General features: G+C 32.8%; 3 protein-coding genes across 5 annotated transcripts; all 3 read left to right on the forward strand.

The window, feature by feature from the left end:
• The first annotated feature begins 17,633 nt into the window (after positions 1-17,633).
• Positions 17,634-20,505, forward strand: DPB (Transcription factor DP). The gene is made up of 9 exons (XM_078959655.1): positions 17,634-18,250; positions 18,655-18,734; positions 18,831-18,874; positions 18,988-19,050; positions 19,249-19,395; positions 19,482-19,550; positions 19,621-19,719; positions 19,888-19,958; positions 20,110-20,505. Exons 1-9 carry the CDS (start codon positions 17,988-17,990, stop codon positions 20,321-20,323), a joined length of 1,050 nt encoding a protein of 349 aa, XP_078815781.1. The 5' UTR covers positions 17,634-17,987; the 3' UTR covers positions 20,324-20,505.
• A 2,617-nt stretch (positions 20,506-23,122) lies between these two features.
• LOC145002037 (5'-AMP-activated protein kinase-like protein) lies at positions 23,123-27,567 on the forward strand. Of its 3 annotated transcripts, none has more exons than XM_078961346.1 (13): positions 23,123-23,458; positions 23,565-23,690; positions 24,087-24,241; positions 24,325-24,453; positions 24,571-24,637; positions 24,718-24,763; positions 24,864-24,914; positions 24,988-25,041; positions 25,163-25,282; positions 26,776-26,900; positions 26,981-27,032; positions 27,114-27,258; positions 27,339-27,567. In XM_078961346.1, the coding sequence occupies exons 1-12, from the start codon at positions 23,289-23,291 to the stop codon at positions 27,210-27,212; spliced, it is 1,194 nt and encodes a 397-aa protein (XP_078817472.1). In that variant the 5' UTR covers positions 23,123-23,288; the 3' UTR covers positions 27,213-27,258; positions 27,339-27,567. The 3 variants fall into 3 exon arrangements, with proteins under 3 accessions (XP_078817472.1, XP_078817474.1, XP_078817473.1); XM_078961348.1 differs by having other exon boundaries at positions 24,571-24,631; XM_078961347.1 differs by having other exon boundaries at positions 24,331-24,453.
• Positions 27,568-27,897: 330 nt separating this feature from the next.
• Positions 27,898-30,044, forward strand: LOC145000428 (translation initiation factor). The gene is made up of 6 exons (XM_078959656.1): positions 27,898-28,300; positions 29,087-29,184; positions 29,283-29,354; positions 29,463-29,587; positions 29,674-29,746; positions 29,842-30,044. Exons 1-6 carry the CDS (start codon positions 28,012-28,014, stop codon positions 29,944-29,946), a joined length of 762 nt encoding a protein of 253 aa, XP_078815782.1. The 5' UTR covers positions 27,898-28,011; the 3' UTR covers positions 29,947-30,044.
• The last annotated feature ends 42,045 nt before the right edge of the window (positions 30,045-72,089 follow it).

Below are 72,089 nucleotides of genomic sequence, written 5' to 3' on the forward strand. Positions count from 1 at the left end.
ATATTAATAAATCACAATAACCTCTTTTTCAAGTATCTATCCTATCAAATTGTTCCAAAGTGTTACAACCCAAATGAACCATGCTATTATCAGGTCAAGTACATACCAATTATAGTTATGGACTTAGACACCTAATCTAACAAATAGGCCATCTAACTTTTACTGTGCATGTCAATTAAGCCATTATTGTTAGTTTTTAACCATTACTGTTGGGTTTTAGCCATAAGAACTTTCCTATGTGCGCATGCAAAACCCTAATGCTTGGATCTAGGCTTTCTAATAAACATGCTTTTGAATCCAAGACTTCTAATGGCTAATTAGGTTAAACAACAATATTAAAACAGATCTAGAATCATACCTTTGAATCCCTTGTTGATCTTGTTTGTCTTGGAGCTTCTAGAGTCACAATTGTCACTCCTCTAATGGCTTACAAACACCAGCAGCAAGCAAGATGATTTAGGAGAGTGGAGAGGGAATGGAATTCGACCAGAGGTTCCTTTCTTCAGGTTCTACAAGGTTGTACACGAATTCCCCATCCCAAGGGCCTATTTATACCTTTAGACTCCTTAAGGGTTTCACCCTAAACCCTAATTGGATAATCTTCTCTTAAGGCTATCCAAATCCATTCCATAGATAACCCTATGGACGATTTTAGCTTATCTAAAGCTCTTAGAATCCGTCCAAGGTGTATCCTAATGGATTTATAGTCTAAAGTCTAACTATCAAACAATTGACAGTTTATACCCTCTTATTTAATTAATCTTTTTAAGTCACCAAATTAATACCAATTAATTTATGACTTATATTAATCAAATAGCTAAATATCATTCCTTATAATATTCACTCTCTCTTAATAAACCATCCTTCAAGTTGCTATGGTGAAGGCAACCCAAAAGGACCATGCACCACCGAATATAGTTATAGCCTTAGACACTATTCCAACAGTCTCCCACTTGGATAAGTCTAATAACTATACAAGTACAATACGGTTTGCAATCGTAGCTCTCAAAGACGCTGTCAACTCTGATCTAATCAATCTTGTCCTTTAGATAAGGGATCGTACAGTCCTCTGTTAGATATCATGCTGACAATCCTATGGAATGGTTAGTCTAGCATTTAGATTTCTCGATCTCCGATTTATTTGACATAGAACTTAATCGAACACATCAATTCAGTTCTGACCGGGCCCGGCACATAAGTCAAATCAAATCATCGAGTGGCCAAGATATCTCTTCTATCCTCTTAGGATAAAATTTACAGATAAACTTCGACTTATATGCATTTACTTATTCATTAACCAACTATACACAACAATGCGTTTTATAACATCAAGTTACTGATGCGTTTTCGCATTATCAATGCACAATCAATTAACAAATAATAAACCATATATCTAGGTTTTAAGACCATATGATATTATCGTCTTGCGATCACATTTTGTATCGTATTCCATAAAGTGATTCCAGCAAGCGCGGGTTTATTCCAATGCTTAAAACCAGTTCATAAGCACTCATGAACGTTGCAGCAACCCTTGCCATGTCTAACACCATTTAGACATTCTACACACCAATTCATGACAATCTTCATTCATATCTACTCCCAACATATGAACGATTGTGGACCATTTGAATAATTCGATTATTCCTAATAAACTCAATTATTCTGGAAGTCAAAACATGCAAAGTGAAACAATAGTTAAACAACTAACATGTGACAGTAACTTTACTCATAAATAAAACTCCTTTATTTAATCATCAAATGTTAATTACATTTATCTATTATATGTTTCTAATACTATCTAATCTACACTAATATCATCCTTCAGCCCAATACTCCTAGCATGCTGCAAGTGCTTAACCCTACTCAGTCCCTTCGTAACCGGATTTGCTGGGTTATCTTCTGATGATATCCTCTTCACTACGAGTTGTCCTTCTTCTACACGATGTCTAATGAAGTGATATTTTCTGTCGATATGTCGAGATCTACCATGATCCCTCGGTTCCTTGGTCAAGGCAACCGCACCTTCGTTATCACAGAAAATCTCCATGGGCTCCTTTATGGCCGGCACAACTCCAAGATCACCGATGAAGTTCTTCAGCCATATTGCCTCTTTCGACGCTTAGCTCGCTGCGATGTACTCTGATTCGCACATTGAATCAGCTGCGGTTTCCTGCTTGGAACTTTTCCATGTCACTGCTCCTCCATTTAGGGTAAAAACCCAGCCCGACTGCGAACGGTAGTTGTCCCTGTCGGTTTGAAAGCTGGCGTCACTATACCCTTGCACCTTCAAGTCATCACTCCCTCCAAGGACTAAGAACCATTCTTTCGTCCTCCGAAGATACTTAAGGATGTTCTTCACCGCAATCCAATGTGCTTTGCCAGGGTTCCCTTGATATCTGCTAACCATGCTCAAAGCGAAGGCTACATCAGGGCGAGTACAAGTCATAGCGTACATGATTGAGCCAACTGCGGAAGCGTATGGTACTCGGCTCATTTCTGCTATCTCAGCTTCGGTACTCGGACTTTGAGTCTTACTCAACTTGGCATTTCCTTGTATCGGTAGTTCTCCCTTCTTTGAGTTTTCCATACTAAAACGTTTTAATACCTTCTCCAAGTAAGTATTCTGACTAAGTCCAATTAGTCTCTTACTTCTTTCTCTTACTATCCTTATTCCCAGAATGTAAGAAGCCTCTCCGAGGTCCTTCATAGCGAAGCACTTCCCGAGCCAGGACTTAACCTCCTGCAGAGTCGGGATGTCGTTTCCTATGAGTAATATGTCATCGACATATAGAACGAGGAAGCTTACTACACTCCCACTGGCTTTGACATATACACAAGATTCGTCTTCGCTTCGTACAAATCCAAACTCTTTGACTTTCTCATCGAAGCAAAGATTCCATCTGCGAGACGCTTGCTTAAGTCCATAAATGGACTTCTCAAGCTTACACACTCTATTCGGATGCTTCGGATCCACAAACCCCTCTGGCTGAGCCATGTAAACATCCTCAGCCAACTTTCCGTTAAGGAAAGCGGTCTTGACATCCATTTGCCAAATCTCATAATCATGAAATGCGGCAATCGCTAGCATCACTCTAATAGATTTAATCTTCGCAACTGGTGAGAAGGTCTCATCATAGTCAACTCCGGGAGTTTGAGTAAAGCCCTTCGCAACTAATCGCGCTTTGTATGTGTGTACGTTCCCATCCACGTCGGTCTTCTTCTTGAAGATCCACTTGCACCCTACGGTCTTACGTTCGGGCACATAATCAACCAAATTCCAAACTTGGTTATCGTACATGGATTGGATCTCGCTATCCATCGCCTCTTTCCATTTCGCAGACTCCGGGCCTGCCATGGCTTCCTTATAGCTATTAGGTTCATCAAGATTTACTAGTGTACCATCACTAATATATGTGTCCCCTTCGGTAGCAATATGAAAACCATAAAACTGGGGATGAACTCTAACTCTATCGGAACGTCTAAGAGGTAAGGATTCGTCAATCGGTTCAACCGGAATTTCCTCCTCGGGTTGAATGCCAGCGGTAGAGGTTCCTTCATCTATCGATTCTTGAATCTCTTCAAGTTCGATTTGCCTCCCACTGTCTCCTTGGCTTATGAGTTCTCGCTCTCGGAAAACTCCTCTCCTTTCAACAAAGATAACATTATCTTTCGGTCTATAGAAGAGATATCTAAAGGAAGTTTGCGGGTAGCCGATGAAAATACATCGCTCACTTCGAGGTTCAAGCTTGTCGTGAGTATCTCGTCTTACGAAAGCCTCGCAACCCCAAACCTTGATATGTGCCAACGAGGGAGCTTTCCCTGTCCACATCTCGTGAGGTGTTTTGGCAACCTTCTTAGTAGGGACTCAGTTAAGGATATGGGCGGCAGTTTCTAAGGCATACCCCCAAAAGAAGATAGGTAGTGAAGCACGACTCATCATAGAGCGAACCATATCCAATAAGGTTCGATTACGCCTTTCTGCCACACCATTCAACTGCGGTGTCCTAGGAGGCGTCAATTGCGAAACTATTCCACACTCCTTGAGATAATCGTGGAATTCAAGACTTAGGTACTCTCCTCCTCGATCGGATCAAAGCGTCTTGATTTTCCTGCCCAATTGATTCTCCACTTCATTCTTGAACTCTTTGAACTTTTCAAAGGTTTCTGACTTTTGCTTGATTAAATAGATATACCCATATCTACTATAATCATCGGTAAAAGTCACATAGAAGCGGTTCCCATCCTTCGTGGTTGATCTAAAAGGTCCACATACATCGGTATGTATTAGGTCTAATAGTCCCTCACCCCTTTCACAAGTACTCGTGAAGGGTGACTTAGTCATCTTTCCAAGTAAACAAGACTCGCATGTGTCATCTTCCCTAAGGTCGAATGACTCCAACACTCCATCCTTTTGGAGTTGGGCTATGCGTTTCTTGTTGACATGTCCAAGACGACAATGCCACAAGGATGCTTTATCCATACTAGTGGAAGAATCAATATTCAAAACATCATTTCCTAAGTTATCAACAATCATAACAGTTTCATATATTCCATTACATGGTATAGCTTCAAAGTAAAAGACACCATTTAGATAAGTCAAAATAGAACCATTCTCATTATTAAAAGAAAATCTAAATCCTTGTCTATATAAACCATGAAATGAAATGATGTTTCTAGCCATTTCTGGCGAATAGCAACAATTGTTCAAATCTAAAACTAAACTATTCTTAAGCACTAAAGAATACACTCCAATCTTGGTCACAGGCGACGATCTTCTGTTCCCCATGATTAGATTAATTCTTCCTTGCTCCACATCCCTACTTCTTCTTAGTCCCTGCACATTAGAACAAATGTGATAACCACAACCGGTGTCAAGAACCCAAGAAATAGCATGATTAGAATGGTTAGATTTGATTGCATATATACCTGCGAAAGATGGCTTGATCTTTCCTTCCTTGATGGCTTGCAGGTAATCTGGGCAGCTTCTCTTCCAATGTCCTATCTTGTGGCAGTGGTGGCACTCTGCCTCCTTCGGGTTAGAGCAGGGCTTAGAGGGATCAACTTTGGTCCCACTAGAAGAGGAACCATCTCGGGCTTTCACCTTTCGATAGTTATTTGAAGATGCTTTCCTCTTCTTTCCCTTCCCTTGACCAATAGCTAAGACAGGAGCAGCGGATGGATTGGGAGTTGGTGCAACAAACTTGTCCTTGAAATTGCTCTCAGCAACCCTCAAGAGACCTTGGAGTTTACTTAGAGTGACCTCCTCTTTGTTCATGTGGTAGGTCATCCTAAATTGATTGTACATCGGAGGCAAAGAGTGAAGCACCATGTCGATCGCCAAGTCTTCGCCGAAGTCAACATTTAACTTGCGAAGGCGGTCGACATACCTTTGCATCTTTTGCAAGTGCACGGTAAGAGATTCTCCATGACCCATCTTGGCGAAAATCATGTTAGTGAAGATCTCGTAACGCTCTTGTCTCGCGTTTTGGTGGTACCTCTCCAACAAGTCTTGATGCATTTCGTATGGATACATGTCCTCGTAGGACTTTTGGAATTCGGAGTTCATGGTGGCGATCATGATGCAATGTACCTTCGTTGCATCTCGCTCATGAGTTTCAAAGGCGGTGATTTCGGCGGGAGTAGCAACTTCGGGGTTGATTTTCTCGAGCTTCTCATCGAGGACATACTCTTTATCCTCATAGCGAGCAATGGTGCGAATGTATCTTATCCATTCGCCAAAGTTCGTTCCATCGAAGGTGACCTTTTGGCAAAGGCTCATCAACGTGAAAGAACTAGCAGCAGCGTTGTTTGCATTTGACATCTATAGAAAGGACAAAGATAGATTAGAATAAGAATCCCTAATTATCACCCAATAAGAAAAATTAGGGCTAGGATCCAACAATAACATTTACATACTAGAAAAGGGATGCCATAATCTATCATGCAAATAAATTGAAGGTAAGTGAATGACGATTCACTAATTCTCCATCACAAAACTTAAACTTTTAGTCCTAAGTGTTTTTGAGAATTCCTAGATTCGGATGAGATTCATTGAACTATTCAATGGCATGTTTAAATCTCGATATGCCCCTCTTGTTTGTGACTGGGACGCCGAGGATCACAAAGCGGGTGTGAATTACCATGCAAATTCACATGGTGCCTTCATTGTAACGATCACCTATTCGATGTGCCGGTAAACCACACACGCTCCATCGAACTATGATGAACAATGAATCACCCTTTGCCACCTTCGCTTAGAACCAATTAGTGTGCCGGTAAACCACACACGCTCCACTAACATCTTAGCAAGGTGCAAAGTGTAATTTCATGGGATTGCATCAATTCACTTTTCCTAAAGTAACTAAGATTGGGAAATTTTAAAAAAGTTTAGTTACTTCGTATTTCTTATTATACTTTTAATGAGAGGATGAGGTTGCCCTATCCTACCCGTTCGGCTAACGACCCTCCACCAATCAAGCAAGCGGTGGGTGTGAGTGTACACCCATTAAGCGCCATTTTATAGGCCGCAACCTTATACCCATCTTATAGATTGGCTTCGTGAATGAGGCCTACTAACGGTAAGACTAGCATTTAGTTATACATATATATATTATACTATTAATATCATATTAGTATAGGGTTGTATTTTAAACCTTTTAAAATCTAGGGATTGAAATTTAAGTTGTCTAAATTAAAACTTTTAATCACAAATATAAATTTCAAAACCTTAGGGTAGGTTTTAAACATTTAAAACATGGAGGATCAAATAACAAATAATTTCAATTAACAATTAATATCATAATTATCTTTATTTGATTTATCTTTGATTTCTTTGAAGATAATTACCAAAATAATCAAAATAATTAATTAATTATCATATAAGGAAATTAAATATTTAATTAGTTGATAATTACCTTTAACTAGATCAAGATAACACTTATATTTATCAAAAAATCGGATTTATATTGATCTAATTAGTTTATGGAAAGTTTGGATAAGATAAACACAAAGAAATCCCGAATCTGGCCATTCCTGACGCCTAGACTCGCCGAGTGCACAAGGGGACTCGCCGAGTCAGGCCTACTCGACGAGTCCACCTTGGAACTCGACGAGTCAGTGACTCAAAACCCAAAAAATCGAATTTTGCAGGTTTGTTTCAGTTATTCAAGCAACAATTTAAAGAAAACCAATCTAGGCTCTGATACCACTGTTGGGTTTTAGCCATAAGAACTTTCCTATGTGCGCATGCAAAACCCTAATGCTTGGATCTAGGCTTTCTAATAAACATGCTTTTGAATCCAAGACTTCTAATGGCTAATTAGGTTAAACAACAATATTAAAACAGATCTAGAATCATACCTTTGAATCCCTTGTTGATCTTGTTTGTCTTGGAGCTTCTAGAGTCACAATTGTCACTCCTCTAATGGCTTACAAACACCAGCAGCAAGCAAGATGATTTAGGAGAGTGGAGAGGGAATGGAATTCGACCAGAGGTTCCTTTCTTCAGGTTCTACAAGGTTGTACACAAATTCCCCATCCCAAGGGCCTATTTATACCTTTAGACTCCTTAAGGGTTTCACCCTAAACCCTAATTGGATAATCTTCTCTTAAGGCTATCCAAATCCATTCCATAGATAACCCTATGGACGATTTTAGCTTATCTAAAGCTCTTAGAATCCGTCCAAGGTGTATCCTAATGGATTTATAGTCTAAAGTCTAACTATCAAACAATTGACAGTTTATACCCTCTTATTTAATTAATCTCTTTAAGTCACCAAATTAATACCAATTAATTTATGACTTATATTAATCAAATAGCTAAATATCATTCCTTATAATATTCACTCTCTCTTAATAAACCATCCTTCAAGTTGCTATGGTGAAGGCAACCCAAAAGGACCATGCACCACCGAATATAGTTATAGCCTTAGACACTATTCCAACAATTACTCTGTTAACATATTATTCTAAATTACACGAATGGCCCCTATGATTTAATTTTTTTCGTATTTGGTCCCTTAATCAATTATTTACCGGCATCACCGCTCTTCTAACAACATAATCTCATCCAATTACACATTTAATATTGTTTGTAACTATCCAAAACCCCTTTCTCAAGATCGATCACAATTCTCTGTGTCTCGTTCTTTCCTTCTTCAAAATCGATCACACCCCACCAAAAATCACAACATCAAACTAGAAATCAGACACACACTTCTTCCTGTTCTTTCTTCGATCGATAGGAGTTCAAATGATCCTCTAATCGATCACCAAAGCCTTCCTTACTCCCACCCATTATCGATTACAAGTATGCCCTCCTTAGTTACCCTTCTTGAGATGATCACAATCTCTCTCTCTCTCTCTATATATATATATATATATATATATATATATATATATATATATATATATATATATATATATTAAAATCAAGTGCAATTTTTCCTTCTTTTCTAGATCAATTAATCACCAGGTGTGTTATTCATAATCTAAAGGCTCCCCTTACCTTTCTATTTTTTATTTGCTTCAGATCGATACAGGGAAACACTGATGGTGGTGGGGCGATGATGATCAATATGTGGTGTACATTGGTTCAAGTAGGGTGAAGGAGTCGATGATGGTGGTTTGACATCTCGGTGGTGACTGAGATCGAATATTTCATCGTTAATAGATACTTCTCTGATGCGTACATTGTTGCTTCCTTGATTAACCTCTAAGCTAAATTTGGGTACACTGATATTGCCAGCAAAATGTTCGATATTATGCCTGAGAGAAATGTTGTTCCCTGTACTACCATTATTGGGTGTTATGCTCGATTAGTGACGGTAAATACCATGTTTCAAATGTGTAAGCGGATGCAGTGTGAAGGAATTAGGCCAAGTTCAGTCGCCATATTATCCATGCTTTTAGGCGTTTCAAAATATACCCACGTCCACTCTCTTCATGCTTCTGCAATCCAATACAAGTTTGATTGTGATTTCCCTTTAGCTAATTGTTTCATACTTATATATAGTAAATATGGAAGTATCGCTATTGCTAAGAGGTTGTTTGAATCAATGGATAATCAAGAGTTTCTTAGAATTTTTTTAGTTTTTGCTTATGCTTTTGATTGATGATGTTAAAGAAATCTCACAAGTATGTCCTCTTAACCGATGAGAAAAAGGAATTTGATTTGTGCAACCTAGAAGAAGACGATTTAACAGGGAAAAAGATAAGAAATTTACACTTTCGTCCCCAAAGTTTCATAAATATGGAAGTTTTGGTCATGTAATTTAAACCATAGCTGGTAAGGGACCAACTATGAAAGACATTTAAATCGTAGGGGCCATACATGTAATTTAGATAACTTGTTAATGGATGAATAGTTAAAAACTAACAATAATGACTTAATTGACATACAAGTAAAAGTTAGTTGGCCTAGTGCGCAAAGAAATACATAAATTGTGAAATCGGATCAAACCCAAAACGTCATTGTGCTACAGTGATATTATCCCTATAAAATAATGACAAACTAGGAAAAAACCCATATTACGCAATGGGTCAGGGAGGGGGTTATGTATTATCAACAGTTTAGTAAAAGCCAATCGGGACAATTTTTATAAATAGTGTTGTACATAACGGTCAAACCTGCCAAAATACAAAAATCTTACACATATTGATTGTTTTTGAAAAAAAAACTTTACATGACCTTTTTATAAATTAAAAATAACAGGAACTAAATCTGCCAACACGTGTCCGCACAAAATATGGATACTGACATAAAATAACCTAAAGACGAATTTGAACACAAACATATAAACAAATGATTATTCTTGCTAAAAGCCACATAAGTTTACTATTCCTAAAAAGTATCCTCTTTTAATATATATATATATATATATATATATAAGAATGTAGAGATTATATCTCCCAAAATACAAAACATTTGTTTGTTGGGACTAAATCAAAAAAAATAAAAAATATTTGTTGCAAAAGTCCAAAAATAAAAAACATTATTATTCATAAATACGTATCCTAAAATATTATTAATTTTATGAAAATATGTCATTTGTTACTATTTCGGCTATGTAGAAAGATAGGTAAGAAAATTAAGTAGGAGGATATTCTTCTATTATAATTATGGGAAGTAAATCCTTGTTTTTCATGTTAAAAAGTATTTATTGAAACAAAAAGTGGGCACATAGTACTTTACTTGAAATACAAGCTAAGACAATCTTTGAATAAAAGAAAGTGTCACTTTATCTAAGGTGTTAGTTCTTTTAATTTGTTTTTGTCTAGAAAAGAAATAGAATAATTTGTACGCATGTTGATAATTTTCATTCAATAACATGTATTTTTCTTTTATTAAAAGTTAGAATGTTTAATTTGATGTGCAATTTATATTTAAATAATTATAATCTCAATTTCAAAGTATATAATGTTTTGGGACTATTCATAGTCGTTATTGCAAGAGGAAAAGAATACGAGTAAGCCATGAAAACCAATAAATTTAGATTAAGCTTTTAACAATATATATATATATATATATATATATATATATATATATATATATATATATATATATATATATATATACCTAACAACCTTATATAAGTTTAGGTACCTAACTCCATAATACTACATCGGTTTGTATCATATTTACATTCTAATTGCTTAAGGTTCTTAAACTTCAACCCCATAACTTTATTATTTTCAAAATCTTTGGACTTTCACTAATATTTTTCTTTTACATCACGTCTTTCCATTGAATAGCGCCTGATAGGCTTCATATCCTACCGCTACAAATGAAATGATGTAGGAGAAATATAATGATTAATTTCCAATTTTTTTTTTGAAGTAAATCAAGTTTAGTGATGAAGTTTAAGAACCTTGGATGATTGCAATGAAAATTTAATGCAAAATGACATAGTTTGATGATGTTAGGTATCTAAGCTTATATAAGGTTGTTACGTATATTCACTTTACCCTATATATATATATATATATATATATATATATATATATATATATATATATATATATATATATATATGGTTAAGTTCAAATGAGAACACTATTTAATGTGAGAACGTGAGAACATTATTTTATGTTACTATTCTATTATGAATTTAATATGTATAGTATTGTAGTAATTATAATATGAATATATATTCAATTTTATATTGCTATAGTACTATATATATATATATATATATATATATATATATATATATATGTAATTTAGTAAATTCTAATGTGAATGTTAACTATGTGATTGTTTATATATTTGGTGATGAATAATGTCATAAAATTGTACATACAAAATTTTAATGTGAATATTAATGTGTGATTGTTCGTATATTTGTTGATAAATAATGTTATATCGTCGTATATACAAAATTCATAGTAGAATAGTAACATAAAATAGTGTTCTCATGTTCTCATATTAAATAGTGTTCTCATTTATATATATATATATATATATATATATATAGAAAAGTGCAATTGGTTCTCCAGTTAACCAAATGTTTTTTTCAAGTTCTAAAACTTATTTTTTATTGGAAAAAAAAAACTAAAAATATCTAAATCCATAACTTAACATTGTGAATGTTATATATATTTTTTGGATTCATCACATTGTGAATTTTCAAAGATTCACATTGTGAATTTGATAAAAAAAATTTTATCGAATTTGATATCATTGGAAAAAGGATAAAAAATTATGAATTTCTGTATTTTTAGTTTTTTTTATCAAAAAATAAGTTCTAAAAGTTGAATAAAAGATTGGTTAATTGGTTATTATGGTTATATATTTAAAAAAAAAAAACTGCAAGTTTTTTAATAAAACAGTAATTTTAAAAAAAAATCCAAAATTTTTCAATAAAACTACATTTTTTTTCTAAAATATTACAATTTTTTTTTTCAAAAAAAGTGCAACTTTTTTTGCATTTTTAAAAATATATAAATTTTTAAAAATTAGTACAAGTTAAAAAAAAAAAACTAGAATATTAAAAAAAAAAAAAAGCCTCTAATTTTATTAACAAAAAAAATCAACATTTTTGGTGCATATATGCATATTTTTTATACTATAATATTCGTAAGTAAATCATAAAAAATCTTATTTTTATTAATCAATCTATAAGCATAATAGTACAAGTATTTTATTCGATACAAATTAAAATAAAAAAAATAAAAAATGCTACGAAGATTCACAATGTTATCATTTCTTCATATCAAGATTTTCATATTTTGTTCAACTGATCACTTTTCACCTCTTTAATATTTTCCACAAATTCTTTAAAATCTACAAGAAAATTAAAAAAAAAATTGATTAATGCGAGAACGCTCACAAAAATGCACATGCATATATCATATAAGATTTACATGTGATTCATATGTGAATTACATGTGATTTATATGTGAATCACATGTAATTCATATGTGAGTTAAATGTTATTTACATGTAAATCACATGTAATTCTTATGTGTATCACTTGTGATCTACATGTGAATCACATGTAATTCATATGTAAATCGCTTGTGATTCATATGTACCTCGTACAAGATTCACTTGTGATTTACATGTGAATTACATGTGATTTTATATGTAAATCACTTGTGATTCACTTGTGATTCACATGTGAATCACTTGTGATTCACATGTGAATTACATGTGATTTACATGTGAATCACATGTAATTCATATTTGATTCACTTATGATTTACATGTGAATCACATGTGATCCATATGTGAATTTCATTTGATTTTTTCTATATCGATATGAGATTTGCTGAATTCCAAAACACAAATTAAAAAATAAAATACTAAAGAAGCAGATGGTTATTATTAGTGCACTATATAATTAGTTTATATCCAAAAAATAATATAAATATTAGAATGTTTGTAAAGATTCTGCATTTTTTTAAATAAAAATATTATAATAATAATATTTATGTACCTTGGTTATTGTGCTCCTATTTGCATTATCATTTATTAAACTCATCATCTACTTTAGGGTTTAATTGCAACAATCAATTATACAAGTTCTGTATAATCATTTGCATTATCATTTTCAGGTGAATCGGTTATTAAGTTATCACTTGAGGTCTTTTCAAGTTCTGTATGATCACTTGAATCAATTACAGGGCGCACTGGACTTGAGATGGTCATTGAATCAACACCAAAATTGTTTGATGGTGTTTTACCAGTGATGGATACTGTTATTTCTGAAGTAGCATCATGTAAGAATTAGATGACATCAGGATCACATACTAAGAGAACAGATAAATGATGTACAAAAAGTAACATTTTTCTTACTTTTGGGAGATTAGATTTTGATGACTTCTTCCTAAAAAACACAGTCTTGATCCACTTTCCAGGAGACTTCCCCATTCTTGAATAATAGAAATGTTATAGCTCTAAATTCTCTGCATCATCCCAAAAACAAACTCTTAATGAAGCTACAGGAAATGAAACATAAAACACAACCAAAACTGTGAAAAGAACTATACTAAATTCAAACAACTAGAATGAGATCAAGATCAATATGTACAAAAGGAGATTACCACTCCATCATACTCAATAGGGTGTCCAAACCAGCTACTCTGTATAATATGTTCGAGAAAACAAACTTTTTTTTTGCCACTAAGTAATACAAAATTTAATTTCAAATTGCAGTTACTTGAGGAGGATACAAAATCATGAATGTGGCTAGAATCGTTAAGAGCATAGCAATTGGTTGCAGGTAAAACCACAGAACCAACGATGCATGTTTGATAGAGGAAAGTTGGAAATGAAACAAGAAAACGAAGTTTTCATTCAAAAAAAGAACAAAACTGATATACATTAAACAATTTGCTTCTTGATTCTTACAGAGATGAGTAAATAACTAAAAATTCATCAATTACCTGTAAAAATGGCTGGGAAAAAACTGATCATTAACAACATTAAAGCATATGTTAGGCCTTGGGTACCAAGAAAATACAAGCATACCAGATGCTCAAAAAGGCTGTTGTAATCCATTTAAATTGTATTATGAAAATTTATTTGTAGAAGACGACTAGTTTCTGATATTATATTGTATGCTCAAAAGGCTGGAGTCTTCCACAAATAAAAATATCTCTTACATTTCTCAAAATATAACAAAAAAATTCTTCAGAATACTAAATTGGAATTGGTTCATCATTCATGAAGTCAAAGTGAAGTTAACATGTGATATTTCTCATTGAGGCGTTTCATCAAACATGTTGAGTGCAAATGAATATCTATATTTTTCAGTAACACAAGTGACTATTTTTATACCTACAATCAACACAAGTATTTAACTCTTCTTAAAAACATATTGACTAAACAAGTTCAACTTAATGATTATGCGAAAACAATTCATAAAGGTCAAACAAAGGTCAGGAGTCAACTATAGAAACAGATGATACCTAAATTTTGTTCGACAAGGGATCATCTTCTTCGTTCAGGTCTTCAATCCATAGTGGAGGCCGAGATGAAGTCGGCGATTACGGTGTACTCCGGGGAACGAACTGATGGAGGATAAACGATTCAAAATAAAAGCATCTTCAGTGGACTTTTTTCTATGAAGAACGTGAGATCAAGGAGTTCAACAACTATGAAACTTCGATCGTTGGGGGATTTCAGATTCGTGTGAGTAGAAACAATTTCAGAATCGAAAGCATGGAATTGGAAGAAGGATTAGAGACAATTCGACGGGGTGAGTTGTCGGAGGATGGATCGTAGCTTTGAGCGAGAAAGGAAAACGGGGAGGGGAGGGGAAAGAGAGAGAGAGAGAGAGAGAGAGAGAGAGAGATGAAAATGCATTTTATCAGATATTAGATTTAAGAAATCATTTAATTATATTTATATTCCTATAATACCCCTGATTGAATTAATTAGATATACCCCCTTCTTTTTTTGTCTACTTATTTACAAAAACGCAACCTTGCATTTCGATCATTTTTTCTTTTATATATATATATATATATATATATATATATATATATATATATATATATATATATATATATATATATATATATATATATATATACACTAGCAGTGTACCCGCGCAAAGCGGCGGGACGTGTAAATTCTTTTGGTGATATGTTTCCTCTACAAAAATGTTATGTTACAAAAGAAAGTACATGTCGAAGACAAAATAATCAAACTATGGTGTTATTTGGGAGATGAGGTAATTTTTTGTTCCTGGACGGTGGGCTTTATAGCAGAGGAGGGAACAAAGAGGTATATGCGATTGGAGTGATATTTGAATCAATATGCTAAATTTAAGGATATCTAAAAGGGTTCAAAATTTGAATGAATCCGGGATTTGAGGAAACCTTATCAAATTGATGAGAAATATAAGGAGATTTGATGATAAAGTTTTTGAATTCAAAATGTGGTTAAAATTTAATATTATTTTATTAATGGTTATTTGTACTATTAGTTTCATCATTTGGACGTCTTAAAAAAATATTATTATTATAATCAATCTATTTTTAGAAATAGTTAGATTTCTTTTATAAGATAGTATATATATATATATATATATATATATATATATATATATATATATATATATATATATATATATATATTACACGCATAATTAATATTATTGAAAAGATAAGATATATAACAAACACATAAGATGATAACAAACACAGGATTTTGTAATTTTGTTACTAACTTATATTTACATAATTTAGCGACAAACGGTTTACTTAATTATATTTTATTTCCTATCAAAGTTGTTTTTAGTTCATTTTAACACATCTTTTATTATATATTTATTTTCTAATAATTTAGAAATAACATTAAAGGAATATTTCTACTTAATAAATAATTTGAATTTTATATTTATTATTTGACTCATTCTAAAGGTTCTATAAAGGAATATTTCTACTTAATAAATAAGAATAAATTTATCTACGATAAATGGATAATTTTTTCCCTATAAATTAAAGAAGGTTAAAAGCGAAGCATTTTGAGTTTGTGGGCAAAACATTTGTTATCTCAAATTTGGTGTAAGTTGGACCATTCATTACACTACTTTTGTGTAAACCTTTTAAGGTGTTCCTTACAGAAGCATTTGTTATATGTTTACCCTATTTTAGTATTTTTAATACGTGCATTAGAGATGACTTGATAAAAATATCCAAGCAAAAGTCCAAAAAATTCTTACCAAAATCAGTGATTTTCTAAATACCAAACAATCAATATTAGTTTTAAGATAAAAAAAATCTTATAATAATCATTACTTGTATCAAAAACATTTTCAATAAAAGGTGTTTAAATAGATCAAAGATATAGAATTTGATCATTGTCGTTAAATATTATTAATCATTTAGATTTTATTGAATGGTAATTTAAGCTTTGGATTTTATATATTTGATTCTAATCCTGGCACGTTAGTTTATAAATTAATTTATTGTAATTTAGCATTTGCTAATTTTTTTTAACTACATTATATAAAAAACTAGCAAGTAGTTAGAAAAAAAAAATAATTACAAAAAATCATAGAATATTTTGTAAAATTATAAAAATAGTTTATTGTAGCTTATAAAGTAACTTAATGATAAACTAGCTTGATACAACTTATTGATAAATAACTTATAATTTAATAGCTAATTTGCAAACGGAATTTAATCTCCAATATTAAAAACTAAATTACGGTCATATAATACTTTTGTCACTTTTTATCTTTATAACTATGTATGCAATAATTTTATCTTTTATTTTCATACAATATATATATATATATATATATATATATATATATATATATATATATATATATATATATATATATATATATATATATATATATATATATGATACATGCTTAAAATTTAAAAACTAAATGAGGTTTTTATACAACATTTTTAAGAGATAAATTAGTTAAATTAAGAAAGTATGTTGAAAATGTAAATGATTATAAAAAGTGTATGATATTAGGTTTGCACTAATTAGAATTAGTGTAATATGACATGATGCATTATCATATCTCAATCTTTAAATCAATTACTAATCATTATAATTTTATAACTTTAGTGATTAATTATCATGATTTATGTCAGTAGCGGACGCAGAACGTTTTAGCACGGGTGACACTAAAAAAAAATCGAAAAAATCTACATTAGTCGTTGCACTCGTATTTTAAATCGGTGCACCTAATAGAAAAAACATAAAAAAAAAAATTATTACACTACGTGCCGGAATCGAAACAGTGACCCGGAACCCCCGGGACACCACTAAGGTCCGCCACTGATTTATGCATAGTAAGTTGATAACATACTTTTTTTTTTCTTTAGATTTAGTAATCCATTAGCTTGATGAGTTCATTGTAACTTGATACTTGTTCTTACATATATTATCATCGCTATCCCTTCTACACTTTATAATACAATTTGGAAAGTACTTTTTTTTTTTTAATTTTAAAATCATTGTAAGTAGAAAACTCGTGTTTAAAACGTTTCTTGTGAGGGTTACTTTTTGTTCATTTTAATATATATGTCGACATAAAATAAAACTCGTATTAGTTGTTGAAAAAATCAAATACCTATCATTACTAAAATATACAAGTCTAATAAAAAAGATTTATTAATTATGGATGTAGAATTAGAATGGAATTAAAAAAAGAAATTTGTTATTTGTACAAACTACAAACCCTCGTTGGATTTCCCTCCTTCCTCAATTTCCTCTTCAACGCCCCTCACCTCACACTCTCTCAACACCTCTTCTGATCAACACGTTACACAATCCACCATTAAAACTCTGCAATTTCACCCCCTTTCTTTTTTTCTTCTTTCCCCTAAAGAAACCCCATTCTAGAGAGAGTTAAAAGAGTGAAAGAATCTTTCTTTGATGATGCTCCATTTGTTTGTTTTCATCTACAAACCCTTAAGCTCCTCCATCCAAATTCAGATCTAACATGATTTGTTTTCATCTGGGTATCCTTTGAAATTTGCCTACTCTTGATGAATTTACTTGGGTATTCATGGTGAGGATGGGATCGAATGATAATTTGGAAAATGTCGTCGGGAGTACAAACCCACTTTCGGTTGTTTCGAGAGGTGGTGCGACCCGGTCATGGGGTACAACGGCGTCGGGACAATCTGTTTCGACTAGTGGCAGCGTTGGGTCGCCGTCGACCCGGAGTGAGGCTGCAATGGCGGCGACGCCTGCTAGTGATAACACGTTTATGAGGCTGAATCACCTTGATATTCACGCTGATGATGCTGGATCTCAAGGAGCTGCTGGGTGAGATCTTTTACTCGATTCTATTTCTATAATCCCTCAATTATCACACGTTGACTTCCAAATTGACATGAAATTCTCCACTTTGGAAGCAAATCAGTACCCACTTTATACCAACTACTACCAAATACACAAATTGGTATGAAATTTGCAGCAATACTCACATTTTATTCCGAAAATTGATGCTTTTGAAGTAGAATTTTGTTATATCGTTTTGTTCTTGAAGCTTTGGTTTCGATTTCTGGGATTTTGTTGGTTTTTATTTTGGTTACTTAAAGAATCCAAAAGAAGTAAACTTATCCAAATGGAGGAAAATTTCTGAAGTTTTGCTTGTAAATTGTAATGAGACATATACACATTTATATTTTCTTGATGAATGGAATAAATTTCTTGTATACGATGAACAGAAATAAGAAGAAAAAACGAGGTCAACGTGCAACTGGAGGTGATAAAGTAGGAAGAGGACTTCGACAATTTAGCATGAAAGGTTCCGATTTTGCCCTTCAGTTTACTAATTTTGAAATACTCAAAATTTCACACCCCACAATGCAAGTTTATACTCTTTAATTTTATTTTATCTTAGTATGCGAAAAAGTAGAAAGCAAAGGAAGAACCACTTATAATGAGGTCAGTCGATTCAGACATTCAGTTTAATCTTCTTATTCAGGATACTTTTATATAATTTCCACAAAAAAAAAAAAAAAGTAGAAAAAACTGAATAGAAAGTTTGATTTTTATAGGTTGCAGATGAACTTGTAGCTGAATTTGCAGATCCTAGAAATAGTGATCAACCTCCTGATCAGGTTTTTTATATCTCATTTCTTTCAAAATTGCAATGTTTGATTTATTTGTTTACAATAGAATCCTGCTTTTGTTTCTTTTATTGCAACATTATACTTTGAAGTATTTTCTTATTAAGGAATTGTACTTTAAAAAATCTACTCAATTAATTTTTTTTGGCATTATGGTTTTGTTTATTTAAATGGTGATTACATTCACAGCAACAATATGATGAGAAGAATATTCGTAGAAGGGTATATGATGCTCTTAATGTTCTCATGGCTATGGATATTATTTCTAAAGATAAAAAGGAAATACAATGGCGGGGCCTACCTCGAACTACTTTGAATGATATTGAAGAACTAAAGGTATTTATATAATTATATCCATAGATATATTTATAATTTATAATATATATAATGTATGGTTTATAATTGTTGTTTAAATGTGATAGAGTGAGCGTATTGCTATCAAGAACAGAATTGACAAGAAAGCGGCTTATTTGCGAGAACTAGAAGATCAAGTGAGAAATATTTTATATAATTTAATATTCGGAAATAATTTTTGATACATTTTTTTTTTCTTTTATAAAGCATATAGGTCTTCAAAACCTCATACAGAGGAATGAGCAGTTATATGGGTCTGGAAATGCACCAACTGGTGGGGTGGCTTTGCCTTTTATACTTGTCCAGGTACGATTTTTCCAAAAGGGTATTTTCGTCTTTTTAGCTAAATATTGAAAGATTTGCTCTTTGTTCCGTGAAATCGCATCATGGAGGTGTTTAACGGTTGGTTGAATCTCTAAAACGACCTAATTGTAAAATGTCTGAAATACCCTTCTCTCGTGTCTTGTAATATAGACTCGGCCTCATGCGACCGTGGAGGTGGAAATTTCAGAAGATATGCAGCTCGTTCATTTCGACTTTAACAGGTTATTATTATTATTATTATTATTATTATTATTATTATTATTATTATTATTATTATTTTTATTTCATTTTTCTTTTTTGGATTTAAAAATAAAATAAAACAATGTAATAAGTAATAACATCTATTTTTTGTTTCTGTTGGCGTATTTGTAGCACACCATTTGAGCTACATGATGACAATTATGTCCTCAAGGCCATGAAGTTTGGTGATGGAACAAACAATGTTTGTACAGAAGGAGGTGTGGGGTCCAGCATGTTTGAGGGTGGGGTTCCTATGCAGCCGAGGTCCAGCGTAACACACGGTAGACCTCCACCATCCCCTCCACTTCCGGGGATACTAAAGGGACGTGTTAAGCATGAGAATTAGTCGATACAACCTCTAAATTCTAATATCTCTTCTTTGTATATTGTGTAAGCATGTTGTGCTTGCTTTGCTAATTGCGGATTTGGGCTTTATTTGGTCATAATGTTTTTTTTTTTTTTTTTGTATTTGATTTTATGGTAATATATTATAGATTCCTGAGTAAATTACATAAATTGCCCCCCTAATTTGGTCTCCAATTCGAAATTGGTCCCTTAAACTTAATTTTGTTGTGTATTTCGTCTCTAATCTTGACGGCGTGTGTATATTGTCGTTAAGTGCCCATAATTTGACCATTTTACCCTTGATATTACGTTTAGAGTCAACCACATTAATCGTCTTTGTGTATTTCTTACTTCGTCTTCTCTGACATGGGTACCATAAAGTTTGTCGGCTATCCTTGTTAAGTAGATGAACTATCTATGTACGTTTTATACCTTTTTCTTTATTACAACATATGCTAAAGCACAATTCAAATTGATATAGTCGTACATTTAGGGTTACAAACATATGGAACAAGTTCAAAAATTATCAAATTAGTTTCGAACTTTTTCTTTGTATTTGAAACTCTAGTTTCAAAGAATAACAAGTTTGGGAAGAAGTAAAATTGACCTATTTCCTTATTTTTTGACGAGTTTCGTCATAGAGTTGTGGAAATGTCTTATGTTGAAAGAGTTTGAAAATGAGTTTTAGGGAAAGTGTAGGAAATTATGATTTGAAGCCTTACCTATTGAGGACCACAAAACTCAGGAAGTCACTAAAGATTCGAACATAGTGGTCTATGATTCTTTTTTTTTTTTTTTTTTTTTTTAAAGGTAATCTATTTTATACACTTTCAAGAAAAAATTCATCGTTTTTGTGAATATCTTGTAAAAATAATATATTTTAGTGTAAGGAATCCTTTTGTATAATGGAAAAACAAAAACTATTTATATTTTTCTTTTTTTTATATAATAGGCTTGGTGAGTTAGAAAATAATAGTTTTATTCATAATTAACTTATACAACATTTTATTTATATAAGTAGTATTAAAAAACAACAATGAAGTTTCATTTGTAAATTTATTTGATTTTCCGTTATTGATAATGCTACACATTTAGGGCGTGTTCGGCACATAACTTTAGGGAGTTAAAACTTTTAGTTTTTAATAAAAACCTTACAAAAAAAGTTATTCCGACAACAAGAACTTTTAGTTTTTGGGTTAAACAATAAATTCAAAATCTAAAAGCTATTTCAACTAATTGACTTAAATACCATATAAACAAATTAATCATATCCATAGGTAATTATCTATATGATCAAATATACATATATTTTAACAATTATAATGTTTTTTTTTTAAAACAAAACATATATTATACACTTAAATATAAATATGGTTTAATAGTTTTTTTTGAACCGCCAAATTAACCTATACTCCTAAAACCACATATGTCTCTTAATAGACTAGAACTTATGACCTCTCATTTGAGAGTGTCACTCCTTACTGCTAGATCATTTGTTTGAATCAACCATATTAATAGATTTTATAATTTATTAATCTTTATCTAACAAAATAATATATATTTATTATATGACTTTATAAATTAAAATTAATACCATAAAATAATATTGTTTCTTTTAGAGCACCAAAACACTTATATATATAAAAAAATGTTCACTTGGGTTCTTACACAATTGAAAAATCCTATTATTTACTTTATTTCTAAAAAATTCATTATTTACTAATATACAAAAAAAAAAAAGGTTTTACCAATTCAAAAACTTAATAGGTTCACTTAACATTAAAATTTAGATGATTTTTACTTTTGATAATTATTGTTTAGGAAATAATTTATCATTATTATATTCCAATTTTAGTTTATATTCGTATAACATATCATTTTATATAAGTTTATATATTTTAAAAACTTTCAGCTATTCGTATCGAATATTTTTATACAAATAAAAGTTTCAACTTCCAATTTCTAACTATCAGATTCAACCTATTTTGACCAAACACGTCCCTTGTCTTTTTAGGTAAGTTTTAAATATTTGATTATTAGTAACAGAAGTATACTAGACAAGTTCAAAGAGTATTTTTGTTTTTCTAATTAAACTTATAAAGGCAATATATATTTATAAAAGTACCTGTAATTACATGACTTTGAACTAATAATATATAAGGTTCTAAATAACGTAAGGTGTGAGTTGACAACAATATCAAACCTCAAGTTTTTTTGAGTCGTGGCAAGCCAAATCGTTTGTAAAGCGTGACTTAAAGCAGTAATTTTGTAAATAATTAATATATATATATATATATATATATATATATATATATATATGTGTGTGTGTGTGTGTGTGTGTGTGTGTGTGAGAGAGAGAGAGAGAGAGAGAGACTTAAGGCGACATTTTGACAAAATTTAACGACAAATACAAGCCTTGAAGCCATGACAGAACCATGTGGAGTTTTTTTAGAACATTAATAACACAAATGTATATATTTTGTACAAATTATACATAATAGAGATATATTTTCAGTTCATTTTTTATTAGGAAACATAATTTTTAAAAATCATAAATTTAAAATTGATATTATAAACAAAAAATCAAATAAAATCCCAAATTACCAAACATAAACATAGGGCTTCGTTATAATTAAACTTGTTTAATTATAAACAAATAATAAATATACTACCTTTTGAAATAGTTTAACTACCAGACTAAACCTAATTTGATAAATATTAATCTTAAATCTTAATTTCAATTAAAAGCTGATAAATGATTATTATATTAATTTTGAATTCTGACGGAAGAGTATCTTAAATCTTAATTTCCAGTGAAGCTCGGTACTGAAAGGGAGGATAGGGAATCTCTCGGCAGAAGAACCGGTGGTTGCGGTGGTGGTGGTAGTTGGTAGTGGAGTATACAACACATCAGTGTTTTTCACTGAACTCGAATTCTACAAAACATCAATGCTCAGCTTCAACTGATGATTTCTCTCATGGCGACGCACCTGCACCTCCCCCACTCTCACTTCTTCCTCCCTTCTTACAAACTCTTCTTAACCGCCGCTCCAAAACCTCGCCTTTGTCAATTCGGCGTCCGTCACCGCCGCTGCCTCCTCGTCACAGATTGTGCTTCGTCACCAAATGAAACAAGGTTTTGCAATTTGTTGCTTCATTTTCGATTGCATGTGCCTCTGTATGCGTTTGTTCGTGTTGATTGCTTACTAATTCGAGTTCGTTAAACGGATTTTGTGCTTTAGAGTTGCCAGAAGGAAACCGCCGAGGACCAATGCAGATCTCTGCAACGATTTACGGGAATTTATGTCCGATGCTGGGCTTCCTGATGGACATGTTCCATCTTTGAAGGAGCTTTCGCACCATGGCAGGTTTAGTTTCTGTAGCATTATATATCTCTTCTTCATTTCCAATTCCCTGTTTTGCACTTGAATACATGTCTGCTGATATGAATCCCTTACTTATCATGGAAAATGTTCCTGATACTAGAAATTGCTTGCAGTAATTTACAATTAAATGGCATTTGACATGAATAATTTGCAATTAGATGGCATTTGAGTCACTTCTGATCTTAGTAATCATGGAGATTCAATGGAAGTTTATCATATTGGCTTAAGAAATCTGTATATCATTTGATTTCAGTTCTATCCACACACTGTACAAAAGCATACTTTATATCAGCAAGGAAATTATATGCTTTATGGAAATGGCTTTTACTTGTAGAGAATTTTTCTGAATTATTCTTTTGTTCTTACATTACTATATAGGCAAGACCTTGCTAACCTTGTGAGAAGAAGAGGATATAAACTTATTAAAGAGCTTCTTGCAGCCTCACAAGAGGTCAAAGTCAATGCTTCTAATGTAGATGAGAGCTTGACTGATAATCAGGAACATACCAATACTGAAGAAGAAGAATCAACAGGTGTTTTTTTTTTTATCACTTTTTACAGCATGGAATTAAGTTAAACTCAAAACCCTTCTGATTAAATCGTTTGTATTAAAAAGATTTAGATGAGAATGGAACAAAATTGGCTGAAGCTGTGTTGTTGTCGAATGAAGAGACTTCCACTAAATCATCATTACAGGAAAAGGTGATAAAATTTATTCAGAGTGGAGAACTTGAAACATTTGAAGGCAAGTCATGTTAATATGTAGATATATAATATATTTTATCCTTTGATTCATTAATTATGTTGAAAATATTTATCTCCCTTGCATTAAATTCAGCTTTTGGTGCTTCTTAATGTTCAGATTCTGCCAATTTAGCAAACGGGAGTGTTTTGTCATCCCAGCTTGTACATTCAACATCTCAGTTGAGGTTTCCATTGTCATTTTTATTTTTTATTCTTTTGTGGGGTCCATAATCCATTTCAGCTGAGTAATTCGTATTCTTTGTAGAAATATTTCTTCCAATGATCAACTACAAAGTGCTGAGGATGTTGAGGTTATTTCATTATCTGATTTCAGATTTTCATATACGATTCTACTTACCTCTTTCTCTCTCTAAAATCTAAATCATGTTATCTTGTGTTTATGTAAGACAGATGAGAACAAAGGAGGATGAAGCTGAAATCAATCGCATCAAAGTCATACTGGTATTATATAATTATATAATTATATAATTATATTCATGTTCAATAATCTTGTTATTGTTTTTGATGTGGTTAGCATCACAAGGAGTTGGAGTTATCTCAGTTGAAGGAACAGATTGAGAAGAACAAGGTGAATATATGATTTTATATGTAATGTATGCTCTCATTAACATTGAAATATTTCAGAATGAATCATTATAAGGAAGATTTAAAAAAAATTTAGTAACAATTGGACATTGGTTGCTACTCAGGAAGCGTTGTGTGAATTACAAGCTAAAGCTGAAACAGAGATAAATAAAGCACAGAAGCTTGTGTTGGATAAAGATGCAGAGCTACTTGCAGCTGAAGAAAGCCTTTCTGGATTAAAACAGGTAACTCCTTATTTACTAAATTACTAGTAAAAATGCCAGATATCATAGGGATACATAGAAGCTTTTTGGTCTTTATTTACTGTTTATGCCATATTATGTTAACAAACATGGAATTAGGAAAATGCAGGTGGGTGGCCTATAGTCTATACTCCCCCAACAAATTTTACTGTTCAAAAGAAAAGTAAGAATCGTTGTGGGATCCCCATTTATTGGGTATACTCCCCTAATCAAATTTTAATGTTCAAAAGAAAAGAGATATCTATTCACAAGAGGAGGTTATAATAGATACAAATCAATATGAGTGAGCAAAACCAAACCCAGAAACTGAAAAACCGAAACTAGACCAAAACTGTTGTTTGGGTTCTGGTTTCAAAAACCGAAATAATCGGTTTCGGTTATTATACTATAGAAACCGAACCAAAACCAACCTATTATATATTATTTTTGATTATTAATATACTATCGAAAAAAGATAACAAAATAGAATGCTTTGTATACACCAGGTAGTAACCAAATTGGCAAAACCCTAAATCCCTTTTGTTTTGTTTACGTTTTTGCGATATGACGTCTTCACCCAGCTTCTCTGCCTCAACGAACCTAGCTGCCATAAGCGATTAACACTTTTGAATGATGAATCGATGAAGTGAACAGAATGAATCTCGTTTGCAACATTGCCATTCTCCATCTCTTTCTGATTCTGTCTCACAATCGGCATCATAGGCTCGCAATGCATTGCAGTATTCACAACCAATCACTCCGAGCACATTGCTCACTGTGAGCCAGTGATGCCGATTGTGAGACAAAACTGGAAATAGATGGAAAAAGATGATGTTGCAGACGAGACTCACTTCGTCGATTCATCATTCAAAAGAGCTAATCACTTATGGTAGATAGGTTCGTTGAGATGGAGAAACTTGGTGGGAGACTTTGTATTGCAAAGATGCAAACAAAACAAAAGGGATTTAAGGTTTGCCCATTTTGTTACTACCTAGTGTATACCGACCATTCTATTTTATTTACTCATTTTTTATAGTATGTATTAAATAATCAAAAATAATATATAATGGGTTAGTTTCTACAATATAATAACCGAAACTGATTATTTCAGTTTTTGAAACTGGAGTCCTGAGAATGAAAAAATCAGAGTGGAATAAACGGGTTCATTTGAAAAAAAAACTAGATGTGGACTTTGGTCAAGTTAAGGAATAAAGCATTAGGAATCTTCAAGTAGTTGGGAATCTTCTTAGCTTAGTTGTTCCAAGCTTTCACCCGTCCGCCTCACCGCCTACATGGCACCAAACTGATCTGGCATCCATGTGACATATTGTAATATATAAATCACAATGTTATTATAATAAAAATAACTAATTGTATGTCATAAAACAATAATATTAAATAAAATAAAATAAAAACCTACGAAATGCTACGTCGGGTGATATAGGTTTAAATTGGAAAATGGATACTTTAATGGAAGGTTTGAGTTTGTATGGTAGGTTCAAGTTGACTACTGGGGTGAAGGTGAGAGTGTAGAGGTGGCTGGTAGCTTCAATGGCTGGAATCATGGTGTCAAATTAGATCCACAGCCTTCTTCAAACATCACAGACCCTATCGAATTCAGGTTTCCAACTCTCTTTCATTGCCAGCTCAGAATTATCACAATAATTACTACAATTTAACAAATAAATGTTTTTTCACCAGAAACACTAGGCTTTGGAGGTCCATGTTGTGGCTGTACCCTGGGATCTATGAGGTATATCAATACATATTTGTGTTTTTGTTGACAAGAGTTTTTTTTTTTTTTAAATAAAAAAAAATTGGGAAATAAGTGCAGATAAAATTTATAGTTGATGGAAAATGGATGATTGATCCAATGAAAGAAGTGGTTGCGAGGGGATCCATACATAACAATGTTCTTCGAGTCAATAGATAGATGATATGCACCTCTTCAAACGATGACACCTGTATATAACATTGAGGTATCACAGGTTTTCTCCTTTTTACTAGTTTTTTGAAACAATTTGAGATGACTTATTTTTTTAGTTATTTTTACTTTCAGATGTTAATGAGTAGATAGGTGGTGAGAAATGGGAGTGGCTCACAAGTCAAAGATGAGGTTGTATTAGATAAGCTCTTGTACAAATTAATTCCCATTTTTGTATGTTGTATTATTCGGAATGTGAATAGTATGTGTATGTTGATGGGAAAATAATCTGATTATTCCATGTTGTTTATATGTAACATATTCTAGTATCTTAAATCTAATAATATATATTTTTTTATTTTTATTTTAAAGAGGGGATTTTGGATTTGTTTGTCTAAAAATAAATTATAAGGTCAGTAGTAAACATAAATCTAAACAAACATCATGTTCTACCTTAAAATTTTTAACTTCACGTAACTATTTTAAAAAAACACACAACATTCTCAAAATGTGTCCGATAAATATTAATTACAGATTATAGATACATTCGAGAAAATGTTTTTTACCTAAGGAAAAAGAAAAAAGAAAAAGAAAAAAAAAGGTAAAGATAATATCTGAGGGGAAAGAAAGAGCTCGTTGAGACCACGTTCCTAAGCTTACCAACAACTTATCAACCTTAAACGTGTCTCTTTCTTTGCCTTTACCCTCCCTCCCCTTCTTTCTATTTCATATTTTCATTCACTCAACAAAACACACACAAACACACACACACACAGAGACAGACTCAGTAGCTAATAATATATTGAAAATGGCGATGCTGAGTAGTGCTTCTGCTTCATTTCACAGACTCACCACCTCCTCATCTCCTTCTATTCCTACTCCATTCTTACCTTCTTCCTGTTCACTGTTACCCAAATCTACGACCACAAGGTACAAAAATAGGGTTTATTTTTCCACTTTTGCAATCAGGAAACCGATTCAACTCGACATTCTTCAAGAAGAAGAAACGGAAATGGCGGAGGAGGAGAGTGTTAGTGAAAGCGTCTTATACTCGATCTCCCCCCTCCCTCTTCTCGTAATCGGTGCTCTTCCTGGAGGTAATCGATTAACACTACTCCTAATCTACTACGCGATTCTGTTTTCTCATTTTACTTTTATGGATTTTAGTTGCATTTTCATCACAATCGATTCAAATTCAATCATAAATGTAGGAAAATAAGGGGTGTTTGGGATTGGTTAGAGCATCCACAATCATAGATCATACATTCATACCAGTTCTAGAATTTACTATCATTTTTATGATTTTTATATGAGTATATGTATTTGAAATTAAATTAATATATTTATATATATATTATATGCACAATTTTTTACAACAACAAAAAATAGTATAATTAGATTTAAAATAAATAAATAATATACATAATTTTTACTACAAAAATAATTTTTTTTATAAGTTTTAGAGTGTTTCATATCTATTTTGTATTGTAATAAACAAAACAACAAGTTTATTTTTAATTAGTAAAATAAATGAATAAAATATATTTTGAATTATGAAAAAGCTCCATGTAGAGAGCTTGTAAATTCACAAGGGAAGTGAAAAAGAAATGAAATGAACAAACTCTTACAATAGTTTGTTTGATTTCAACTCATTCAAATTACATTTCTTGTAGGAAATAGCAACATATTTTACTATTTTTACCAATATATTTTTCACCCATAATAGCAATGTATTTACATTTTTTCACCATAATAGGAACGCAATTACAATTTTCACCAATAATATATATATAATATTGTTATTATGAATAAAAAAAATTAAGTATGTTGCTATTATGGGTAAAAAAGTTGCCAATTTTTTTTTTAATTTTTTTGAACATTAGCTGGAACTATTAGATCGCTGTTTGGACCTTTTGTTGACCTCGTGAAATCATGGGATCTCCCCGGTTGGCTTGTTCATTGGGGCCACCCTGGCAATATGGTATAATTTTTTTCCCATTTCAAAAATAATTTTTAATTTTTTTTAATATATAAATTTTAAAAAATGTTATTATTATTATTGTTATTTTGCACTTGCAGGCAGTTGTGCTGTTTGCCATGGGTGGGTATGGAACTTACTTAGGTTTTCGCATTCGCTTCTCTGATAATGTGGTAAGAATCTTATTTTAAAAATACAGATTTTGTGTCGAATTTTATAAATTAAAAAAGAAGATAAAATTCAAAAACATTATTGATTAATTTTTTTTTTAACGAATTTAGGATGAGAAAGCAATGGCTAAAGACTTGCATCCAAAACTCCTTGCGGGAATGTTCTTCTTCTTTGCCCTTGGAGCCACCGGTGGAGTAACCTCTCTACTTACTTCCGATAGGCCTATCCTTGAAAGGTAACACTTGTAATGACAATTTTACCCTTATATTACGAAATCAAAAATAAAAATTATAATGTTCATTGATTTTTGATTTCTTGTAGTCCTCATGCTGTAACGGGATTGATTGGTTTAACCCTTTTAGCACTACAAACAACATTGCCAACATTATTCGAGGTATGAGTTATCTTATAATCTTTTCAAATTGAATTATGTAATTTAATAATAAGATTGTTAAAATTTATGGATTTTTTTTAATGTTGTGAATTTAGGGAAATCCGGGGGTAAGAAATGTTCATGGGATTTTGGGTAGCGGGATTATGACATTGTTTCTTGTACATGCGGCTCTTGGTCTTCAACTTGGTTTAAGCTATTAAAATTGAATATGAAAATTATTTTAATCTCTCGTTGATGAATAATCTTGTAACAATATCGGTTATGTCCCTTATAATATAGATAAGGTTTTTATAGTTTATTATTTTTGATATATTATGAAAAACTTGTTTATATATTTTCTCCAGTGCCAAGTATTTTTTAAAATCTTTTTGTAACCACACAATTGTCCCCATCAAATTCTGAAAAACTTTATAAGATTTGGCAAAACTAACGGATAGATAGTAATTGTAAGTTGGAGCTTATATTTATGTAGAAATGTTAAGTAACTATAAACTTTTGAAATATGAAATGATAAAAACTAGAATCTTTCAAAAACTATTTGAAGTAGTTTGTTTTTTTTTTTTTAAAGAAAAGTTTTAAGCGTTTATTTTTTTATTTGAGATTTTCTTTTAGAAATAAAAATAAAGGCTTCTAAAAGTTTTCATAAGTTTGTTGGCGAACATTTTTGTTACTGATCTGAACATTTGAAGTAGTATGTTGTTTTAATAAATAGAAGAAGATAAAAATATCTGAACATTTTTCTTTTTTTATATTTAAAATTAAATTAAGGGCTAATTACGAGAAAAAAAAAATAACACATTTTTATCGTTTTTTCCGGTTTAACCACCAAATTTTCATTTGTACTAAAAAAACCATTTATTTTTGGATGAAAGTTATATTGTGACCATGACTTGTATTTTTGCTAAAAAAAACCATCAGTTTTTATTTGTGCTAAAAACAATTGCCCATAAATTAGTCGTTAAGCAAAACTTTTGAAAGTAGCCCAAAATTGATTAAATATAACTAAGTTTTAGAATTTATAATATGACTAAGGATGTTAAATGAAAATGATATTCAGATGATACTTTAATATAGAGGTGTACAAAGTGAATCGGACCAATTAAAACCAAACCGGTGGTTTAGAATCGGTTTTTAAAAACACCGAAAACCATTTTTTTTTTCCCTAAAAAACCCATAAAACCGAATCGGTAATTTAACAAAAAAAAAAAAAAAAGGAACAAAATTTCACTTTAAAAAAATGAAACCGATTATAACCGAAATTGGTTTTTAGAGAAGTGGTTTTTTAACAACCGATATTGGATTTTTGATTTTAAACCTAAAGGAGTTTGTGCATCTCTAGACTCTAGTGTAACATGTTATAATACAATAAAATATTAATGGGCCAGAAAAATAAGAAAAATAAAATGCCAAAAATATTTTCCCCTACAATAACTGCAAAATAACCTCTCAAGTCTCAAAGTCATTTTATATTTCACCTAACTAAATATATTGTAGTAGAACTGCTATGTAATTTGATTGATTGTGGTGTAATATGTCAAGTAAAGAGAGTTGCATATGTATAAATCACGTAAAATCATGTTATTCATCCAAGTGTCCTGCCAAAACATGGTATTTTCGTATGATTTGATAAAATATCGTTGAAATTAAGTCCAACTCTCTGAATATCTTTCATGGTTCCTGCAATATTTTTTCACACCCCAGTAATAGTTTTCTTTGAGAGATCATCACATGGTTTATTAGAAAGACCGTGAATATTTGTTATAACTTGACTCCAAAGTGATGTTGGTTCTTTTTGAAACGCCACCACCATTTGACGATGAGTCCAACGTTAAGTGCATGTATTGATCCTACACCTAATCCACCATATTCCTTAGGTGTTGTTACTGTTTCTCATGATACCCAGTGAATCTTGTTTTTCCTTTCTGTTCCTCCCCCAAAGGAATTTCCGATGGATTTTTTTCGAGTGCATCAGTCACTGTTATTGGGGCTTTGAATATCGAAAGGTAGTATGTTGGAAGAATGCCTAGGACAGATTTGATTAGTGTTAATCTGCCCCTAAATGACACAGTTTTCTATTTCCATGACGAGAGCTTAGAATGGTTTCTAATTTTTTACCAAGTTCATATTAGCCCCAACCGGGACTCCGAGGTAAGTGAACGGTAGGGAGCCAACTTCGCATCCAAAGATGTTGGCCTAATTTGATGTTTCAGCATTCGAAGCCCTAATACCAAAGACTTTAGATTTGAAGAAATTGACTTTGAGCCCTGAAGATGCGTGAAAACATCGCAGGATACGAGCCAGGTTTTTAAGATTGGATCGGACGCATTCCATCTACTACAACATTACAATCTCGTGGCATGGATATCGACTCGACATTATGTGGAACTTGTATTGGTGAAATTGAGTGTGCTGATCATATTCTGATGAGATGCTCATACACAAAACTTATAATGAACAAGATTTTCGAATGGTGTTGATTAAACAAAGAAGAATTCAATAATGTTGGTGAACTATTTCATTTTGCAGCCTTATGGGGTCGATGCCCTAAAAAATGCATTAAACTGCTTTCTATTTGCTACAGTCTGCTATGGAATCTTTGGAGGATCAGAAATGACAGACTATTTCGAGGAGCATCTACTACAATTTGTAGAGGCATTGAAAACATCAAAGTGTTGGCATATTTGTGGCTCAAATGCAGGAGAAATGGTCGAGTCAGTAATTGGATAGATTGAAATTCCTCCCCTCTTTCCCTCATGTAATAAACTAAAAACTATGTTGTTCTTTTTTGCCCTTGCATAGTCACTTGCTAAGCATTGGGTTTATAATATATTTTGCTGCTAAGAGACTCAATGATTTACAATTAATAACCATCTTATCCTCATTTAATTTAAAATATTTAAAAAGTTCGAGTGTTTGCAAATTTAATCTACAAAAAGATATTAAGGTTTTCGATATACATTTCCTCAAGTTTCTTGAATTTTTACATTTTTAGTCTAAGTATGATTTTTTCCCCGGTTTCATTCCATACTCTCCTTCGACTTGTTAATTTATCCATCTAAGATTTAACCCCATTTGCACGGTTTCTCCATTTTCCTTTAGAAAAAAACTCCCAAGTTTGTAGGGTTGTTATAGTTTAACTCTAAATCTATTTTTTTTTCAAGCTTTACCCATAAATTTTATTCAACTTGTTAATTTTATCCTTTTATCCTTTTCTTCAATTTCTCTCTTTCCTCTTTACACAAATCTATTAGTATTTACCATCATTTCTTTTTAACGACAATCAACCTTTTTAAACCATAACAACTTGGACCATAGACCTAAACAACCCAAATATAGCGCAACACAAATTAGATCATCGCATCACATTTGGTTCTTGGTCTTAGTATATATGACTAATAGGGAATTAGGGTAAAACATATTTCACAAGGACATTTGACAATGACACATCAAATAATAGATATTTTGAATTTATCGGTTTTATAAGTTGAAGGCAAAAATTTATAGTCATAATTTTTCTTATAACTATATTTACTTGTGATTTTTATAAAATATATTAAACAATAATTCATAAATACGACAGCATAAAGAAGATTCTCCCAACAATACTGCCTCATTCCCTGTTGACAATTCCCATGACCCCAAATTCCATACCCCCTTTTATGAAAAGGAGATTCGCCAACACATATACCGACGATATTCAAATTAATCATGGAAAACAAGCACATGCTCCTATAATTGTATATGGGTTTCAACCCACTTTCTTCGTTACAAAACTATTGATCCTTGTGTACATCAAGTGTTCAAATATAGAGTATGTTCATAAAATGTTTGATAAAATGCCCTTAAGTAAACTTGATTTGTTAAAACATGATGGTGCTTTGCGTATGCTAAGTGGAGTGGGGCATATGAGTATGGGTGATGTAATGTTTGATTTGATGCATATGGTCATTCACACCAGCTTGTAAAAGCTTTTTGTAAGGTGATAATAAAACTTGTGATACTTATATGAAATTACCATTGCAATATTATATCCAAAGTTCCATACAATTAAATTGTCAGCGATGTAATAAAGAGTATAACATTAAGTTAAATAATAATGTAAGGGAGTTAAATAAGAAAGTACCTCAAAACCTATGAGGTGCTATCACCAATTGCCTTCGTCATTCTTGAAGCTCCTTTTGCTAGTCCGCTATCATTTAGTCCTTATCTATGGTTGATATAATTTATGGTGGTGGTGATGGGTCGGACTTATATGAACCTTTGTTGGCATCTTGATGTGCATGCTTTTGTGGAGGTTTATAATTTGGTGACTTGCGAGGTGATGGTGTGAGAGATAGTAGCATGTAAACATCTGAAGTAGGTAAGGAATTACGTTTAATCAATGCAGAGCAAAATGATCACTAGGCCACGCAACTCTCATCAACTTTCTTCTATAACTTTTCTATAAGTTTATTATCATCCTAATATAATTATACACCAATTGTTAACTTCATTGTATATACAGGTTAAAATGAAAATTTTATATAAATAATCATAGCTAGTCAACATTAAGAAACATATCACATTGTTTCTTCTTTAAAGTCCTGAACTTGGAGCATTTAATAACCCGATGGATCATATTTGGCTATCAAGTAGCAAACAAACCGCTGACTGGAAAACTCTGAATCAACATCTGAAAGAACCATGTATCAAAATATTAGCAATCATAAATTTTTAAATGGATAATCATGTGTTTTAGAATAAAAGTGTATAAAAATCTTTTTAGACTGTACATCAATTTTGAGGTTGTATTTTTTTTGACATGATGAATAAGCCTATAAAGCTTATCAAATACCGTCACTAGCTCATAGTACACTTGAGCCCAAATTATCCTCCCACACGAATATCTACAATACCAAAAAATTACACAATTAATTCCATGAATAATAATACTAATAAATTTTATAATTTAACGACATGATACCTGTTGAAATTATCAAAGGTGGATACCAAACCAAAATACTCCTCAATCACATGTTGATGAGGTAATTGACCATTGAACACATTCTCCAACAAATATAATAGACAAACTCGGACAACATCCTTTTTCGATAACTTATAAGAGATCTAAAAAAACATTTCGTATATTGGGATTCAATGGGTTGTCACAAATTCGTTGTAAATCACGTTAAGTAAAAGCAAATGATCCCCTATACTCCAACATGAATATCTAACCATCGACTAAAACAAAACTTTTGAAACATAGCCTTACATGGCGGTTGGGCACTAATTTTAGTAAGAATACACGCAAAAATTTAGGTTTGCATGATATTGTAAGAGAAACGTCAAAAATGTTAACATGCTGAAAAAATACAAAGTAACATTTACTTTTAAGATCATCTCGAATTAATATGATCCTCCGGAACGCACTGTGGTAGTTCATCATATTTTAGACTAGTTCCAGAATTCGTCCATGTTCCAAAATACGAATATTCGATGTGGTATAAGGTAATGCACTAAGAAAACAAATACCTTCGTCGTTACTAACATTAGAAAACTATTTAATTTATCCACACACACATAGACACACACACACACACATATATATATATATATAAGACATTTTTACTTACACCACATGCATTTGAAGTGTCTATCACTTTTCAATTTATTTATAATAATTATTATAAACTAGGGAAGAAACCCGATTTGCGAGGTTGGACGCCAAATAATTGGAAATAACATAAATATTTTATTGAGTTACAAATGTTAACCATTTTATTTCCCAAATGCCCATAATCAGAACTTTTAGAAAAATACTTTTACTCTCTTCACCTTGAGATCTATTGACAATTCCCACCAATGGTTGTTGAAGACGATAAGTTTTACCTTGAAGGACCTATACAAGAATAACATTATATCAAAATTGGATGAAGAAAAGGTGTTAAGAAACCAATAATGGGGTAATTCTGGTTTGTTAACAAAGAAAGGAAGAAATCGATATCATATGAACTTAATATTCTATTTCAGTACATGCAATCAGGCTATAATCAAGTATCAAAAAGTTCAGGCTGCAATTAGTTTCATAAAATCCTCCCAATAAAAACAGTGTTTAGAGGCATTATGATCCTAAAACGGTAAAAATTGAATTTTATTAATATAACCGTGTGCAAGGGAAATATGGTCCTAAAATTGTAAAAATTGAATTTTATTAATATAATAACAGTGTGCAGGGGTAATATGGACCTAAAGTTGTAAAAAAATAATTTTATTAATATAAAAAGTGTGTAGGGACAATATGGTCCTAAAAATGCAAAATAATAATAATAATAATACTAAAATAGTATGCAGGGGCTATATCGTCCTAAAACTATAAAAATTGTTTTTTATTAATATAAAAACAATGTTCAGGGGCAATGTGGTTATAAAACTGTAAAAATTGAATTTTATTAATATAAACATTACGATCCTTTATATGTTTCTGAACTCCATTAAAACTTTGAAAAATAGAATGGTAGTAAGCTTTTACACCAAATTAAACACAATTTTAAGCTCTTACGTATAAATGACTCCAAATATCTCAATGAAACCCTTCACAAAACATTAAAAATATAAAGGTAAAGCTTACCTCGTGTTTTTCTGGATCTTCAGAAAGAAAATTTAGAGTTTTATCATATACATTTTTTGGTTGTTTGATTGCACCAGTCGTAATTTTGTGTCCACTGAGCAATAGCTTATTCAATCATTCTCTCTCATCCCCTTAGAATTCTTTCAAACCTGCACATCACAAATATGTGTGTCATTTTAAAAAGTCATGAAAGATTTTTATAAAGTACACTGCTTTAAATGTGCAGTTTTTATAAAGTACCCACAAATGCCTTAGTAAAAAATCAAGACATTTATAAAATTACTGAAAAGTTGATCTTTAGAATTTCTCATTCGTTGATAATTGTGACAACCCGATATTTTTCAAATCAATGTAACATTCAAAATGTCAAATATAATGAATTATTTAAAATCAAAGAAATCATCGTAAAAACTGAAGTGTTCTAAAGCCTAAATTGGGATGCATAAGGTGTTAGATATCGTGCCAAGGTTTCCAAAAATATAAAAGAACACTCAAATTCGAGTTATAACGAAAAAATTATGACTAATCGAAAATCCACGACACACCCAGTGTTTTACTGATAAGCGTAAAAAGTGAAACTTCAGTAAAATACTTTTTTAGCCCTATACACCTAGACGAAAGTCTAGATTACGTTAAACCGTGAACGTGCATAAAAAGAACGCCCAAATCTAACTTCATATGAAGAAGTTACGATTTTTCTAAGTTTCGGAACAGCGGTAGACAGCTAAAAACTCGAAATAAAGATCGAGCAATTTTTAACCAACGCAACTTAAATGAGAGTTGAAGGTTGCTACAATAGTAGTACAATGGTAAAAAGACAGACGAAAACAAATATCAGATAAAGAAGTTATGGATTTTTAAAGAAATTATCATGTCCTAGCCTATTTAAAATAAAATATTAAAAATTAAATTCAAAATTCGCCGATGGAGTCTAAATGAAAGTTGTAGAGTATATTCTCACCTTCGCGTGAGTATAAAGAACGTCAAAAATGGAGCTCGTATGCGAAAGTTACGCATTTTTGAAGTTTTTGGCACACCCTTCGAGGCTTATCCGAAGGAGTACGCCCAACGTACAAAATGAACGGACTCGAACCGGCCACGTCGCCCCTACACCCTTTACGACTGTCCCATCTGAAGACTAGAGACCGAAGACGTCATCGCTGACGTACGCCCCGCGTACAAGGATACGCCCAGCATACGAGGTACGCCCAACGTACTTCGGAGTACGCCCAACGTACGAGGCCTGGATGCCCACCTATACATACCACGCAAGACCTCCAACTTTCCTTGTCCATTGCTCTCATCTCTCTCACTTTTACTCCCCATTTAGCATACCTAGACGACCCCGACACCCTGGTTTCATACCTCAGCCCCGAGATTCCCGAGAATCTTGCCACTTTCCAATCGGAGTGTCACCCGAGAAAAAGCTCATTTTCTTCGAATCATCACACTTTCCAGGTGAGTTCATACCCCTACATTTTCACGTCTTTTCAGGTTTTAAGGGGGGAAATACAAGTGCACTACAAGAAAAACTCATCGTTTTATACAAATCCAAGTACACCACCTACATTTTTATAAATGTTAAATAACTTCAATATCAATGTTATAATTTACATAAAAAGTTAGTATTACGTCTAGTTTTCATCACCAAATGGTACACACTTTCAGAAAAACTATAATGGGTATAGTTTACAAGTTATTCATTACATCTTTACGTAAACATTGTGAAAACGAAATACTTTCATCTACATGAAATATAGACTTTTCTTTCATAAATCTATTAATACTAAGTGTTGTGAGATATTCAACTTCAACGTACTCTCAAGTATGCATTTCAAGCCCTGTATTATAAACCATAATCTCTTGGAGGGAGAGCGTGATATTTGTGTATAAATCTATACGGGATTGACAGTCCCGCACCTAAACTGTTAGCTACAGTTAGACCGGCAGGTCTGGGGTGACAAACGTCATAACACTTCAACGCATGAAGAACGTTGTTACATGCAGTCTGGGTCAATAGCATGGTTATAAAACTCACACAAAAGTATTAACATAAGTTTAATTTACAAGACTCTTGAATGCATTCAGTAAATACATTATTTGGGTATAAATACACTTTCACCATTTTGAGCACGAAAGATATTATCATACTCCAACCCTTAGAACTTTTTCTAACAATGTGTAGAAAATATTGGATTTTATGGGAAACACGTTCAGCTATTTCTGCTAAAGGACATACAAATTTTCAGTACAAAAACGCTTATGAACTCACCAACTTAATTGTTGACGCTTTTTCAAAACTATTTGTATTTCTCAGGAAATCAGTAATACATGTAACCATCAGCTTTTGGAGAAGGAACGCTAAGGCGTCTATTATCAAATCATTTTAAATCATCATATTTGTAATATTCTTTTGAAACATGTATTACACGCAACAATGTATGCTTTTATTATATTTATGATGGTTGTGTTTACTTTCTTTACAATATTCAACTGTTATGATACTACGTGAAGTCATCCACCTCCGAATGTTTCCGCCATTCTGATTTGGGGGTGTGATAATAACGTTAAATTAATGTAAAAACTAAATTCTAATAAGAAATTAACTAAACTACAATATTTAAATATCATATTTTACTTTTATTTGTTATTTGTAAAATCATGACTTTAACTTTTTAAAATATTATAGTTAACTTATTAGTTTAAATATGTTATCTTATGTGAGCAATTGTCATTTTAAAGTCACAATTTTTGTATAGTTTATAATTTTATGCAAAATAGTCAAATTATTAATTTCAATATAATGTTAAACGATTAACTTAAATCAAAATTCCAATTAAACTTGATAACAAATTGAGAGACTATTTTATAAATAAATAAAAGTTGTAAATTATAGTGCTAAACCTAAATTATAATCCTAAACTAATAAAAAACCATGAAACTATTTGTTTTTATAATCATTAAGAGTTTTCAAGAATTATCTTAAAAATAACTTACAATAAGAATCGTTAAAAGTGATATTATATAAAAAAATCATGATGTTATCTTTAAAAACAAAAACAATGATTGTTGTTTTAAATAATTACAATCAAAGAAGTAACAATATTCATCAAATAAATTTTAAAAAAGAAAAGTTAAATTTTTAAAAACAAATTAAAATAATTAAGAGTTTTCAAATATATTTTAAATAAATTACAACAAAAATAGTTAAAAGTAATATATATACAAAAATTATATTGTTACATTTAAAAAAAGCAATGTTTAATGTTTTAAATAATTACAATGATAAAAATTAAAATCTTAAGCAAATAAACTTTTTAAAATTAATTAATCATAACAACTATAAATATCATTAAACTATATATTATATTTATTTTTATTCATTAGTAACCTGCAGGTAGAGATCTTTAAAACAATTTGGACTATATAATTTTAAAAAATATCTACATTATCATATAATTGAAAACAAACAATGTTTATACAAACTTATTATAAGATTTATTAAATAAGAACTAACAATAACGTCATTGATATATTTAAAAAAACATATATTTGTAAAGATTTTAAATATATTGTTGTATTCTGCATAACACGCAAGTATTCACCTAGTATATTATAAAGGAAATTTTTTTTCTTTTACCAAATGCTTTGAAACCCTCAAACTCTTTAAATTTCATTATATAATATATATATATATATATATATATATATATATATACACACACACACACACACACACTCAAACTTTTCAAATTTCATTCTTATATATATATATATATATATATATATATATATATATATATATATATATATATATATATATATATATATATATATAGAGCTTAAGGAATATGTGGCTGTTATGTACCTAATATTACGTATAGAACCATCAAAATACTAAATAGTTTTAACTAAATGCAATCAAATCTCTTTATCATCTTTCTTGTATCCTCTATTAGACTAGATGATACGATTTGTATATATTTTTATGGAGTTTCAAATATTTAATTTTGCACCACAAACCATGTATAAAAATACATTATCAACTACCTATAAGCCTTTGTATTCAAATTTAATATAGAAAACTACAGTGAAAGATTGAGATTATTCATTAAAAACCCAATAAACTTTTTCCCATAACACATCCAAAAGAACCATGCAAATGTACATATGATAGGTGTCAAAGAAAGTTATGAAGCCTACTAGAGGTCTAATATAAACAAGACATTTAAAATACATAGATGTTGGGGATAAATTATTAAATTAGAAATAATATAAGCTCAAAAGCAATAGGAATAAGCTAACAGTGGAAAAAATTGTGTTTTTTTTAATCTAAATGAAATCAATTTTAATGGTTCTATACCTAATATTACATACATGACAGCTACATATTCACTTTTCCCATATATATATATATATATATATATATATATATATATATATATATATATATATATATATATATATATATATATATATATATATTGTTAATTTACATGTGTTAAATGTGAAATATTAATATTCAATCATTATTTTCTTTAAATAGCTTAAAACCTTAAAAAAATTTATGTCAAATTAACTAAAAGTATCCAAACTAATTTTTCATAATAATTGATTTTTTCTTTAAAATGTGTTTTAAATCATAACCATTAACAATAATAATAGTTAAAAGTTACATAACCTTATAAATTACATTACGTTACCTTTTAAAAAAAGAAAGTAAGCATTTTCTAAATTAGTTAATCATAATGTTAAAAGTAACATAAATCGAGAATTAATTTTAGTTTTATTCATATGTCAGCTGTCAGCTGTGAGAAGCGATCATTAAAATATATGAATTTAATAGATGCTAAAACATGGTTCAAATCATTACAATTTTACACAACAAATTAGTGTAAGAAACTATTATTTCAAGGTTAGTAGTAATAACATAATTACTATTTAGCGCAACGTGATATTCGTCTTGTTCGTAATATAAATTTAACATTATGAACATTTTCTTCGTGTTTCGGAGATGTTCTTCATTTTCCGGACTAACTATTCATAAATTTTAATCAGTAACTTAAACAAATAGAAGTAAACTCACCCGTAAAACCTTCAACTCATCGGAATTATATGTCATATCTTCTTTGTCGACTTAATCTGAAATATGTTGTTATTCCGGTATGCATTCCGAAATAGCTTTTGTAATGGTTTGGATATGGAACCCAATCGGAATGTGTCGAACCCGATAACGTCAATCCGTAATAGATACCGGAACGGTCCATTCCAAATAAGATTGTTATATATATATATATATATATATATATATATATATATATATATATATATATATATATATATATATATATATATATATATATATATATGAAAGTTAGGAATAGTAAACTTCCTAAGTGTTTGGTAAGATTGGTTTCTACTATGTTTGCATTTTTTTTTGTCAATTTTTTTATCATTTTTGGTCCTCCAAGTTGATTTTAAAAAACGACTTACAACCCTTCATCTTTATGCTTTCGTTCACAAATAACCCTTTCACAAAAAACTATATGAGAATGATAAAATTGCTCAATTTTCCTATTAATTAACAAGCTTTTTGAAAATACTCGAGTTTCAAAAAAAATATATAAAAAACTTTTATATACTCTTGTCTCTTGTTATCTTTCGTCAAAAAATTTCTAGGATCAGATGCCTCTGGTATTACCCTTCCCACAAGTTAATTTACTGTCCGGGGCTCCACTTTCATTATGATGATAGACATGGTGCTAAAACTACATAAATTTGATGAACATTTTAGACATGACTATATGTCTAACATGGCCCACAACAATGAATTCCATTTATATCAAATACATAAGGCTGGTCGGTGTGGGAGGGTGTTTTTAGATAAAAACAAAGAAATAACGCTCAAAAACGGTGAAGAGAGATAGAGCTATCAAATCGGGCAATCGTGTCGTGTTTTTGTCTGACATGACACAACACGACAATGTTTTGTATAACACGAACACGACACGATACAATGTCGTGTTTTTTTTTCATTAACACGAAAACAAACCAATTAAAACACGACAACACGACACGACACGACAAAGATAATATTACGTAAGTATTAGTGTATTTCATTCATACTTAAAGATATATAACACGATAAAAACAACAAACATGAAAAACCCAACAACCACATGCTTAATCATATCAATTTCATGTCGATTTATGAACACGAACACGAGACGACATAACATCGTGTTTTTTAATCTTGACATGAACACGACACGAACACGAATTCGAATTTTGATTTCGTCCCAATTTCGTTTCGTTTCGTGTATTTTTGTTATGTCGTGTCATAAATTGACACCCCTAAACAGGGACGATGTTTGTGCGTTATAATGCCCAAAAACACTCATAGGATGTTGCTCATACCCAACACTTTAAAGGATGACAGAGAACAACAAAATAATATGAAGAGATAAGATATCTTAACCCCTTAAATGAAAGATAGAATAACGACCTTCAAATTTTGATTATGTTTTTACCACATTGTTACTCAAACGCATATATAAGTTATATTTAAAGTTTAATTTAAACGAATTGATTTGTGAGCATCTTATCAATATATCCAATCAAGATCAAAATTCTTTGACCTAATGATTAATTTTTCTAAGGATAAATATATAGAGATCCCGATAATATTGGAATAGATTAACACAACAACAAATACAAGGATAATGTACATATATGAGAATGCTAATATACTAACTTCTCATTATCACAACATCTAAGTCTAGCTTTTGTCTCGCTAAAGCTACGGGGTGTTTGGAAGTGCTTTTCAAAATTACGTATTAAATTATTGACTTTTCAAAAAGTCAATAAGTTAAAAAAAATGTTTGGTAAACACCAATTTTTTAGTGTAAAAAATGATTTCAAAAAGCCTAGAATTCATAGCTTTTCCAAAAAGTCAATAAGTTGATTGAAAAACATTCCCAAACACCCCTACAAAGCCCCACCATTTTGACTAGGAGGAGGACGGATGTTCAAATTGAATTTGAAGTCTAGAAAGAGTTGACAAAGGAGACCTTTCATGAAAATATGCATATTGGTAATTTGATGGAATGTGTGAACGTGCCGAAAGTGCCACTTTTTATCCAAAAAAGTGGATGTCCAATTCTATGTGTTTAGTAAGCTGGTGATAGAGAGGGTTTTTAGATATCTAAACTGTGGAGATGTTGTGACCATATAGAAATATGGTTGACGAATGGGATTGTGCAATGGGTGGTGGGGTCAGGATCAAAGTAAATGGATAACACAAAAAAAATCTTGCACAATATAAAATGTGAGTGTCAAACTCGCCACTAGAGATGGTCACCGGCGATCTTTGGATGTCGCTGGCAAGCGACAACGGTGAATGACAAAAGTGGATTAGTGGAAGCAACAACGACATCAAGCAGGAGAAGTTGACGATCACCCTTATGTTTCTATTTCACATTCATTTTTTAATCAAATGTGTACAAAGGGTTATCTCTTAATTCATTAAAAGATCCGGATTAAAAATTTTGGGCTATTTTAAAAGAGTTGGCTATTAAATTTTGGCTTTAAATATTTTGGATTTGTAATACAGGGTGTGTCATATTTTTTACGAGAGCAACACTGCAATATAAAAAAATTACAAAAACATTTATACTTCAATACGAAATTTGAGGGGTCACAAAGACCCCGTGTACCCGTGTGAATCTGCCTTTGTGTGTAGCTCAAGGAGAATGTTCTATAACCAACATATTTTTGTTGCAACATATATGACCCCATGATATTATGTTTCGGTGTTGGAGCGTGAAATAGTGTCATTTTATTTATCAAATTAGGTATTAGGTTGTCTCCTAAGAAGACAGTTGTCGGAGGTGGATCAACAAGCTCAAGGCAGCTCCCTCAGTCGACATGGATGTAGGAAATAAGTTGTGAAGAGGTTGATGGATAAGTGTGAAGACCAAGATCATGTGTGCCTTTGAGGTAACATATAATATGTATTAGGATATTAAAATACGGTACTCATGAAACATACATAAAGAAACAAGTATGTTGTACAAAATAAGGTATGGGTGAGTGAATGAGAGATATTGTACGACATAGGCCAAACTTTGATACATGGATGGTTCAACAACTTTCTCATCAGATGAGATACTAAGTTTGGTGCGCCATTGCCAACAGGTGTGGCAACGAGTTTACAATTTCCACATTGGCTATTTGGAGTATAATGTCAATGTATTTTTGTTAGCTCGAAAACATACTTTTGGATGTCCTTAAGACCAATATACCTACAAAATATGACATGGGACCCAAACATGTCACTACAAATTCACGAGTTAAGGCATTTATGATCTCAGTTTTAAGAGCGTTAGTGGATGTTGTGACAATGATGCCATCCATTTAGAGGAGGTACTCAATATTTTTTCCTTAATGAAATGTAAACGTCTAAGTATCACATTTACTAAGATGCTGTTTGTTTTTCTTAAAAAACCTCTTCAAAATGCTTATTGCTGCGCGGCGCAGCACACGCGCAACACTTTTTGTCCCGTGGTAGTTTGTTTTTCGGAAGTCTTCGGGGCCTAAAACCTCTGCCCGTGTGCTTCTTGGGGAAGCACTTGTTATACCTAAACCTAAAATATTCAACCCCAAAAAACCATCGGTACTTTTTTTTTTTTTTCCCAAAAATTGAACATGTTATTATTACGTTTTGTAATGGTGTATATTTAATATTACATTTATGGTCCTTTACTTATATATTAAATTCTATTTTAATCCCTTTAACATTTAATACATTAAATTTATATCCCTTTAACTCTTTTCTCTCATTTAATTTACATAAGCTAATTAATTTTAATGTGTTTTTTAAATAAGTGTCAAGAATTTCATTTTTTATTTTCTTTTTAAATAAGTGTCTATTATTTTGTTTTAATTATGAAATAAAAAATAAAATGGAAAAACAGATTGTAACATTGTATTTTATTATTTCAGTGTTTTAAGATTATAATTATTAAATTTTCTGTACTTAAAAATAATTTTCGGTTTATTAAATTAGTTTATTTTAATTTTTTAATGTCTGCAGCAGTCTGCAGATGTTAACAAAAACAAACACGCTTCTTATTACAGTCTGCAGCCGTTTGGTCCACCTCTTCTGCGGTAGAGGTTTGCAGAGGTGGTCCGCAGACTTTTTGAATTTTTGCTTCGAAAAAACAAACAGCACCTAAGCCAATATGAATAAGACACACCGAAACCTTTTAGTACCACACTCGTACGGGCATGGCTAAGACCAGGTTTTTGTAGCGTGTGTGTGTGTGTGTATATATATATATATATATATATATATATAGTCCAAGTTCAGAAGCCTGAGTGTTATTTTTTTATCAATAGATCGAGGTGACTCTTCTCATTCTATTACTGTACAATAGGTGTCATTATATGATTGTTGTATGCGTGACTATTTCTTGTATGCATGCATGTTATGATTATGGGTGGGGCCCGATGGATGCCAGGAGAAGCTTGAGGATGTCGGTCGGCGCTCGATGACGAGTGCCCATGTTGTATGTATGTGTTAACATATCCCTCTTGGAATTCATTAAAGATAATGATACAATTATCTAAAGGAAGACCTAGCTGATCGCTACCCAATATAAGTGTTATTCCTGGGCCCTTGCCCCCGCGACCTCACAATTAAACCCCGATGTTCTAGCACCAAGGTCCAACTCATATGATGTATAGAAAGCCACAATGCCAACCATCTCCTAAAGCGACAAGTATATCACTTCAGAGTTTTTCCCTCCAGTTTTCTACACCAATAGCAAATAACCGCTAGTGGTGCACAATCCGCCAATAGGACGCCTCCACGTCCTGTCGGCCCAAACAATACATAAGGTACTATCGTAAACATGCTCCCACACCAATATGTATAAAAGAAACCTTTCTTTTCCATAGGAAGGGATCGTTTCATTATCTATCTTAAACTAAACCCTAATTCTCTCATCTAATTACTAAATAGACCATTGGAGCTTTGTTCCAGAACCACATCCCGGACGACGACTGACGCCTGTTCTTTCTTTTCTGTGATTCTCAGGATTAACCCAGACGAAGCTATTCCAAAGTAGCGTTAAGCTCGGAATACATATCACAACATTTGACACCATCCTATTGTGTACTTATAGTTACACAACCTTGATACGACTATACATGTCGTTAATAATAGAAAAGGAACCTACGACATCCAACGGAGGAGAAATGAGTCCACTCAGATCAATGTTGTTACTCGATGGCACACAACCATCTATGTCAGATGAACATGCATCCACCCAGATGGCAACAACACAAACATTAGGTTTGATAATAGGAACCATAGAGGCATTAATCGCCATCCCATGGCGACCGTCGCTCGTTACAATGGAGCAGCCGATTACAACAACGACTGCAAGGCCTCAGTCGACAATGACTCAATAGTCGCAACCACCGACCCTTCAGTCACAACTATAGAGTCAACAGTGCAACTGGTGGTTTCTCAGCCATAATCGCTATTACAGCAGGTGGGGACGAACACTTGACACCGATCAGAAGAACGCCCGAGATCGAAAAGGTTCTGGGAAGCGCCAAGTTAAGGAGGAGATTCTTACCATCACAACGCCTTGCAGGAGAAGCGAGTGCTACAAAACAGACGATGTCATTGAGTTATTGCCTAAAAAAATCCTCAATATTAGTTTTTTGTCTGAAGACCTAAGGATGTCAACGTGGAACCCTAGGGATCTGCTCCTGATAATTGTCTACATATGCCAAATATGAATCAACTGTGTCTACATAGAAAACGATAGTGGTACAAACATCCTTTACGAGCACTATTTCCAAAAATTGCAAACCTCTTGGAAGGAAGGTTTAGCACCTCCGACTATTGGCCCACTCGTAGGGTTTATAGGACACAACTTTTGGCCAATAGGTACCATACATCTACCTCTTACTATAACCAGTCATGATTGGAGAGACATGGTCATACTCATGATAAAATTCTCAATAGTATGCTTCCTTGCATAGCACGATGTCCTGTATGGGCGACTGAAACTCTTCCAACTACGGGCCATACCATCGATGATCCATGACACCATGAAGTTTAGCATGACCATTGGATAAGCCATTATCTTTGCCACAAGCCCGTGTGTACATCATTGCTATCAGACCTTCGCTGCCTTAGAGCCAATACAAACCTCAATTGAAGAACAAATAGGGAAAATAGGTGAGAAGAGCAAGATAGCAAAGCTTGAAGCCATAAGGTCAGTAGGTACAAGCACCCTCGGGATTCAATCTCCCCTAGCTTTGTTGCAAACCGAATGGAGGCGATAAAGCAAGACATGTTACAGAGGAAACACATTAGCTACCCTGACCAGAGTAAGATAGTGTTGCTCTGTGACACCAAAAGAACTTCTCAGACCCCGAAAAAAAAAATAAAGCTAAGACCAGGCGAGTTCATTCTCAAGGAGGGGAGAGGCGAATCCTTGAATGGCCAAGTAGAAAATACCTCGAATCTGAGCAAGATGTAAAATCCTCTCATAGATAACGAAGCAAAAAACAAAGAAGGACTTGGAAAATGCCTCTGCCAGGCATAGGAAGTCGGAGCAGAACACTCTTGGGCCCTCAATGAGCCTCTATCTACCACCAATGTGGTTGATGTGACCTAGATGGGAAAAGATTAGACAGGCTAAAGATACCAAAACATAGAACAAGAATTGGCACGATTGAATAAGGACTTCAAGGTCGAATAAACCCCCAAAGAGGAATTCATGAGTACCAACACTCCTAATAGGTTTCCCACAACATACCTTAACCACAAAATCAAGAAGGTATCGACCAAAGCTCTCTAGGAAAGAGACATCAACAAAAAACCATATCACCAATGCCATGAAAATCTCCAATCAGCTCAAATGTGTGTTGGAGCACTTCTCACGTGAGTCTCTTCCAAGCGATCTCCCAGATGAAAAGAATGCCAACGCTAAGCCTATGCGATTCGTAATAAGGAAAGAGAAACAATGAAAAGAAAGATACTTTCCTTTAAAAAGCAATCAGGCAAGCGAAACCATATCACATGGAGGCCTAGGAATCATCCCCGGAAGGACGTCTCATCAAGGAGCACACCGGCACAACGCACATAGAGACATGATTGAGCTCCTAGAGAATACTGATGAGAAATTCCCAGGATACCAAGTTCTCATACATTCTAAAAACCAACATGCAATGACTTTGGCCAATAGCCATCGTCCACCCGGTCAATGGGGTATAGACGTCATGGGGCCACCCTTATCACCCAGGAGGATCTAGGGTCTCTCTAGTCACCACCAAGTATAATGAGAAGACTCACCTCAATCAATACATGTCACACCATGACCGTCGGCGGAAACACCGGGCAGTGTAACATCATTTCTCATATCATAGTTATCAACTTCCTAAAAACACATGGAATTTAAAATACGTCAACATAAATTTGGTGAGTCCATAGGTTTTGACTCCATATAAAAATAACACATTTTTCAAGTTCAAAATTATAGTTTTGAAAGTATTATTTTGACTTTCTAATGTTTTGTGTGTGTGTGTGTGTGTGTATATATATATATATATATATACACTAGGTATAATGGTTTACTTACCAAATAAGTATATACCTATAAGTCTCATATATTATAAATATAAATGTTTTTAATTACATACAAACTAAGTTGCTACGTATAACTCTTATTTCAATTCTATACGAGTAAGTAGGATAGGTATAGTGGTCTACTTAATATACAAGTAGTATACCTACTAGATTCTTATACTTAGAGTATCAGTCTTTGGGAAACTTATACTTAACATTCATACTTGTATATCGATAAAGTATAATGCTTCTAAAGTTGTGCTACCATGAGTCTGTAGCTGCGACTGTATGACTTAGTTTTGTACCTCTTATTATTATTACAAGGATCACACATTACGGTAGTACTAGTACAAGGATTACACCTTGCGGTAGTATAAGGATCACACCTTGTGGTAGTACAAGGATCACACACCTTACGGTAGTAAAAGGATCACACCTTGTGGTAGTTTCCATACGCTTCATCGACGTCGGAAGGTAGTAAATTAGGCAAGTTCGTCACCCACCAAATATTGGTTGTAGCTAACAACCACGGGTGGGGTTGTCACACTCACACGAGATTAATGAATACAAGTCAGAGGACTTTCACTAAGATCCCAAATCTTAGTTGATGAATACAATAACTCATGTAGACTTTATCGGCTTCCTATAGCTTTAACAACAAAAGCATTTTCGTGTCTAAAACCCTAAGTTCCTAGACTATGCTTTTAAACTTTACTCCTAAATTCATAATACTTTTAGGCAGTACATCTATAACTTGTGGAAAAATCAGGTTTTATCTTAACATAAAACCTATAATAATATATAACATATCAAGTTTTATCTTGACATAAAACCAATAATAGCAACATACTTTATAAATTAACATATAGAACTTCCGAATATAGCTTCAGAACTATATCGCACACAACATATATAGAATCATAAGTATACTCAAGATCTACATTAGTATAATAACATGCTAACAAGTTGATAATAGTTGTATATATTCAAAATATTATATTTAGAACAACTATATCCTAGTTAATATAACTATCTACATTGATATTAACATACCGTCATATAGACATAATAGTAACGCATATACAACAATTAGCATGCATTTCCCCCTGAAAATATTAGAAAGTGGGGCCATGAAACTCACCTTAGAATCATGATTTTCTGTAATCTAACCAGAAACAGTCAGCGTACAAGGTCGTCGGGGCTCGGGATGCATGAGGGCTTCAACAAAGGAGAGATGAGAAAGGAAAATGGTGTAAGGAAGTGTCAAGGTCAGACCTACTATTTATAGGAAGGATTTTAGACCATCACAGCGTGAGAATCTCATTGTTCACATCGTGAGTTTCAAGCTTATCTCTTCGTAGACTTGCCATCCATCTTCTAGCTTCCGAAGGTGGCCATATGACTCCTCACGTCGTGAAATATCAATGTTCACGTCGTGAGTTTGGATCTTATCACTTCGTAGCCTCGTCACGCACCTTCTATATCCGAAATGTGGCAAAATGACTCCTCATGTCATGATTTTCTATGCTCACGTCGTGAATTCAGTCAAATTAGGGTTTCTGACAGCAACATCTTCGGAAGGCCATAACTTTTGCGTACAAACTCCATTTTTGACGTTCTTTATATCCACACATAGGTATTTAGGAGTAATACAAATCTCTTTTAGACACTAATAGCTAATTATAAGTCTCTTTTAAATTCCTCTTATTATAGAGATTTATAGTGTTCGGTTTATCATAACTTCTTCATGCGAAGTCAGATTTAGATGTTATCTATATTTTTGGAATCGTATGGGCGTATACTTTGATTTATACTATAAAGTATGTATGAGTTCATATTTATATTAGAATTATCATGAAATACATAGTGATTTTACTATATTACTAGTTTAACAAAATCACAGTACATGATTGGTATAATCACATGTGATTGTTATTGACCTAATTTTGACTAGTGCTGCAATACATGCTAGAGTCACAAAGACAACTAGCATTCTGCGTAACCCAATCTAGTGGGCCGGCATTGGTGTGTTTGACCCACAAGTATAGTGAGAAAACTCACCTAATTGATAGTCGGGTAAAACACACTCGAGTTGCTGCTATCGAAATCTCCTCATTTTAGACCTTAGCAAAACAACCGCGATTAATAATTAAGGAAATTTTCTGACTTAAAAGGTCCAAAAATAACAACATGAACCCTTATTTAGGCAAAAGACCGTTTTTCCTCTTCCAAGTCTTAAACCCTTCACAGTTGACCAAAATTCAATTGGTCAAAAAGTCAACATTTAACCTTTTATGGATCTATGAGCTGCATAGTGTTAGCTCGATGTTGGGCATACAGCCTTAGCCAGAAAAAAGTGATAACAGGCTATGTTAGGCGTAGCCCAGATAACACCCTGTATGCTGCCTCTTTTGACAATCTTCACAATAAGCACTTAATGCTCAAAGGCTAATCATCCAATACTCAAATTAGGTTCCTAATATCTCCATAATGGAAAACGTTTCCATATTTATCCATTAGGATGGCCAAAACAACCAATATCTAGTCTTTAAGCCTCAAAGGGACCAAAAACACATCTTTCTCATCTTAATCCATTAAGTCCAAGTATCTAACCTTCAAATCTGAATCATTATGATGTTTATATAGATAAAGTTTCCAACTTTATCCATAACAAGGTCACAAACTTTCAAGATCTAAACTTTATGAAATAGAGTGACCAAAGAGTGAAAAATATGATACTAATGAGCAAGTTTGCAGTTTTTTACTCACAATGGTCCAGGAATGATGTAATCTTGTTGGATCGATACTTGAATCCTTCTTCTATAAACATTATCACCAACTTGTTCTTCAAGATTCCACCTTCCAATGAAGAAAATAAGCTCATAAATGATGAAAAGGCTCAAAACAAGAGATAGGAGGCTAGGCTTCGAGTTCGAGGCTCAAGAGGGGTGGATGTTGATGATTTGAAGAACCCCAAGGGGTTAGAGACCTTAAATAGGGCTCAAAAACCTGAAATTAGGGTTTTTACATTACGGATTTACATCATGCATAACTTTGAGTATGCCCTACCTACTCCACTAAAAACGCATCCCACCCTTAGCATGTATGCCCTGTGTACTCTCTTGTGTATGCCCTACGTACTACCAGACTCCCTTATCCTAACTTCACACAGCCATAACTTCTTCATTTCAACAGCATTTTTGATGATATTTATATCCACAAAAAGGTATCGATGAGTCCCGCAACTCTATCTGGTTACTTATGACTAAAACCATCTCAATTTAAAATCCTTAATTTATGCAAGACTCCTGAAACATTAACTTTCCCATTTTATCCCTCAGCTTCCAACAAACAATCCAAGGTGTAAATCACTTATCCAACACCATCAACATCTAATAGAGTCTAAACTCCATTCCCTTGAATCACAAGTCCTTTACATCGCCGAATCACGATTTTCATTTAATGATATGGAGAAATAGAAGATGGAGAGTTGATGACAGAAGAATAATTTAATTTAGGTAGCTGTAAGGTTGTTGAGGAGGTGGAGTAGCTTAATTAGGTTGTAAATGTAGGACGTTGGTTATTTTTGGGCCAAACGTGAGAAAGGATGAAGTGGTGTATGAAAAATAGGTTGATTTGTGGGTTAGTTTGGAGTGTATAGGGGTTGGTGTTCTGAGAGAACTTGAATACATCAAAGAAAGGGTGAAAGTGAAGGGGGTGAAGGTGGAATATCACTTGTGCGAGTAGGTGTATTATTTTTAGTTGCACAGGTGGAGTGGGTACACATGATAAATTTGAAGTCTTTTGAATGCGTTTAGTTTATTTTTTTATATATGAATGAGGGTTCATCAAACTTAACATGACCAAAGATTGTTGATGTGTTAGAGGAAATACGAAGGAAAATGTAGCCTCGGTAATTAGTAGTATACTATAGCACATCATAGTAATTCATGCAAAATGGTGGATGAGATATATGGGTAGCATAAGCACTCAAAGGTGCCAATGTGAGAGTATGTGGGTCTTTGATGGTATAAGATTCTAAATTTTATTTTATTGGAGATGGTACAAGACATAAGTATATTTGGAAGATAAGTACTACTAAGAATGCCTTAATAGCACGAATCATATTATTCATAATGCGAATAATACATTCTTCTTTCCCATTTTGGGAGGATTTTACATGCATGCGAATTGAAATTACATGCTATGAGTTATTGCAAAATTAGTGATACGATGATATATATTGAACTCATGTCTATTATCATATTGGAGGGTTTTTTTTTTTTATCTTTTTGTCAAATTGTGTGTTAATGTATGCTTAGAATTTGAGAAAGGCTATAGATTTCTAATTTGGTTTATAATGGAAATGTCTAAATAAAATGAGAAAAGGCATAAAGTAAAACTAAATAGTATTATTGAGCAAGCCTGCTTAAATTTGGAAATGTCCAATGATCGTTATTAAAAATGTCAAACGGAGGAAAGGTTATTGAGAATAAATAAGAAAAGGGGTAATAAATAATGTTTTCCTAGGAAACAAGCATTACACAAAAAACAAGATTTCAACTTTGCACTAGAGCTGAAATTACAAGATTGAATCTCACTGCAAACTAAAAAACTAGGATGCCCAAAATGGTAGAGCCAGATGGATGGTGAGGACGTATGAAGTGCAATCTGATACAACTTAGTGGCGGAAGTGGAAGTGAGCAGGTAGAGCTCCTCAAAGCTATTACATCTCGTTATGGTTCACCCATTTGAGACCCTCTATAAAAAATTACATGAGTTAAAAGGTACAAAAATAGAGTTACCATAAGTGAATTGACGTACAGAAAATGAGGTTCTCATCATAAGGATTGAGCCCTATGCAGACGACAATTAAGGACTCTGTACCGACAACTTGTCGTCGGTAAAGCTTATACCGACGACATGTAGTCTGTAAAAAGTCATCGGCAAAGGATCGTCGGGACAGGAGTCGTCGAAATAGAACAACCAATCTAGACGAAAAGTCGTCGGCAAAGGATCGTCGGGATTGATTTTCGAAGAAATAAGAAAAAAAAATTATTCGGACCCTATACCGACGACTTGTCGTCTGGACAAGGGTGAACTTATACCAACAACTTGTTGTCGGGAAAAGTATGAGCAATACAGACGCCTTGTCGTCAGGAAAAATTGATGCAACTAACTTCCATTCTAATATTACCGACGACATGACGTTTGGAATGGGAAAAACTGTTTTACAGTTATAAAGTTGTACCGACGACATGTCGTCGGTATAGTCTTTATATATATATATATATATATATATATATATATATATATATATATTTTCACAGGTTTTTTTTTATATATAATCCAAAAAGGATATTTGTAGAATAATATAAACATAACATAACATACCATTAAAACCCAAAAACACTTAATAAAGATAACATACCACTCAAATTCTACTACATAACAAAATAACAAAAAAAGCAAGTTTTTAACAAACATTATTGTCACTATCATTCTAGTTCTCCTCCTCCTCCTCCTCCGCCACCTCATCATTATCATCATCATCGCCACCATCGTCATCATCCTCCTCGAGTTCATTGGATGTTTTGGGGTTATTTTGTGAAAACATATTGGTATTAAACTGGAATTGTGGCATTGGTTGTGGTTGGAAGTTTGGAATGACGGATGTGATAGTGTTATTAAACATTTGGTTCATTTGTAGCATTTGTTGTTGGATGATTTGAATTTGTTGGGATAATACAACAACTTGGGGATTATCTAAAGTTTGGGATGTGGAAACTTTGGAACGTATTTTATGTTCATTTGGAAATAAATTATTGTTGATATTTGGTTTCCTTCATATTCCGCGTATATGCCCACGTCTCTCACCAAGGGCACGAGCGAGACATTGCTCTTCATTTAACTTTTCGTTCTCCCCGAGCTCAGATTACATCAACATGTTCTCTCATTGAAAGTTTTCCTAAAATAAAGAAAACAATAAAAATACATCATTTTAAAAAAAAATAACTAAATTTATACACTAAAATAATAATAGTATACCTTTAACTATAATAATAATAATAATAATAATAATAATAATAACAACAACAACAACATATTTATCAAACAACTTATTAACTTTGTTTATTACTTACCCAAACTACATCTGCTTGCGGTGTACACCAACCCCAACTTTCTTTGAATCGCATCTGTCTCCAACCATCAACTTTCTTTTCTCGACGACAAGCCGTCGGTATAGGTGGACGAAAACGACATCGTTTTACTTTTCTACGACACAGATTAAAAATAAATCGAAATTATTTTTTTAACAACCTATACCGATGACATGTCGTCGGCATAGGTGGACCAAAATGACGTCGTCTTTATTTTCTGCAACAAGGAATATAAATAAATCGAAAATATTTTTTAATATCTTATAACGACGACATCTCGTCTGCATGGATATTGGACATACCGCTAGTTTTTTGTCCCTTCCCACCAGTCTATACCGACGACTTGTCGTTGAGATAGCTTTTCTAGTCAAAGAGATATGATCAAAGTTGGAACACGTTTTACCGACGACATGTCATCGGTATAACTTGTCTTTTGCCCACGACATATGTCGTTTGGATAAGTTTCGTCTCCATATAGCTTAATCCTTGTAGTGTCTGATGATGTAACAAATATGTGATATGTTCTTTAGGGTGCAGGATTGTTAAGGTGGCTTGTGATAGAGGGGTCATATCCAATAATTCGTAAATAGGAACAATTTTTGACTAAAGTATAATTTAGACTACTTAAAGCAAATCGTTGAGATATATTACTCAGATCATTTGTAAGATGAGAGGTGGATCTCATGTCCATATACCATGTAGGGTGTGGTTGTTGGATGATCATGGAGTTCATGCCCATGTAATGGGTCTAGTGAGTTCCTTCTTGCTACTACAGAGGATGAGAATTGGGTCTTCGACTCAAGATACGAAGCTGATGGATTATTTTGTTGGGTACATACATGGATGTGGGTTCCATGCACAATAGGAATACCAATAAGAGGTTTGTTCTATCCATACTGAATGGCGGAAGGCTATTCAGCCTCATCCACTGTCCCAACCGTGTTGCTGGTTATGGTTTGAGTAACCATGATCCCAACAATGGGTTTTATGAGACCCACCATGAGAATTGGTAGGTGTATGGTGCTCTTGGTGTGACGTAAAGTTGAAGGAGATGGTATCCTTTCACTACAAGAATAACACCCTATGTCGACAGCACCTATGCCGATGGCAAGAGTCGTCGCAAAAAACGCAGCTATGCCGACGACATGTCGTCGCTACATGATTGACCAAGTTTGTTTGATTTTAGTATCTATGTAGATGACTTATCATCGTCATAGCTTCAGTAGGAACGCAAAGTCTTTACACGATTTTCTTATAACCTATGCCGACGACTTGTCGTCGCTATAGGTTATGGAAATTATAATTTCGGTTTATTTTATACTCCATGTTGCGTGAACTCTATCCTGACGACAATAATGCTTTAATTGTTTTTTATTTACGAGAAAAAAGTACAACATAGTTTTCCTTATCCATATACTGATGACTTGTCATCTGCATAGGGTTTAACCTCAACAAAATTAGTCGATAGACTTCATTTGCAGCAACACCACACCCAACTTTCTCTCTCAGTTTCTCGACATGATCGACGCTAATGACCACCCCTCCGGACTCTACATATCATTGGTGATGAGTGGGTATGATTTTTGTGTTGGAATAGTGTCTAAGGCTGCAACTATATTAGACAAGTATTTGACCCGATTGTGCATGGTCCTTTTGGGTTGCCTTCACCATAGCAACTTGATAGGATGATTTATTAAGAGAGAGTAAATATTATTACTATATTATGAGAATAATATAAAGAATAATATATAGTTATTTGATTAATATAAGTCATAGATTAATTAGTATTAATTTGGTGACTTAAGGAGATTAATTAAATAAGAGGGTATAAACTATCAATTGTTTGATAGTTACACTTTAGACTGTAAATCCTTATTGGATAGAGGATGGACGAATTCTAGGGCTTGGGATAGCCTCAAATTCGTTCAAGGGTTATCCAAAGTAAGGATTAGGATCACTTAAAGTCTAAGTTATCCAATTAGGGTTTAAGCTGTAACCCTTAAGGAGTCTACAAGTATAAATAGACCCTATGGGATAGAGAATTCAGTACCCATCTAAAGTAAAGATACTCTGGCTGAATTCCTCCCCTCTCCTCTCTCCCAAATTATCCTCCTTGCTATTTGGTGTTTGTAAGCCATTAGAGGAGTGACAATTGTGACTCTAGAAGCTCCAAGACAACAAGATCAACAAGGAATTCAAAGGTATGATTCTAGATCTGTTTCAACATTGTTATTACACCTAAATAGTCATTAGAAGTCTTGGATTCAAAGCATGTTTGATTAGAAAGCCTAGATCCAAGCATTAGGGTTTTGCATGCGCACATAGGAAAGTTCTTATGGCTAAAACCCATCATTTTGTTCCTTCTTTTCATCTTTGTTTGTGATTTCTCATGTTTTTACTCCGATTTTGAGGTTTTTTCTTGTTGGCCTTCAGAGGCCCTTCACCATCATCGACCTTTCACCACTGTAGCCAATACAAGCCCTTCTGGTGATTCAACAACCTACACCAACAAAGGTAAGGTTTCAATTTCTATTTTTTTTTTCTAATTTTAGTTGAAATCTTGGGGGTTTTTCTGATTTTGGTTGGCAATCTGATTTGACTTATGCTTATGCTAACTGTGATGTATTGTATAATTGTATGACACTGAAATCAGGTATATTTTATTTGATTTTATGTTTAGATGTATTGTAAAATTGTATGAAATTGAAATTGGATGTATAAAATGTATAATACTTAGGTTTTTTTTAGTTTATCTCATTTAGATGTCTTGGATAATCGTATGAAATTGGAATTAGAGTTAGATGTATTGGATACATGTATGATTATGTTAGTTGCTTAGGTTTATTAGTTTGAGTGCATATAGTGTGAAGTTATAAAGTGCTTAATTGATAAGTCGAAATGTTTGTATTTAATTTCATGATAAGTGCTTAATGTGTTTCTATTTTCATGAGAAGCTTATTATTATTATTATTATTATTATTATTATTATTATTATTATTATTATTATTATTATTATTATTATTATTATTATTATTTTTATTTTTATTATTATTATTGTAAGTGAATTTTTAATGAATAGTTGCTATTGGCTTGTGTTGTAAAGTGCTTAATAGGTAAATGCTTAATATGTTTTTTATTTTCATAATAATATTTTTAGAAAGTGCTTAATTTTGTTAATGGCTTAGTAAGACTTTAGCTTAATTAGGCAATATGATTGTTTAAAGTATAATGTTATAATTGAAAAAAAAAGTAAATTGGTATAATTGAATAAAAACAAAATAATATTTAAAGTACAATGCTTTAATTGAAAAAAAAAAAGATGCTACAAATGCTATAAATATGAAAAAGAAGTGAAAATCGAATGCTTCTATTATAGAAAACCTAACTACCAAGGTTATTAAAAGCAACATACTTTTATTACTTTGTTTATTAAAGAATTTTATTTTAGTTTTTTTTTTTTTTTTTTTTTATATTTATAATAGAAATCAAACTAATAAAAGTACATTTTTATTATATGTACGTTGCTATAATAGAAAAAAATTGTAACATACACGTTCTGAAATTGTGTATTGTTATTATTAAAAGTGAATAAAATTGAGTATTGAGTTCTAACAAGATGGTTTTTACTAGAAATGAAATAAAACTATGTTTAGAATCACTCAGAAAATATTGGAAGTCTTATGAGATCTCAATTAAAAGCCAAATAGTGAAATTTAGCGAAAATATAAAATTTGAAATAATTAAAATTTTATTATTCGATGTTGTAGAGAATCTCGTTAGAAACTTGTAGGCGAAAACCTCGTCGAAATCTGAGTTATAACGAAGAAGTTATGACCAACTGAAGATCCGCGACAAAACCGGCACGACGCCAAATGACGTAAAAAGTGAGTTTTTGATAAACTAATTTTTAGCCTTAGAAATCTAAATGAAATTCGTAGTATTCGTTAAACCGAGAAATTTGATAAAAAGAACGCCAAAATTTGACTTCGTATGAGGAAGTTATGATTTTTCGAAGTTTCAACTTACCAGTACACAGCTAAAAACTTGAATTTTAGATTGAGCGATATTTGACCAATACATCCTAAACGAGAATCGAAGGTCTCGTCATATGTAGTACAACGGTAAAAAGTCTGACGAAAACGGATGTCGGATGAAGAAGTTATGAATTTTTAACGGATTTTCCTGTCCCAGTCTGTTAAAAATAAAAATATTAAAAATATAGTCAAAATTAGCCGAAAAAGTCTAAACGAAAGTTTTAGAGCGTAATTTTAGCTACGTGTTCATATAAAGAACGTCAAAAACGGAGCTCGTATGCGGAAGTTATGGATTTTAGAAGTTCGGGGCTCGAAATCCAAGAATTTCGCATGAATAGTACCAGCCACCGGGGACCCTCGTCGCTGCCACGTCACCTCGCACGAAGCAGGTGCGTCACCGAGTCGTGTCCTGCCCAAATTGCCGATGTGCCTCGCGCTCCTGTCGCATTCCGAGTGGACCGAAGCACCGAGCCAATCCGAATCCGACGCGTGTAACTTCGCTGTCCGACGCGTGCTTACCTGCGAGCCGAGCCACCGAGCTGCTTCGTCACCGCTTCCTGTCTGAGGCTCGCATGCACGCCATATCCCCTCTTCTCGCTTCGTGGCCTTCGCTCCAGCAGCCGTGTGTCCCTTCTGCCAGCACATCTCCGAACCTCGCCCCTATAAATAAGAGCGTGCGAACTCTCCCGGCTAAAATTTGAATTTTGCCATTTTCACCCCTAAATCCATATTTTCACTATTTTGACTTTTCCCGAAGCCCTCGTATCAATTTTAGCACCCGAAACATGCCCCGAGACCCCCGAGAAGCCCGAAAATTTTATCTTTTCGGTTTTGAAGCCCTACCTTCGCAGAGCCCGGTTTTCAATTAAGCTTCAGGCTTTCAACATAGAAAGTCATATTTAAAGCCGAAATGCTATCCAAATTACAATTTTAACCCCCGGTTAACTTAAGGTGAGTTCAATATATAGGAAAAATTGTATGTTATGTGTTATATGTGCTATGTGCTTCTCAATGTTATTATTCTGAGTTATTTTCCCGTGTTATTTTATTCGCTATGTTTATAGCAAATATAATACCTTTGACCATGTGATTAGTGAAAGGACTTAGATTCACATTGGTACTGGTACGTAGCCTCTGGCCATGTAGAGAATGTCTCCGTAAGAGAATGACTTCTATTCTATGGCATTAGCAGAAGGTTATATAGGAATGGTATGTAGCCTCTGACCATGTAGTGCATGACTCCGTAAGAGAATGAACTCTATTCTATGGTATTGGCAAATGGTTAGATAGGGCTATAAGCCTGAACTCTACCAAAATGTTAATCAAAAATTTATATGACTTCTGTGCCATTTGGGCCAAAGCTTTATTGATGCATATCAACTATTAAAATCGTTATGTATCATTGATCGTAAATCTTTGAATCAAATCTTGAGTTGATATTGAAAGCCTGAGATATGATACGCATATGGTATTGTTGTTCATGTTCCCTTTTACTTCTGTCATATTGGTATATGTAAGGCATAAGATTATATTGTATCTATTTATTGAATTCACTAAGCGTTGTCGCTTATTCCTCTCAATGTTTAACAATTGCAGGTGATGAGTATCCAATATAGTTTTATACGACTGAAAGATTTAGAATAGTTAATACTATTTCTCTTTATATTAATGCTCATGTATGTATATGAATTGTAGATTCCGGGGTAGACATGAAATGTAATAGAACTTAGTCGGTTTGTATCCAATCTTTTGTAATCACTTTATCAATATAAAATATTGTTCTATAAATATGCATGTAGCATGTTTTGAGGAAGTAACTTAAGGAATTTTTTTGAAATAGTATGAAAGTTTGGGTCTTTCATAAATACGAAAGTTAGGGTCTTTTAATCATGGTATCAGAGCAATGGTTTAAGTAAACTAAATATCACGAATTGGTATTTAGACTTAAACTGTTGGAAGCTCAATATATGAGCTGATTCATAATAAGTATATGGATACAAACAATAGGAATTAAGTGGGGGATTGGGTAGTGATAAACCCTAGTATTCTAAGATATTAAGTTACTTCAGAATTTTAAGAAAATTAGTTTAAGTAAACTGGAAATTTTAAGAATTTCTAAACTTAAACAAGAATTATTAAGTAAAGATGATACGATATATGTTAGGTTGAATACCTAATGGAGACAAGCACAAGAATATTAAGAGGAGATATGCCTTATATTTTATTATGTGCTAAATGATAAATGAATATAGAGAAGAGATATGCCATATATTCTATTATGTGAGAAAGCTTAAGGTCTGTTGCCGACCATGGTTTAGAAAAAATTTAGAATTTTCATAATAGAATTTTTCGGAGTGATAAAGAGACTTATTATAATTGACATCGATAAGTTTATAAATAAACGATCGCGAGATATCGTAAAATAATAAATATGAATTGTTATCGTAATAAGTGTATAAATACTAATAGAGTGGTAATATACATTTAAAGTATGTTTGATATATAATAACATCTTTGGAAGAAAGATGTGCGTTTGAAACACGTTTGGACAAGATAAATGTGTTGGTACAAATCCACGAAGTTGTTCTACCCCTGTTCAAATTGAAGCAGTGATTGTTTAGAGAGTCGGAAGAACCGAAGATGGCTATCAGTACTTCGGCAGTATCACACTGAATGTTGTGCAAGATTTAGAAGAATTAAATGAAGATCAAAAGAAAGGCTAATGAAGTTTTCAAACTCAATAGGCCAAGACTTTGTGATATAAAGTTCCATTGTGTGTTAAGCCGACTTTAACATACAAGATTGGGATGGTGAATTGAGTCATTTAGTGGTAAATGGTTAAGCAACTTACTTGTTTAAGTAAGGTAGAATGCTTAATTGAAGAAGAAATACACCCATAGTATCGTATGAGAAGAGATATTGTAGTCAGGAATGACAGAGAACCAAGTTGAAGCTAGTTAAGCTTGCTGAGATGCAGCTAAGATGCAGACTTCTTACCTATGAAGTAGACTTAGACTTACCCAAATAGAAGAATAACGATGTCAAGGAAGAATAATGAAATGAACAAAAGTGCATGATGGATTACATGACTTAGAAGATGATGCACGTAGTAGAAGACTGTTTGTCTCCATACTGCTAAAGTAAAATTTTGAATAGTGTGTCTTGTAGAGTAGACACTACTCAAGAAAGAATTAATATGAAGAAATGGAAGTAAAATTTCTATTGACCTACAGAAAAGTATTAGGATATATTCGAGCATATGCATGAAGAATCCTATAAAGAGAGTATAGGTAATCCAATATATGTTTGATAGAAACGTGAAAACCCTAGTTGAGTCTAGGAGAAACTGTTGTATGAACACATTCATGTGTAATAAGTTGCTTTGTGAAAACTTTTGAATGGTGACTTGGGAACTACGAGACAATACTTGGGACGAGTATGAGTAGGTGTGAACAGTAGTAAAGGCCTATACTACTGGAAGCACAGGACTCACACTTGGATTAGGAAAAGTCACAAAGTTACCAAGAAGCTAGTAAATGATTCCATTTTATTCATGTGTGTGGTTACCTTCGATTCGCTAATGACTAAGAAGACAAGTATTGTTCAACTCTTAAAGAATCGAGTCCGATTAGTACAAATCCGCGAAAGGAGTTAATAGGTTCAGAGAACCATGTCTTATATAGTGACAAAACTTCAGTAGGAATACTGAAGAAGTAAATGGTAGAGGTAGTCGATAGAAATATGACAATCTTCATTAAAGAATTGAGCAATCATTAGCTAGAGATGTTACTTGCTATGTGGTGATACTAGCCACAAGAAACGTATCCGCCCTACTCTTACTAGTCAAATGGCGGGGAGTCAAGTTGCCGTTCAACAATCAAAGAGTACTCCAACTAAAAAGGAGGAGGTGTCAAAAGCTAAAAGATGTGTATATTTGAAAGCATGAGTTAGAGATACGTGATGCTATTCTTTCTATTCTTAAGCATCCACGTGTTGATCAAACTCTTTTTGTTTTCGCTATTCTATCAGCTCGATTTATTCGATTTGATTCAAATACAATAGTTTGGATCGTTATGTGTCTTGTGCGAAATAAAATCAAAGGTCATTAGAATATGACCATTCGAGTTGTTGTTATAGCAAAAGTAAAAACCTTATCTTGGGTTTAGTCTATAAACCAAGAAGGAGCAGGAGTCTGCTATGAGAATTGAGTTTTAACTCAAATATTAGGATCGAATGTTCAATAGAGAATGAAGAGCGGGTGAAAATTTGAACACCGCCAGTAATTAGGAAGTTTGAAGAATTTGACAATCGTTTGGCAAACTAAAAGTTAAATATCATACATTTTAGATTACCACAAAGGGAGTAAGTTAAAAATCGAATGTTGTGACTAGTAATTTTCTCGTAAACTCTAGATCTACTCACATCTTATTTGATTTCAATGCCTCAGATTCTTTCATGCCTTATAAATTCACATATTCTTTTCAAATTGCTTGTTACACAATTGTCCAATAATTTCATATAGATAACATACGAAATATATCATTACTAAGTGATCAAAATGAGACTAATTAAATATATGGGTTTATTGTGTAAATCATCCATACTTGTATAGTGAGCTAATGCTCAATAGATTATCAAGTTGGGCTAAAACCCATTGGATGCTCCATGGATGCTCCAATGTGTTTTTTTTACCCATGGATCATGGAAATGAAAGGCCATGACAATTAGGTTTTACATTGTGTAACCATTATTGCAACACACTATATACACATCTTATTCTTCCCAAAAATTGGCCATTATGAAGAATGGTGATTGGTGAGGGCTAGCCGATTTCATGAAGTATTCATTTCTCTCTAAGTCATTTCAAGTGCATTTGATGTTTTGTGAGCCATTTGAGGTGTCACACTTGAGGCACTAGGCTCTTAAGCTCCATGGAATCAAGCTACATCAAAAGTTATGTATTCTAACTTGTATTATTCCTCATGAATCAATGTTTTGTATGCTAGTTAAGATAATACCTTGGAATATTCATATTTGCATGTATAATAGAGAAAACGTAGATCCAAGGTATTTAGGGTTGCATGAACACTTAGGAGTGTTAGAATGCTCGAAACCCAATAGTGGTATTAGAGCCTAGGCTTGTTTTCTTATTATACTTGCAAAATTGGCTGAAAAATCAAAGTTTGTTGTTGTCAGCTCAGCAAACTTGCCAAGTCCATGAAGGGACTCGACGAGTCTAAGGCTAAACTCATCCAACTCGCCAAGTTGGTTCATGCACTCGATGAGTTGGACCCCCAGACATCATATCATCGATTGTTTTGGCTGGAATTGGACTAGGAACATTACCCTAAGCTGTTTTTCAACTTATAAACCTGTTTTTTTCATGTGGTAATGTGTATGCTAATCCAATTTCAAATATAATTATCAATAGATTCATGTGTTGTATTAGTTTAATGGTTATGTAAATTTCATGAAATTTTTTGATTTGAATTATTTTGTTCTTATGAGTTTCTTAGATTAATAGAAAAGTTATGTGAAATTGTTGTTTTCAATCCAAATTAATATAAGAGTTGGTTCTAAAATGTGTTTTTGTAACTTGTCCTTAAGTTATATGAAAAGTCACATTTAAGATTCATAAAACTCATAAATATTTCCATAGGTTATGAATAATGAAAATTCACATTCTTTTAATGGTTTAAAGTCTTCCATAACTTGTCCTCAAGTTATGGAACTTGAAGAGTTTTTTTTTTTTTTTTTTTTTTTTTTTTTTTTTTTTTTTTTTAAATTAAAACTACTTTAAACTCATAAGTTATGGAATTGAATAGTTTTTGAATTGTTCAAAACTTTCCCTCAAGTTTTGGAATTTGTAATGTTTCACCTCATAATACTTTAATTCCAAGTTAAGCCCTAATAAGTTTAAAAGTTAAGATTCAACCCTTATACTTTATAGTATTATAAGTTAAGAATATATATGTATAAGAGCAAGTTAGTATTATCGTTAGTAAGCCTCATTCATGAAGCTGGTCTATAAGGGGGGTATAAGGTTGAAACCTATAAAATGGCAGTTTAATGGGTGTCCACTCTCACCCACCGCTTCTTTGACTGACGGAGGGTCGTTAGCTGAACGGGTAGGACAACGACTAGAATTCTCACTTCATTAAAAGTATTAATAATAATTACTAAGTAACTAAACCTTTTATAATCCCCAATCTTAGTTACTTAGGAAAATGTGAAATTGGTGCTAACCCAAATTACAGTTTGCACTTTGCTTAAGTCGGTTAGTGGAGTGCGTGTGGGTAACCGGCACACTAGCTAGATTTAATAAGGTAGGAAAAGGGTAACTTAATGTTTATCATAGTATCGGTGGAGCACGTGTGGTTAATCGGCACATTGATTGAGGGGTAAATATCAAGGGTACCAAGTATATTTGCATGGTTATTCACACATTGTTTTGTGATCCTCGACATCCCAGTCACAAAACGTGAGAGGACACAATCGACATTGAAACATGCAATTGAAAAGTTCAATGAATCTCAAAAGACCTAGGAGTTTCAAATCTAATTAAAACCAAATATATTATTTCATTTTTCAAGGTGGAAATTGGTGAATCGTCATTCACCTACCTTCAAATATTTTATAGCTTGGATTACGACATCCCTCTTCCAATTTATAAAAGTATTTTGTTGGGTCCTAGCCTTAATATTTCATATTGGGTGTTATATTAAGGACTTTAAATCAACTATCTTGAATATCTCCCAAAAGATGTCTGGTTCAAACATCTATGATCTTCCTAAAAACTCTTGGAACAAGCTTTCCAAATAAAGATGATGTTCCATGGCTGGTTCATGGAAATCATACTTCTTTTCTTTCACATCCTCCAATTATTCTCCCTAACATACAAGTTATTGAAAAGTTTAAGGTAACTCAAGCCCTATTGGCAAGCAAGGTATATGTGTGATCGCATCTTGGAGATGAAGTCACATATTGACAAGCCGAGAGAGTTGGGTGTCAAAGTCTAATGAAAGTTGGATGTTCAATCACTTTCTAAGTCACATAACGAGTTCCTTTGGAACTACTATCAAATAGAGTATGACATGACCCTTAATAATCTTATTTATTTGCTTGGTGCTGCTAAATCAGAAATGATTTGGTGGACTAGTAAATAAAATTTGATTAGAAGATCAACTTCCCAAACTTCTACGGACATTGTCAATGATAATATTAGAGATCCAGAAAAAGCTTTCTCTTCCCAATGGAAAGGGATCAGCCACAGTCAACTCGGTTGACCAAATGGTAAAGAGAAAGGCTAAGTCTGCGATAGTCCCATGTACCATTCCCAAAGAGTCCATATGTTTCTCTTGCCAAAGGAAGGGCCATTGATTGCGAAGCTACCAAATTTACCTGAAAGATCATAAGGCTAGTAAAGTCAATATGTTTGATTCTACTTCAGGTAAAGTCCATTGTCTAACTCTATTAAGTTCCTATTTGGAGATCCTTATTACATGATGTGACTGGGTCACATGTTGATGTTTTAAGAATCAAAGAAAAAGAGAGGAAGCTTAAAGGAAGTATATGCTGACTTTAATCATGAAGATGGATTTCGATCGCATGGTTCGGTGATCAGAATTTTGTGATGTTACTTAGTAGTTATGATATATTGCTTAGGAAAAGATAATAACAAGTCTTTCATATGCATTTGCATTGTAAGGATAAGTTTTTCATCAAGTTTTAAAATAAAAGGGTTTTTTTTTTTTAATTTTATTTATTTTAAATATCCTTACAGTGGCATTTGTGAAAAAATTGTTGTTTATATGATTCCATTGATATCAATAGTAGAAATAGGAATGTGATTCGTTCCTTTGTGTTAGTGTCTTAATTTATCAAATAAGTAAAGATTCTCATCACCCAAGTTTCAATTGGACCAAAACTTGGAATCATGCAAGTTGTATAGTATGATGAATGAGAATTTTCATCTTTGGAAAATTAAGACTATTTCCTTGTTCACATGTATATGTGAGTAAAGTAAAGGACTAAGGGATTGAGTACACATTCTTATGCACTGATCAAGTCCACCACAAAAGATCTATAAGACTATTCGTCATGATTTACTAAAGTTTAGTAATTGTGGTTATACTTACAAGTTTAAGTATAATTCTGAACCATTGGAAAAGTTTCGATGTATGGCAGAACGAATGAGAAGAATCAAATTAGGCACAAAGATAAAAGTTTCTCAAATCTGAAAAGATGGGAGAGTACATTAGTATCATGTTTTGTGATCATCTTAATGATTAAGAAACCATATCACAATTGGTTCTCTAAGGACATATTAATGCATTCCTATGGATAATAAGAGGAGTCATGAATTGTTGAGATGGTTAAATCAAGAAGATGAGTCATACTTCGTTTTAAAATAAGTCTTAGAGTCATAATCCAAGATTGTAATTTGAGTGACACATCTTAAAGAAGGTTTATTAGTACTAGTCAAATGTAAGAGTAAAATATGTTCTACTCTTGTACATTTGAAATTGGTAAGTTGTGATGTTTTGGTTAAAACAAAGGCCAACTAAGGCCAATTGTATGAAGTGTTTGTCTTGATAAGGAATCCGTACTATCTCTTGACTATTTGACAATTGAATCTTATATGTCAAGTGGACACTGGGAGTCTTAATGGTCTTGAAAAAAATTCAAGAACTAATCAAGAATAAAAACATGTAGTTTATCACTTGGACACGACTTGATGTTGTAACCTATCGTGTTGACACATTTTTATTTCTATGCCCATTCTAGTTAAAGTTGGCTTTGCATATGAGTTATAAAAAGTTCTCAATTGGTTGCATAACAACTTGGAAGCAATGGAAGGACCTTGTGCTGCTAGGTGGCAAGAAATTAAGATTGAGTTCAGTCTACATGAGTTTGGATTTGTCATTATCCTTGTCTTGTGATTATGGTTTTGACAAATTCACATGGATAAGAACACATACACCATAAAATCTAAGTGTCATAAGGTTTCTATCTGATTCATGAAAATGATGGTGAGGAAACACTTTCACTAAGTAGATTTTAGGTAGATAGCAAGTGTGATATTTGCATTCTCAAAGTCGTTGGTGGAGCGTGTGTGGTTAACCGGCACACTATGTACATGTGAGAAATGGAAAATGTCTAAACAATTGAGACTATGATTATGACATCCCTTTTCATAGTTCTAAAAATTGTTTAGACACACATATGAGCTATATAAGGAAAGGTGTGTGATTTTGATAAAGTCTTATCAAAACATCTCGTATCAAAAATCTGAACTTTGGTAAGAAAGTTAATAAAGTATTGATTTCTGGAAGTCCAGCTGATTTCTGAGTACATGCCAAAGCTAGTGGGAGCATAAGTGTTATGCTAATAATCATCATGTTAGTGGGAGCATGATAATTATTATTATTATTATTCCAAGTTAGCAATGTTAATTATAGAAAATAAAAGTTTCAATTCGTGAAGTTGCAGTGGTTGAAAAGTTGTTTTGCTATAATTAAGGGAGAGGAAATTATACTTCATTTCAATTCTAAAAGCTTAGATCACTACTAGAAAATTAGCCTTTTACGACGTGCTAACAATGACACGCGCTATTTTATGATACGTAATAGTGTGTGCCCTAAAAATAATGTCAGCTGTCCAAAAATTAGAAGAATTTTGGGCACGCATTTTTACGCGCCCTAAAATAAGTGTCACATTGAAAAAAAAACACGGAGGGCACATAACATAAGATGTGCGTCCTCTAAGTATGTCACTTTATATTTTTTTTTAATGAAACGCGGGTCTCTTTTTTGGGGGAAATGAAATTCCCAAAACTTTGAAAGGGCCGCCATGTTATTCCCTTTTTTCCACCATTCTTCTCTCTTACTCAAATACCCAAAAAAAACCTAATATACTGATCACTCCTCTTTTCTCCCTCAGCAAACTCGCACCATCACCAAATCTTTTCGCCATCATGAATTCCTGACTTTTGCTGATTCTAGGAACCAACATCCTCTGTTCGTAACACCGGAATACATCCTTCAAGCCGCCAGAATCGAGTTCGGATCCAACTACCCTCACCCGATTGTGAAAATATATGAGGCAAAATCCCGATTACAAGAAGGGCTTACTCAAATGTGGCAGCATGAAGCATCTTCTCGAGGGATCTGGAAAACAGGATAGAAGAAGGGCTTGGAGACTCATCGTAAGCTGCTCCGAATGCTTTCCCTCAAGATATAGAGATGGAGATGGACGAGAATACACTGAGGATAAACCCTACCACCACCACGATTTTTCATTACGAAGACCAATTACGAAGGGCTTGGTGAAGATAGGTCTTATTTGCAGAGGCGTACGTAATCTCGTCATTTAATCAACAACTGGAGGCGGCTTTCGCAAACAGGGTAAGTGTTATGATCTGGAGGCGATATTATATGATGAAATCCATGGAGATTATCACATGCTTTAACACTTTTATTTTCCTAGTGTGTATGTGACTGCGATGACAGGAAAATAATGTTTATTAAGGTTGAAAATATACTCAAAAGACAAATCAAGGTTTTGACAATGTTACATTTTTAGCCGTTTGGTCTTGTTATGAACTCTAGTCATCTTTATTTTCTGATTTATTGCTTATTTGGTTTCTAATTATATATATATATATATATATATATATATATATATATATATATATATATATATATATATATATATATATATATGGTATATGTTTATGTAGGTTGATGCTCACAGCAAGCTTGGGAACTTGATGAAGGCTCAAGGATTGTTTCAAGAAGTAAGAAAACTTAATGCATATGTTTAGTTATCACATTTCCCTTTGTTCCATTGACACTTACATGAACATGTCATGCATCCCCTTCCTCTAAATAATGCATAGTTTTGACTTTCGAAGAAGTGTTGAAGGTCCTCTTTGGTATTGATTTTTCTAACTCTTATGTGTCTGGTGTTAATTAGTCTTAGACAGTTCCTGATCACTTTCCCACTTTGTCATTTGGACTTCAGTGGCTTACAATACAATGATCCAGGCGCAAAAGTGGACTTAAGTTTTGTCTCTCTATATATGTCTTGTATTATTCTGATGAATTTACTCTCATTGTGGATCTTGTTTATTGCAGGAGGCAGTCAAACTTAAGCCAACATTTTCTTATGTCTATTTAAACTTGGGAAATGTAAACAAGGTGAATACTCCATTGTTTTTCTGATAATTCTTGGTAGATATTAACACAAGGAGATTTTTTTTCTTTCTAAATTTTTTTTTCTTTGCATTTTATAGGCTCTGGGAATGGCTACAGAAGCTATTGTATGTTACGAGCGTGCTCTTCAATCTAAACCAGACTATGCCATGGCTTTTGGTTAGTAATAGTAATAGTATCATGTTTTGTTTCTATCTTTTACATGAACCAACTATTTGACTCTTATTAAGCTGACTTTTACATTGTTCAGGGAATTTGACTAGCATATATTATGAGCAAGGTAACTTGGAGATGACAATTAACCATTATAAGCAGGTTATAGGTCGTGATGCTGGATTTTTGGGTGCATATAATAATCTCGTGAGTTTTTCATTCTTTTCTATAATCAATTTTTTGTGTGTTCATCCTTTTGATAATAAACTTTTCACTAGGGAAATACACTTAAGGATGTTGGAAAGGTTGTTATTTTTGCATTTAGGTGTGCTAAAAAGAGTTGATTGATGATTGAACAAACAAGGGAATTATGTGGATGTTATTTTCTTTTTATCTTTTTTTTTTAATTTTTTTTAAATCTCCTTTTTACTAGATGCTTAAATGTTAAAATCGATTGGTATCTTACAGTTTGTCTTCCGTACTCGCTTTCCTCATATTTTCTTTTTATCTCTCTTTGTGAATGATTACAAGCAGGTAAAGGTGTAAATGAAGTTTGATTAATTTGTTTTTGTTAATGGTTGGGTGCAGAAAAACCTTGATGTGATGGATGTAAACTGCCAGCCTAAGCGTTCAGCTTACGGATTGCCTGAAAACAAGTTCATATTTGCTTGTTTTAATCAGCTTTACAAGATGGATCCTGAAATTGTTATCACCTGGTAACATTAAAGATATAATCTCAACTTTTGTTGACACACATTATATATTATAGTAACATTGACATAATGTTTGTTGTTTGTTTGTTTCAGGTGCAATATTTTAAAGCGTGTTCCCAATAGTGCCCTTTGACTTCTCAGGTTCCCTGCTGCTGGTGAAATGAGACTTCGTGCCTGTATGTCATTTTTAATCCTCTTATTATATCAAACTATACCCAGTTATAATCCTTTTTCTTACATGTTTTTGGGTATTGTGTAGATGCTGCTGCACAGGGTGTGCAACCAGACCATGTTATTTTCACTGATGTTGCTTTGAAGAACGAACACATCAGAATTTGTTACATAGTGCTATTATTGGTAAAGAAATGTTGCTATTTCTAGCAATGTGCCCTTTAAAATTCTTGTAAATAAACATTACGATTTACCCTTTTACACATTTCATAGTTATGTGCATGGATGTCCTCTATTCAAAAGCTCAAGTGCATTTAAAACCCAAGAAGCTGCAGAAAAGATAGCAGCTGCCCTTGGGATTTAACTTTCTTAGTGTAGATGAGGTAAAATAGTTTTTTTTCATCTTTTTCCTTCCTGCACATTTTTCCCTAATTACCAAGAAATAACTTGATGTATATTTATACTGTTATTATTTGCACATTAGTTAAATTTTTATTGTTGTTATTTATACATTTGTTAGATTTTTATTGATGTGTATTTTCTTTTACAATTCAAGAGCTTCAGACAACAGTAAAAGTAATTCAAGTAACAGTGAAGTTGTGATCAATGGACATGATAGGAGTGCTCTACCCACTATCA

Source organism: Lactuca saligna, chromosome 6 (genome assembly GCF_052625555.1).
Source record: "Lactuca saligna cultivar CGN05327 chromosome 6, ASM5262555v1, whole genome shotgun sequence".
Taxonomy (NCBI): Eukaryota; Viridiplantae; Streptophyta; class Magnoliopsida; order Asterales; family Asteraceae; genus Lactuca; species Lactuca saligna.

Coding starts and splice junctions, on each gene's coding strand:
- DPB (XM_078959655.1), top strand. CDS start 17,988: ATGGTGAGGATGGGATCGAATGATAATTTGGAAAATGTCGTCGGGAGT. Junction 18,251..18,654: donor GGATCTCAAGGAGCTGCTGG/GTGAGATCTTTT, acceptor TACGATGAACAG/AAATAAGAAGAAAAAACGAG. Junction 19,396..19,481: donor ATGATATTGAAGAACTAAAG/GTATTTATATAA, acceptor TAAATGTGATAG/AGTGAGCGTATTGCTATCAA.
- LOC145002037 (XM_078961346.1), top strand. CDS start 23,289: ATGATTTCTCTCATGGCGACGCACCTGCACCTCCCCCACTCTCACTTC. Junction 24,764..24,863: donor AAAGTGCTGAGGATGTTGAG/GTTATTTCATTA, acceptor TATGTAAGACAG/ATGAGAACAAAGGAGGATGA. Junction 25,283..26,775: donor GCCTTTCTGGATTAAAACAG/GTAACTCCTTAT, acceptor TTTGTATGGTAG/GTTCAAGTTGACTACTGGGG.
- LOC145000428 (XM_078959656.1), top strand. CDS start 28,012: ATGGCGATGCTGAGTAGTGCTTCTGCTTCATTTCACAGACTCACCACC. Junction 28,301..29,086: donor AATCGGTGCTCTTCCTGGAG/GTAATCGATTAA, acceptor TTTGAACATTAG/CTGGAACTATTAGATCGCTG. Junction 29,747..29,841: donor CATTGCCAACATTATTCGAG/GTATGAGTTATC, acceptor TTGTGAATTTAG/GGAAATCCGGGGGTAAGAAA.